The 61,722-nt window shown below is 29.5% G+C and overlaps 1 long non-coding RNA gene across 17 annotated transcripts; it reads right to left on the bottom strand.

Moving 5' to 3' along the window:
• Positions 1-18,762: 18,762 nt before the first annotated feature.
• On the bottom strand, positions 18,763-46,106 carry LOC127733272 (uncharacterized). 17 transcript variants are annotated; one of them, XR_007997045.1, is made up of 13 exons: positions 45,913-46,106; positions 30,194-30,340; positions 29,539-29,606; positions 29,112-29,180; positions 27,554-27,701; positions 26,899-26,966; positions 26,472-26,540; positions 23,682-23,829; positions 23,027-23,094; positions 22,603-22,671; positions 21,600-21,667; positions 20,965-21,029; positions 18,763-20,719 (listed from the first exon to the last, which is right to left on the bottom strand). It is a non-coding gene; the product is annotated as an uncharacterized LOC127733272 (long non-coding RNA). The 17 variants fall into 17 exon arrangements; XR_007997046.1 differs by lacking the exon at positions 45,913-46,106 and adding an exon at positions 45,161-45,354; XR_007997048.1 differs by lacking the exon at positions 45,913-46,106 and adding an exon at positions 43,660-43,842.
• Between the last annotated feature and the right edge of the window lie 15,616 nt (positions 46,107-61,722).

Here is a 61,722-nt window from a genome sequence, read left to right as displayed (position 1 = left end):
GATCGAAGAAGTAATGAAATTTATCATCTAATCATTACTAGAACAAAACTGACTTATTCTAAGATTACCGGATATTTTTTTTTTATATCTCAGTAACCTATTTCAAGTTCCAGATTATGATTACATATTCTAAACGTAATTAAGTTTACGAAGTTTAAAGTTTGAATAACTAACATTCTCTGATCTTTGTAGAGAAAAACAATTTATTTTGTTCCGACAAAGTTTTCGATATTATCTTTATAGAGATATTTAAAATGATTAAAAACTCCAATCTTTATTTCAAGTTTCAGAGATTTTACTTCCTTTATTTATAGTTTTGTACGACAACCAGGTATAAATGAGTACAAATAATTGAAGGACTGGGCATGTCCAAAGAGAGATATGTTGTTGTTTCGTTGACACATTCCCCGTTTCCATTCTCAATTTTATTTTAAATATATCAGACTGATCGGGCATGCATAATTCTGCAAGTTTTATACGTACTGAACACAACTAACAATTAAAATGCTGCATATTTCCTATTTCATGCCGATTAATAAAAGTTTAATCATTTTAATTCAAGTGCACAATTTTGCATTTTTTTGCATGATTATGCAATGATTTCATTCAAGTGCACCATTTACACTTATTTGCACAATTCTGCAATGATTTAATTCAAGTGCACCGTTTTAGAATTATTTTCACAATTCTGCAATGATTTCATCGTTGTTGTTGTTGGTTTTGAAAGGCGACTTACTTGTATAGTAATTGTGCCTTAAATTCATATACCATAACTATCATGTATATACACTCATTCCTTAATATATTTTTAGTATTACATTTTGGCGAGTAATTATATGAAACTGTGACTTTAGACTTTAGACGCAGTAACTGCGCTACAGGAGCATCAATTATGCATAATGCATAATGCATTATAATTACATATGACAGAATGAGTAGAAATTATCTAATATATAGAACCAGAATCTAATATAGAACTATACAATTTCAAATATTAAAACGTAATAGATACTATAAATAATCGTAATACGGTGAAAATATTATAACGTATATTTTCAAAAGGTAATACACAAGTTCATACTTCAACGATTTGTGTTTTGTGTGCACTCGATTCGGGTCTTGTATATATAACCACCACGTGTTTACTAGAGTGTTGTGTCATAGGAATATATAAAATAAATTACTATCCGTCTTCTAGATTATGAAGTAACGTGAATTTAGCAGTTTGACTCTATAAGAGTTTTACAATTTTCTGGAGAAACCATGAGAGGTGAGTAAGAACTTGTGTATTTCCTATATTCAACATTTTATTCATTTTTACCTCACTGGGTACATTAACAAAGTAACCCATTATATATTTAGTTCGAATATCTTTCAATTCATCACAGCAGAAAATATAATGAAATTCATTTCCAACAGCTTGTTTACAGAGATTGCACAATCTTTCATCCCTTCACGGGTATACCATTGCAACGTCCCGTCCCAATCGGAAATCTAAGATTGCTGGTTCTCGGTTTACAGATATAGCTTGTATTTACAGGACTTAAACGTAGACGATAATCTTCTAATTTAAACTCCATCTTAAATTTAGAATAATATTCCCCTCGTGAAGAATTTGTAACATCTGAAAACCACTTTTGTATAAATTGATTGTGCAATCACTGTTTTACAACGATTTTCAAAAATTCAGGATTTACATATTCTTGATTATTCCATATTTCACTAAAACCCATTTCATCAAATACGGATTTAATTTAATTAACCCAGAGCATGTTTCTGTTACCATTTTCATATAATTTGAACAGTATTTTATACATTTTACCAGACAATTTCTCTGCATCTATATTTTAATTAGATTGTCTGCATTTCCAACTAATTTGTTCCAAAAAGACAGCAATTTTTAATTTTATCTGTATTTCTACAGGGTATCGCCCAAGTTCGCCATACACCATAAAAGTAGACGTGCTTTTTCTAGTTCAAAACACTTTCTTACAAAACTGTAAATGGATCTTTTTCTATAATGTTTTTATTTTCAAACCCCAAAATCTCAGATGAATATGGCAATATAGGAGACACTAATACATCAAATAGTTTTAGTCGTAAATCTATAGGTGTACTAATATTACGAATTTTCTTATATAATGAATACAGTAATTTCTGTGCTTGTTCCACACGTTTTTTTCTTGCTTTATATATAAAAATTACCATCATAATTATTAAGCAAAATACCTAAATAGTTATAATCATCCTGTTGATATATTTTTTCACCAAATATTTCACAATTATAGTCTTCAGTACACTTTCTCTTCGAGAACATCACTACTTTTGTTTTCGACACATTAACTTTGAGTTTCCATGCATTATAGTAATTTTCAAACACTTTCAGTGCATTCTTGTTTTAATTCTTGTGATGATTCTGCAAATTTAACAGTATCGTCTGCATAAAGTAACAAAAATAGTTTCATATATATATATCTAGATTCTCAAAACTTAAAGAACCCAGAGTTTCCAGTCCGATTTCACAGTTTTCCGACAAATATTCTTCTAAATCGTTTAAATAAATAAATAGCGAAAAGAAATGGAGACGAATTCTCCGTCCCTGCCTTACACCTGTATATCACATATAAAAAAATCAAAGTATCTATCATCATTTTTAATACAAGATTTGATATTGCTATATAATGAAAAAAATAACTTTAAACATTTTCCCTTGAATGTTACTTTTAATCAATTTCTGCCATAGCCCAGCCCAGCCCTCCAAATTGTATCAAATGCTTTTTTGAATTCTATAAATGTGCAGAATATTTTTTTTCTTTGATAAAATAGAGAAACAATACAAAATGAAAATATTATCCTGCGTAGAATATCCAGAGCAAAAGCCTGCTTGTGTCCCGGATATAAGATCCGTTTCATCTGAAAGAAATGTTTGATCTTGTGTTTAAGATTGAAGTGAACACTTAACCTAGACATGACACTAAAGAAATCGCCCGATAATTGTCGGGATCCTTTGGGTCACCTTTATTTTTGTAAATAGCTTCAATAATTCCTAATGTCCATGACTCAGGACTATCACACTATCAAATACTAGATTAAACAATTTATGATAGTATGGTTAAAATTTGTATAAAGTTGTTTTCGTGTATTCATTTACAATATTACCTATGACATGCAGGTGCTTTTGAATTTTTCAAATTTTTAATCGCTTTTATGATTTCATCATCTGTTATTTGAGAATTAAGAATATCAATTATATTATTTTGAGAATAAACACTTGAATAATCATCCACACTGGCTTCTTTATGACTGTATGTAATTGTTTAAAATATTCATATATATACCCAAAACTTTTTTGCATCGGTTTTAGAAGCACTTCGAAGTTGTATCTCAAATTTCTTCAAATGTTCATTATAACATTTAGTTTCATTTCTTTCTTATATTCTCGACCCGATCTCGTGAGAATCTGTTTATTTACAGACGACTTTCGCAGATTATATTTTTAACGATTAATATCAAACTGTTTTCGTTTTTCCTGACAACTTTTTGACTTTTTGTAAACACGGTTTACTGTCAGGTCTTATTTTTTTCCCGATGTCGAGTTTTTACAACCAAAAATTGATTTTGCCGTGTTTCTAAAGATCTCGCCAATTTTGTTTAACGCGTTATCAATAACATGTTTCACTTGATTCCCTTCACATTCTTCATTAAAAATAATATCAAGTTCACCGAATGACAATTGGCTGCTAAAATTAGCTTCGACAAACTCGTCTTGTTTGGCAGCATTCCATTTAATATAAAAATGAATAAATAAAATAAATTAATAAATAAATAATCTTTAATTCAAGAGGATAATCCTATTAGTTACAACTAATCTACCTGTGAGTCCTCAAAATAATTATAACATATAAAGTACATACAACATTATAGTGATATATACACAATATACAATTGTATATAGATATTAATGAAAAAGCATATTGATTTGCATAGTTCATGAAAAATTTGTAACATTTTGTTTTTAAAAGATACAAGTGTATTACTCATCTTTATTTTATTTGGTAAACTGTTCCATATTTGAGAACCAGAATATATAAATGTTTTCTTTAAAAAAAATATTTTGGCTTCGGAAGATTTAATACTTTTTCATCAGCTGAACGTAAATTATAATTTTGATTATTAGTAAAATGAAAGTTTTCTTGTAAATAGTTAGGAACCATATCCTTTAATGATTTAAATACAAGTATTGCCTTTTGATATTATATTCGTTTTTCCACATTTAACTAGTTTAAACTATTAAAGTAAACAATAAACTTGAGGATGTCATTATGTCAGATTCCAGTGGCGGATCCAGAATTTTTCATAAGTGGGGGCCCACTGACTGCCTAAGAGGGGGCCCGCTCCAGTCATGCTTACTAAACACATTTATTTAAAAACCAGTTGTTGGCATGACACGGGTTATGTTCTTCTCATATATGTTATGATGGTATGATACTAAACCCCTAACGGGAAGGATTGTGCCTGATATTCATATGATGAAGACATAATCTTTCAATCAGTTTAATTGAAGTTTGGAGCTGGCATGTCAGTTAACTGCTAGTAGTCTGTTGTTATTTATGTATTATTGTCATTTTGTTTATTTTCTTTGGTTACATCTTCTGACATCAGACTCGGACTTCTCTTGAACTGAATTTTAATGTGCGTATTGTTATGCGTTTACTTTTCTACATTGGCTAGAGGTATAGGGGGAGGGTTGAGATCTCATAAACATGTTTAACCCCGCCGCATTTTTGCGCCTGTCCCAAGTCAGGAGCCTCTAGCCTTTGTTAGTCTTGTATTATTTTTAATTTTAGTTTCTTGTGTACAATTTGGAGTTTAGTATGGCGTTCATTATCACTGAACTAGTATATATATTTGTTTAGGGGCCAGCTGAAGGACGCCTCCGGGTGCGGGAATTTCTCGCTGCATTGAAGACCTGTTGGTGGCCTTCTGCTGTTGTCTGTTCTGTGGTCGGGTTGTTGTCTCTTTGACACATTCCCCATTTCCATTCTCAATTTTATTCAGTGATTCCCTATATAATCAACCAATTTTTTTCCAAAAAAGGAGGGGCCCGGGCCCCCTGAAAAACCCTCTAAATCCGCCTCTGGATTCTACTGTAACCCTAGCAGATTTCTTCAATAACTTATTAAGTTTATCTATTCCACTTTCATAACAACTACCCCATATATTGCAACAATAATCAAACACTGGCAGAATAAAAGCATTAAAATAAATAATACGTATATGCATAATTGTTTCGTATCGGTAATGAATTAGCTTTTTTTTATTGGATGACAAGGGGCCACATGACATTCTTTATTCTTCAGTAATAAATTCCATCGGTCTTTAACAGAAAAAAAACGGACCAGAAAACCAGTCGTTAACGGACTTTTTCATGTTAATGAGCAGTGGGGCGTGGTTTCTCTGTTTAGAGTGATTTCGTTAATTATAAAATTATAGAAAACTTTATTTTTTACATTAGTCCGCAATATCCAAAAGGATATCTGGACCCTAAAACCAATCATCATCATTTTGTATTCATGTACTGGAAAATTGCACTTAACTTGAATGAATGGCAGTGACTTATTGTTATCACTATGACTGCATGGTATTCACTCTTTCCTATAGAAATCGTACAATGACTCGAGTTTGCTTTGAACAATTTGAATTTATGAGAATTTTAAAAAACATGGTTCCTCATTGAAATAAACATAATAGTTATTGAAGAACTGGTCATTATAGTGATACATGGACTGCCCGTAGGACAATGTAGCCCACAATGTACATCTGAATATAGGGGATTGCAATCTAAAACATCAAAAGATTTTGCATTTGGAAAAACAAAAATCTAGCAATTTGTATCCATAATTATTAACTGGAGACGTATCTTCCGAAAATCTTGATAGAGAAATATAATTTAACAATAGTTTCTGATAATCATACAAATATACTAGCAATTCATTATCATCAAAATTATCCAAAACTTCAAATAGAGAGTCAACGTGTACAACATGGTCATCTAATGTTCTTGTTTTGCATTAAACTCTCCTAATAGTGCGATATTACAACTGGTTTCATGTAAATGAAGAAGTTCATCTTCAATTTCAGTAAAAACCTCTTTTGATGCATATTTGGAGCTTTCAGGTGGAATGTACGTGTACACATCCCAACAATAAGTCTTTATTATCTTATAATAGTTCATTTGAAATTATTACCCATTGTACAAAATCAGATTTTGTTTTATGAAATTTAAAGTAAGATTTCAAATTTTCTTTATACACAATTGTTAGCCCACCTGATTTTCTATCAAAAGCACTTCTGTGTTTACAAAAATAGTTATAAACATTGGGAACATTCAATATATCATATTTATCTGTTTTCGTCTCTACAAAAAGACAAATATCATTTTTGATGGTAAGATCATTGAAATCATGATACAAAAGTTTTGATTTTAGACCACATACATTAAGAGATAAGATTTTTATTTCATTTTCCACATTGTCCGAATTACTATAACTGTTCAAAGGAACATTACAGCTCCTGTTTTCAGCACCTATCGTGGTCTTAGTGGGGTTTCTTAAGCCGACTGAAATGCGGTTGCGGGTGATCGAATCTGTGGACATTGGCGTAGATTACGTTAAAGCAACTGAGGCAGCTGCGTCGGTAAAAAAAAACAAAAAAAAAATCTTTTTAATCTTTTAAACAATTTCCATCTTATACAGCAAAATCGCTACTTTAGCGCTAATATACCGACTAACACGAGTATCGTCTCGTTGTCGTTATTGATTCTTTCCTTTGCGAATTCAAGACTAATGGAAACATTTCCCTCCACTAATCAGAAATCCCCTTTGCGGTAGTTTTCATTAATATAGATATGTCGGAGTCAAAGAAATCGACCAAACTAAAGCAAACAGATTTATTAATTTAATCCTACCCCAAGCAAGATCAGAAAAATAGATGATGATCAGGCTCACGAGCAATTTCTTGACCAGTCAGGTAAATCATGGAAGTATTTTATTGACTTCCATGGGTAAATTATTATTTTTGTGTGAGAATAATTTCTTGTGCATGAGGGTCTGGGTGCGGTTTACAGAATACAAAAAAAATGATCTGAAATTCATTTAAACTTAAAAGGAATAGAGATATTTAAAAGGGTGCTAAGATTTAAAAGAAAGGAAATTGTGGGAGAAAAGAATTAAAAAATAAATGTTTGAAAACCCCTATTCAAACCCTCATACATATAACCGGTAACGTCTAAAATTAAAACATATTTGCGTGTTGACATTTCCCCCTACATGTAGTACTCCAATTACTCAGAGTTTCATTGGCTTTATTACCAATCAAAATAAAATATACATCATTCAACATGCACAGAATATAATGTGTATGTTGTTCTCAAGTTTTATTCTCGCTACTTTAAATTTATAGTTTTTCACTAGCAGGGAATTTTTAATATTTAAAGGAGTCATTAATTTCAGAGACATATATGGGAGATGTCTATATTAGTTCATATATTAGATGTCAGTTTATATATTAAAATTTCAACCAAATACTGTTCTCATTTATTCTGCAGACTCCAGAATAGCATATTTCCGTTAGTACTTCGCCGGTTGTAATTTTCACCATGGGAAAAATTCCAAAACCATGAAGAACGTCCAAGAAATATCAGAGCGAAACACAACCAATAAAAGTTCCGTGGTGCACTTTACATGTAGCATGTGGCCCACGAATAAACGAATAAATGATCATCACAAAAAATATTTTAAATAAACCTTGATCGTTTCGTTCGTTTTTCTGCATTGAAAATTCTGTACAGGTTTCTTCTGACCATCGAACAAGGTCTTGCCTCCCTTCTGGTATGACGTTAAAGCTTATGTCACAGTGAGGTACAGCCCTCAATATTAGAGTGTGCGATGGCATGGAAAAATATCGGCAGATTACTGATTTATTTAAATTGGCTTTCAGGAAAGAGGAAAGAATAAAAAGTAACTTCGGAGCTTGACATATTGTACGGACATAAATATATTGTTTGAGACTGTATGTCGACCTCTATATAGATGACTGAATTTTGTTGTATTGTTGGATTGCTGTGTCATTATTGTATACGTGTCCTCATATCCATCTCCTTTTATTCGCAATCAATTTAAAATCTTGGAAGTTCACTGAAGGATTCGATTTGAAAAAGGGATAAATGTTTTTGAGAACATTTATGTATTCATCTGAACATTGAAAATTACGTATGTACCAGTTAACAACTAATAATCTGTAGTATAACTTAGTTTAAGGCATATTAACATTATTATGATAATATAGATTTAAACAGCCACTATCATTTTTAATAGATTCTTCTTGTTCAAATTTCAAAACCTCTTTAGCTTCTGGGGCCATAGACCCCCTGCCTCGGTTATAACAGAGGGCAAGCTACGCCACTGGTGGATCTCTACTGGAGGTCCGGGAGGTGGTGGTCGGTTATTTACTAAGCGTCCTTCGATGAAAAGTTTGTCATTCAGAAGTCTCGCGCGTCTGCCTGCCGTGTCTTTTAGCATCATTCAATCTGGGTAGTAATGGTTTGCGCCTCTCCGAAATCTGCATAGGGTATTGTTGATATACAGAGTAGTTGGCATTGTCTTAAGTTTTTCAATAGCTGCAAGTCGGACCTTCTCATGATCAGTATAGCTTGTGAATCTTGCAATTATATTCCGAGGTTTACCATTCGTTCTCTGTTTTAAGCGGTGTACATTTTTGGAAAGACATTCACGGTAGTAGTATTAATGAAATGAATTGTTTAACAACATCCTTTGTATTCTCATCCCTATAGCTACTATTCTTTTGGATTCGGTTGACTGTGTTACAATTAAGTATACATAAGAATATATATATATATATATATATATATGAATGGTTTCTCGCTAAAATCCTGCTTTTAATTTTGAATGTCTATAATATTTCCTGGTAGATGTTTTGCGGTAGTTTCCATGTAGTGCAGCCGGAAGGAACAATAAACTGAATTCCCATTGTTTCTCCCGACTGCACTCCCCGACCGTTTGGAAAATTATGGGCGTACGGATAAAGTTTTTAAGATAATTGGCTAATAAGAATTAAATATAGTCCCTAAATTGTCCTCCCGGTAGGCTATTCTAGCGAGAAACATAGAACAAGGCATGTGCTAGTTAAATACTGTACCAATGCGAGGACGTCTCCAACGATTGATGTAGCAGATAAAGATTTTCCATAACGGTCGCGTATATCATTCCGAATAACATTCCAAAGACATACTGGTATTTAATGATTCCTCCGTCCCTGACGAGAAAAACCCACTTCTGTACATGTCATTGAATGGGAAATCACCCCTACCTACACCCTTAGGCGCCTGTTTAGCTATATATACATGTAATATATATCAGAGGAAAAAATAGAAAATATGAAAAAATATTAATAATTATTGTTTGATTTTGTTTTAAATACAGAAATTGTCAGCGAAACAATAGTGCAGGGTTGTGCATGGTTTTACACTAGTAATTTTTGGGGTCCTTTATAGCTTGCTGTTCGGTGTGAGCCAAGGCTCCGTGCAATCTAATTAAAATATAGATCTCGGATTTCGTTATACTACGTTATACTACAAACGATCTAATTAAAATAGTATAACGAAATATAAGTTCTATATTTTAATTAGATTGGGCTCCGTGTTGAAGACCGTACTTTGACCTATAATGGTTTACTTTTATAAATTTTGACTTGGATGGAGAGTTGTCTCATTGGCACTCATACCACATCTTCTTATATCTATATAATACAATATTCTGTGCGTGTTTGTCTTGTGACACCGTTATAGCCTGAAAGGATTTAGCACCTGCTTCTGTTCTAAAATATATGAGCTTAATGTGTTTTTAATTTGTTTTTATTATTATTTTCTAATAGTATGACTGTAATTGTCAAGTTTGTGAAAAACTGAGAGTGATATTGTATTTTATTTTGTTCTTACTTTTTCTTTTGTTTTTAACATGTACTGTTAAATTATTAAGACAAATCTTATTGACATGTCATAGAAAAGACTGTTGCAGGTGCTTCTATTCTTAAATATATGAGCTTTACCTTAGTGTGTTGTTTTGCTTGCTTGTTTTACTTAATATCTAATAATATGACCGTAATAGTCGGTTTGTGAGACTCTTAGAGTGATATTGTATTTTTTTCCCGTTCTTTTTCCTTTTCTTTTTTTTTAACTAAAAATGTTAGATTATTTAGTGTCGGAGTTTACAACTAATCTCCAATAGACCAGAGTGTTCAATTTGAATTTTTGAGGCTTGTTAAAATTAATTGCGTGCATTGCGTGGTCAGTTACGTACAGGTGTTTGAAAGATGGTTGCTTTACTGATGTACGACACAGGTAGAAAAGGTCTACTTGATTAAGCTCAGTGGACTGACACAAAGGTTTAGTGTGCAATGCATAATTCTATGGATAATATTAAAAAAAGCATATGAAGGACATCATTCGTAAATATAAAACAACATGCAGACATCTTATACGTTCAGGTATTTCACATCCAATATTTTATGGTAATATTCTTTACAAAGCACAACAACGTCGACATTCACCTCAAAAGCTAACCAAACCTTTAAACAGACTTATTCGGAAAGGATATAGTTACGATACTGTTGTCAAGTCATTAAGGATTGCATATTTTGGTATTAATATTGATTCACTCAAAGCGCCTTTGCATCGGAAATACACATTTATTCTAAAACCAGTTGTTGGCATGATACGGGTTATGTGTTTCTCATATATTTTATGATGGTATGATACTAAACCCCTAACGGGAGGGATTGTACTTAATTTTCATATGATGAAGACATAATCTTTCAATCAGTTTAATTGAGGTTTGGAGCTGGCATGCCAGTAACTGCTAGTAGTCCTTTGTTCATTTATGTATCATTGTCATTTTGCTTAGTTTCTTTTGTTACCTATTCTGACATCGGACTCGGACTTCTTTTAAACTGAGTTTTACTGTGCGTATTGCTATGTGTTTCTTTTTTTCTACATTGACTAGAGGTATAGGGGGAGGGTTGAGATCTCACAAAACATGTTTAACCCCGCCGCATTTTTGCGCCTGTCCCAAGTCAGGAGCCTCTGGCCTTTGTTAGTCTTGTATGTTTTTTAATTTTAGTTCATTTATATGTTTTGGAGTTTAGTGTGACATCCATTTTCACTGAACTAGCACACAATTTTATTTAGGGGCCAGCTGAGGACCACCTCCGGGTGCGGGATTTTCTCGCTGCATTGAAGACCCATTGGTGACCTTCGGCTGTTGTCTGCTCTTTGGTCGGGTTGTTGTCTCTTTGACATATTCCACATTTCCATTCTCAATTTTATTCAGATTCGGGTGAGTTTTTTTTTCTTTTATTGTGCTTGTTTTGTAATGGTGAAATAATTGAACGTGAGAGACTATCTTAGCAAAACATCATGACAAGTTATGAATACGTATTTATTTTATCTAAAGGATATATTCACATGAATATATATTGATGATACTTATTGAAAGTCTTCCTTATTTTCTTATATATATATTAGTTTCCCGTAAATAGTAATGCTCGTAACTAAAAGTATGCGTGTATCCGGAAAGAAGATGTTTCAATGAGAGATCTATGACTCCTTGATTTTTAAGCGTTTCAAACATCTGTTTCTCTGCGCATCATATTTCAGGGGCGGAACCAGCCATTTTTAAAAGGGGTTCCAACCATATGCCCCCATTCAAAAGCATTGATCGTCAAAAGGAAGGGGGGTTCCAACCCCCGGAACCCCCCTCCCCTGGATCCGCCACTGTATTTTGAGCAGACTAGAAATAAGTGTACAACATCGTATGCGACTTTACAGTGTTTACAAATTTCCGACACTGGGACTTCTCCCTTTTTTGTATTAGCTATTTAATAACATTAATTTAATAGAGTCAGATCATAATCTGAATATGATTCGTTCATTTTCTCTATTCGTTTGTGGAATGTAGTAATCCTCCCTTTTGATTGTCTGGCCACTGTATTTTCCATATTTTTTTAAAGATGTTTTTTGTTAAACATTTGATGTCTTCCTTAAATAGAGGAATATGACAATCTATTGTACATTTATTAATAGCCACTTTGGATGTCTGGTCTGCAATTTCATTTCCTAAAATTCCGACGGGGCTTGGGATCCACTCAAATATTGTGTTACTACCTAGTTTGACTAACTGGTTGAATACAACTGTAATATCGTACAATAAATAATTTTTTACCTTAAAGAAATTACTCTTTAAGGCATGGAGAGCTGATAAAGAGTCGACAAATACAATCACATCATTTGGTTTAAATTCTTCTACCCATATAAAAGACAGAAATATTTCCATAAGCTCACAAGTAAAAATTGACATTTTCTTAGGCAGTTTCAAACATTTTTTTTTCCCATTTCGGGAATAGCAAATGCACATGAGCTATTATTAGAACTTTGATCTTAAGATCCGTCCGTATATATTTTTAAAAACTGGCGATATTGCGTATCAATCATGAAGTTACTTTCACTTCGCATTAAGTGTGGATTGTGTACATACACGGGGTTTAAACAAATACCAAAAGGGGGGAGGGGGTGGGGTGGAAAATGTTTGTATCTATATATTTGGTTAACATCTATATCATTTTTGATTAATCATATCTTTTGCAACAGAAAAGTAAAGTTTTCTAGTCTGTTTTATTTCCCCGGAGTAGCAAAGAAAGGTTGCTTTTTTTGCTAAACTTCCTTAGTTGTATGAGTATCAAGAAAGATGCTGTAATAAGACACTTCCAACGTTCTTCGTAGGGTGGGTCACCCATTTCTACTTGCACTCCACTAGTGGCTACATTTGTATATACACCTATACAAATTCGAAGTGCTTGACTTTGCACACGGTCCCGAATTTTCTTTACATAATGTGAGACAGAGTTGTATACTTCACATACGTAGTCTATTTTAGATCTTATCAGTGCAATATATCATAGGTACTTGGGGACAGGGCAATTTGTTTTGCCCTCCCCCTTTTTTCCAAAATCCGTTTTTTTTTCTATTAATTTCATATTATACGAACATATATTTACTACAAATAACTTGTATTGGCTATTTACTATCAATTCCAAGTTTACTATCCACAGCGGTCACTGATATATTATATATTAGAGAATTCTCTCTATATGATGTATCAGTGACCGCTGTAAATAGTAAATTTGGAATTGATAGTAAATAGCCAATACAAGTTATTTGTAGTATATTTATGTTCGTATAAAACAGAAAAACGCGTAAACAATTGAAATTAAAAGAAAACAAAAAAATAACGGATTTTGGAAAAAAAGGGATAGGGCAAAACAAATTGTCCTGTCCCCAAGTACCTATGCAATATAAATGTTTCTAAGAGAATGACTATTAGTACCAGTTAGAAGTTTCATACAATTTAAGACTTTACTGCATTTATTCTCCATTGAATATAACCAATATTTTTACCACACAACCGTATTGCACTGTCGGGAAACAGAACAATTATTAATACATGTGGGGAGATCTTTTACCATAATATTGAATAATGTCGGGCCTTGAGGGGTACCATTTTGAATCGTTTGAGTATCAGAGAGAGTGTTATTTATTTTGACCTGTATGGTTCTGTTAGTAAGAAAACAATTAACCCAACCAGAGACATATATATACATGTGTATTTATGTGTCTGACCCAACCAAACATATGTTTCATAGGTATCGTTACCATGGTTACGAAGTGGACATTTGTGAATAATTAAAAAACGGCTTGTAATATTTTCTAGCAGTTAAAATTGCAAATAAAATAGTTAAACCGTATACAATCATTTACTTTGTCAGATTCTTGAAGAAAAAAAACCGTTAAATTCTAATTTCACCACGGTTAGCATGGTAGAGCAGTTTAAGGTTGCATATTTTGTATTTAGTTTATACTGATGTTAAAGTATTGACATGTACAATTAACTGAATCACTTATTTCTCACTTCTCACCATTATTTGAAAAAGGCCCAGATACTATTTAGAATGAAAAAAGTTTAATTGAACAAATAAAAAAGTATTTCACAAAATTTCATGTAACGAATGAATATTAAGAAAATACGTTAACAAATTAAGAAACGGCATTTACACATTTTAAAGAAGTTACATTTCACAAATCAAGAAATGTAGAAATCAGAGTCATGTAACGGATGGAAAAATATGAATGATTCGTTCATTGTTGAAGACCCTACATCAACTGTCAAGATGAAGAACAGGAATAAAATTCCTGTTCATTGATAATTTTCTGTGTTTTCTATGTATTGTGTGCGATTTTGTCCCATGTACATTTACTCCATATCTTTTCATTTTCTATGTAATGATGTTACCAAGGATTTGTATAGTTACTATACCTCCCCCCTTGTTACAAGTAATTTTTTACATCTTTTTTGAATGAGCTTGTACTTGAGGTCAATTTTTTCAGGGATATTGATTCACTTGATGCTTTTGTCCATGTTAACTTTTTTGTAGAACTAATTGTTATTTTTACTGTTTCTCTCTATGCATTATAGTATTTAAAAAATGAAAACAACGTCTTATAAATTTCATGAGTACAAAGCGCTTTTCATGATTTACTTCCACCAGGCCCCCCTTTTTGTGGAAAAAATTTGGTTGATTATATAGGGAATCACTGAAGCATGACTGGAGCAGGCCCCCCTTAGGTCAGACAGCTCCCCCCTTATGAAAAGTTCTGGATCCGCCACTGGGCTGATCATAAAATTGAGAATGGAAATGGGGAATGTGTCAAAGAGACAACAACCCGACCATAGAGCAGACAACAGCCGAAGGCTACCAATGGGTCTTCAATGCAGCGAGAAACTCCCGCACCCGGAGGCGTCCTTCAGCTGGCCCCTAAACAAATATGTATACTAGTTCAGTGATAATGGATGTCATACTAAACTCCAAATTATACACAAGAAACTAAAATTAAAAATTCGTAAGGGTTCCACGGAACCCAGTGTCTCGCCAATTTTTGCTGTTAATCGCAGGCTCAACAAAAATGAGGGAAAAAAAATAAAAATATTCTTTTCGATACTATCTTTTGATTGTAAGAAGCTTCTGTCCAAGTTTAGTAAAATCCAGGATAGTTTAAGAATCTAATAAATGTTTTAAAAACTTTAACTGCAGACTGTATTTAATGTTAACTGGAAGAAAAACTAAGTCCATTTATAAGTAAAATACGGAAAAACAGGAACAAAATTTCCTTCTAGATACTAGCTTTTGATCATTAACAAGCTTCTGTCCAAGTTTGGTACAAATCCAGGATAGTTTAAGAAAGTTATTAAAATTTTAAAAACTTTAACCACAGAGTGAATGTAATGTTTCCTGGCAGAAAAACTAAGTCCATTTATAAGTAAAATACGGAAAAAATGGAATTTTTTTTTTACAAAATTTACTTCTGGATACTATCTTATGATCATAAACAAGCTTCTGTCCTAGTTTGGTAGAAATCCAGGATAGTTTAAGAAAGTTATCAGAATTTTAAAAACTTTAACCACAGAGTGAATGTAATGTTTCCTGGCAGAAAAACTAAGTCCATTTATAAGTAAAATACGGAAAAAATGGAATTTTTTTTTTACAAAATTTACTTCTGGATACTATCTTATGATCATAAACAAGCTTCTGTCCTAGTTTGGTAGAAATCCAGGATAGTTTAAGAAAGTTATCAAAATTTTAAAACTTAAACCACAGAGTGAATGTAATGTTTCCTGGCAGAAAAACTAAGTCCATTTAGAGGTAAATTACGGAAAAAATGGAATTTATTTTTTACACAATTTACTTCTGGATACTATCTTATGATCATAAACAAGCTTCTGTCCTAGTTTGGTAGAAATCAAGGATAGTTTAAGAAAGTTATCAGAATTACCAGAGTGAATATTTGTGAACGCCGCCGCCGCCGACGGAATGTAGGATCGCTATGTCTCGCTTTTTCGACAAAAGTCAAAGGCTCGACAAAAATGATACAAGACTAACAAAGACCAGAGGCTCCTGACTTGGGACAGGCGCAAAAATGCGGCGGGGTCAAACATGTTTTTTGAGATCATGGCTCAACCCTCCCCCTATACCTCTAGCCAATGTAGATCAATGTAGAAAAAACAAACGTACAACAGTACGCGCAGTAAAACTCAGTTTAAGAGAAGTCCGAGTCCAATGTCAGAAAAGGAAAAAACAGAAAATAAACCGAAAATGACAATAATACATAAATAACAACAGACTACTAGCAGTTACTGACATGCCAGCTCCAGACCTCAATTAAACTGATTGAAAGATTATGTCTTCATCATATGAATATCAGGCATGTATTATAAAAAAACAGATGATTTTGTGCATTTTTCAAACGAAAAAGCTTGAGGAAACCCTTGGCCGCAAATTAGGATCCAAAATGTTCTGTGGCTAAAAGTTGCCAATGATGAAATTGAATCCCTAGACACAAAAAATTTCTGGATCATGGATGGAGGCCAAAGTAAATTATGTTGGTAAACTGTTGACACAGAGATATGTCTTGTTTTTTAATTTTTTTTTATAATATTATGCAAATGTTGAAATCAAAATGGCAATATTTAAACATGTTAACTTTGCAAAATATTCAAGTCAATGAACCTTGACTGCTAAGGAGCAGGGCAAATTAAGCTCCATGGAAATAATATGTGACAATGCTCAAACAACTGCATACCAAATATCATCGACCTACCACTAGCTGTTCCCCATAAACTGACCTAATCGCAAACTAATACATGTTTACTAAGCAAAAATTTCAAAGTCAATAGACCATGACTGAGGGGGCGGGTCAAATAATCTCCATGGAAATAATATGTGACAATGCTTATACAACTGCATACCAAATATCATTGACCTAAACTGGACCTAATCACAAACTAGTATATTGTTGACACTGCAACTGACACCGCAACTTATACCACAGTCAGGAACAGTACACGCAAGTCTGTTTTTTTTATACTTTGTCAAGGTGAGGAAAAAGCTTTCAAGAATTATTGAAAATTTGACCAAGACTGACATTACAACACAAATAATGCATATTTGAGGGGCCATTCCTTTCTTTTTTAATGTGATGTGCCAAAAAGAAGTTATTTTGTATTAATAGTTATATCCTAACTATTTCTATGTGAAATTTGTAGTATTTTGGCCTGATTAAAAAAAAACAAAAATTCTGGCCTTATAGTAAGTTTCACCAGAGATTTTTTTTAAAAGTTTACAACAAGGGTAGCCACGTGACAATAAAAGCTAATTTTCAGCAGAAAATGCACTACACAATCTATACCTCCAAATTAGCACATGTGAAACCACATAATTATACAAACTGACCACTAAAAACACAGCAAAAAATCTCATTTGTGTACAGAGCACAGTGTAGCATGAAGGAACATAAACAGACCAAAAAGGAGTTACAAAAAATAATTTTAAACCAAATGTACTCATTGTGTGCTTTGAAAAAATTGTACAATGGTTCACAATTTTGTAAAACTTGTCTGATCCTATTTATATCCTGGACCTGAAATAAAATAATCATATACTTAACGTAACCAAGTGATTGAAATAAAATCCTGTGAAACACCCTTCAGAAACCTCTTTCCAGTGACCTGCATTTGCCATCCAGATTTGGCAAACTAGATCTAAGATATCTAGAGATCAGATACACCTAGCTGCTTGCAGAAAACCATCAAAATGAACCTTGAACTGTATTTGATGATCCATGATATTGTGTACAATTTCAAAGCATCAATTTGGTCAAATTATCCAGAAATTAAAGAAATACCATTTTTTAAGGTAATCTAAGGGCATTACTATTGAATGGGAAATGTGAAAAACATCAAAATCTAACTTGACCTGACTTCATGGTCTATATGACTGTTTTTTTTTCAAGTGTTTGTTCTCAAGCAGTATAGTCAGTACCAGAAAACCAAATTTTTAGGGTATCTTGGGGCACATTTCTCTTGAATGGTAAATGTCAAAACCATATTAAAAGCAAACTAGACCTGTGTTCATTTCAACAGATTTGGTAAAGCAGTATTGTCATGGAAACCCAGATTTTAGCGGTAAATAAGGCATTTCTTGTTCAATGTAAATGTCAAAACCATCAAAATCAAACTTTTCCTGCATTTTATGGTCCATGACATTGCCTTGATATATTTTAATATATATATACATGTATATATATATAAAGTGCCTAGAAAATCAACCTAACAATGTTAGAGTAGATCTGATTCTTTACATCCTCCCTGACTGGGTCTGGAACCTGTACTTTTCAGTTCATACTTCTACGACAACACCGACAACACCGCCTAGGATTGCGCAGATGCCTCATCTAACTATAGCTGATTATATACTATATATAGTATCATAACTTCTTTCCCTCAAATAAATAGGCTCAACAAAACAAATGTTTGAATTGTTTTACAATTGTCATTTCGGGGGCTTTTATAGCTGACTATGCGGTATGGGTTTTGCTCATTGTTGAAGGCCGTACAGTGACCTATAGTTGTTAATTTCTATGTCATTTGGTCTCTTGTGGAGTGTTGTCTAATTGGCAATCACACCAGATCTTATTTTTATATATTCATACTGCCAATAACCCAGACAGCTTGAAGGACATAGGATTCTTTCCACTAAATACATTTAACCTAACTACTTAAAGAAAAACACAACACAAACTTATGTTTTTTGACTAGCTCGAGTACTGCATATTGTGAGCTGTCGATTTAATAAGACAAATTACACACTATACATTATACAATATGAATTCAATAACTTATACTAGAAAAATAATCTCATGTCAACCTTTTGCATTTGAAAAACTGAATAATCTCATGTCAACCTTTTGCAGTAAAAAAACTGAATAACTACATTTCAATGTTCCGTGGCCAACCAGGAAAAACCCATTTTAGGAAACCTGTGTCCTTTTGTCAATGCCAGCGAAACTCTAAGTGTAGGACCTCACTCCAGGAAATGAGTAAAAGAAAACATAATTTTGTTTGAATATATGTAAGTAAAAAGAAATCTTGTCATTAGGACTACGGCTATAAAAAATTTGGTACAAAAGTCGAAATACGATTACGTTTGTATAGCCATTCCACCTTCATGAAAATTAATTTAAAAAATACAAAATTATGCAAATCTTTGTTCTCTTAAAGATCCTTAAAAAAAATACAATGTTCACAGTACAAATTTCAGTTCACTTTATAACCTAATTTTTGGTGCTAAAATTCCTACGCCTACATGTATTACATGCGTGCAAGAAGACAATCAATTCCTGTTATACTTATATGCCTTGGGAATTTTTTATTATTAAAAACAACATACATGAATATAACTCATAAGCATAAAAATATATGATAGATAACCTAAATAAAATCATTATAACTGCAGGCGACTTAGCCTTAAAAAAGAAGAAAACTATGAAAAAATATTAAAAGAAAGTTAATAACAGAAAGCAAAAGTTATGGTATGATTACAGTCTTAAGAAAATAAAACAAGAACTAGATCATAAATGCAATCGATTGCAAAAGTATAGCAATGACCAATACATTAGAGGGTCATATTTTAAATGCCTAAAACATTACAGAAAAACGAGAAAAGATAAATGTAAGTTTAAAGAGTTATTTCTTTAATAAGCTAGATAATCTTAAAAATGAAAATCCTATTGGAAATTAGTTGAAAAATTAAAAGGAGATAACAATGATAAAAAGGAAACAAATATCAGTTTGGAAGATTGGGAGAATCATTTTAAATCCCTAAATAAAACTACAATTGCTGAAAATGATACAATTCTGCAGGAGCTTAATAATTTAGAAAAAACTAATATTTTTAATGAATTAAGACTTTCAAGATTACAGAGTCTGAACTACTAAAAGCTATTAAATCTTTAAAGAATGGCAAATCCTGTGGATTAAATATGATACTAAATGAAATAATTAAGTACTGCCAATCAATTTTTAACCCACTATTTTTAAAAGCTTTTAATAGATTTTTTTCTGCAGGAATCTATCCTAAAATATGGCCAAAGAGAATATTTCAACTAGACATAAAAAGGGGTCAATATATGATCCTTCAAACTATAGAGGTATAACAATAAGTGACACTATTGGTCAACTTTTTAACAGAATATTAAATAATAGACTGACAGCCTTTTTTGAGAAGAAAAAACTCATTTGTAAAGAGCAAATTGGATAAAGAGGATGTAGTACATCTGATCATATGTTTGTAATAAATACTCTTATACAAAAATACATCAGAAATAAATCCCAACCATTATATGCATGTTTTGTAGACATTAAACGTGCATTTGACTCTGTATGGCACCTAGGACTTTTCTATAAGCTTAAAAAAACTGGTGTCAGTTCAAAATTTTATAATATACTTAACAAAACAAAATACATTATCATATTCAAATATATAAATTTGAAACTCTTCTTCAGACTGGCAGTGGGGCTTCTGTTTGGAAGTGCAGGATGTATGAATTCGCAGCCATGTCCGGTCAGAATGGGGACGTTAAATCCAATGCCTTGTGTAGAGTGCCAAGCTGTATACATGTTAATAACCTTTGCAATAACTCCGAGGGATACGGAGAATTAATCAAACAATTATATCCTTCAGCCACAGTAATAGTTATCTGAAAAAGAAATAGACACTTTTCAATTTTCTGTCATATTTTAAGAAACTGAAATAGGCAACAAATAGCAAACTGGGAATTACAATTAAAGGAGAGAAACTTTCCAAAATAATCATTTTTCCCTTCCTTAAACTTGACATGTCCTTCCAGAAAACATTAAATTGTAATAAGATTATAAAAACCATGGGAATTTACAAGATCTTAAATAAAAAAGTTTATAAATCTATATAATAGTTCTTTCTTACCTTTAAAATTCAACTCCAATGGCCATTTCCAACATCAATCTGTAAGGACAAGCTGTAATGCTAACCTGAAATATATAATGCTTAGTCATTCAAAATAGTTAGAAAAGAATCTTTGTTGCTATACTTATGTTCATTTTATAGAAATAGGTGATATATAACATATCAAGGTAAAAGACGATGCAGAGAACACATCAATGTGACGAAACCCAACAACACAAACAAATATGACTTCTATGTAATCAATTCAAATCTTTTAAACATTTACATGAGGACTTTGTCCCCAATAACAGTGGGAAAATCAATAAAACAAAAAATAAATATAAAAATACAAATGTAATCAAAATAATTAACTTTTTTACTTTCCCGCATTTGTGCAGAAATCTTTTCTCTTCTTGTTAACAACTCACAATGGCAAACAATCCTACCAAGTTTGAGAGCTTTCTGTCAAATGGTCTTAGGAGTTGCATTCATGTCACGGTTATAAAAAATCGGCCAATCCCACTTCACACTTGGACCCCCATGAGACCACATGCCAGGCTTCTGTCATAAAAACTCACAGGCGTAACAAAATTCAAGGGCATTTACATAATCTGTAATCAACAAGTTCATAAATCTATGCAATGGTTCTTTCTTACCTTAAAAGTCAGCTCCAATGATCATTCTAAACCTCAACCCATACTGAAAAGCAGTAATTATTGCTAGCCTGAAAAAGTAAAATGCTTAGTCAATAAAAATTCTTAAAAAATAAATAGAATCGGTGTTGGAATATTGCTTGCATATTATTGTGGATTTCTTTATTTTCTTGGGCACCAATTTATTTTATATTAAGGAACAATTGTATTTTTGTGGGTACTTCTTTTCGTGGTTTTGCCAAAGTCTGCATACAAAAATTAAGTCTTTACAATGACATCTATGTAACCAATTCAAATCTTTAGAACATTTAGTCAAGAAAAAAACAACATTTTACCTCTTACAACTTTAAGCCTTGAGCACATTTTATTTCCTTTAAACTTATTTTACAATAATAAAAGGAATAGGCCTGGTAAGACCCCTTTTTGGCCCCAAAATATAGCATTTTTACAAATTTGTTAAAATGTAAACTTTTAGCTATTTATTGCAAAGAAGAATACTTCTGTTCCATTAATATGGGCTGATTTTGTCAATACAATGCACATGCATCGGGTAATAACATCAGAAATTCATGCAATATTACTGAAATCTTCACAATTTTGGCATTCGTGCTTATTTTACGATGGTTTTTGTTTAAAATGGAAGTGGCCGCATTTGTGTTCCGTCTTAATATTTAAATATATGTTGTATTTGATGATAATACATAACATATATAAAGGTTGAGACTGAACACAAATGCGGCCACTTTCATTTTAGACAAAAACCATCTGAAAAGTGACATTTTATGGATTATTTGATAGATTTTTCGTATTTAAGCCTCTATTTGAGTGTCTTTAATGACCAAATCAGTCCAAATCTTTTACATACACTAATTGAATCGACTGAAGTAGACACTTGCGTGTTTAAAAAATGTCAAAAATCTTTCATTAGATGTACTTCGAATATTAGGCCAAAACGAGCCCTTACCAGACCTTCTCCTTTGTTTAAATAGAGGAATTATATACCTACTTGTATATTAGAAATATTATACCACCAAGTCTTACTCCCCATTCATGAAAACATTGGCACTAATATAACCTAAAAAGGAATTAGAATTGACACAAATTATATATTTTACAAATCTGTTAAATTGCCAACATTTTTTTTTTAAATTCTGTATTCTAATTGCATAATAGTGAGTTATCTCCCACTGAAAGAAACATTCTTGCTGTTTATTGTACTAGTCTCCCCTTGAAGGATAAAATTCTATCTCAGGATTTACTTTTCACGTTATAAAATTTTATTTGTGTACCTGGAAAACATTTGTCAAACTGATAAATTATCTATTTCTGTGTTGTAAATGTGCAAAATAAGAAAAATGTGTGTTGCCTTATGTACTTTATCACATTTTTCTAGATAATGTGCAGAAATTGGTTGGCTTAAATATACTTACGTTATTTCTTTCATGTCATGGCCTCAGACTTGGGTGAAGATTAATGTAATAATTAATCTTCCTTGGAGCTTCAATATAGAAAGAAAAAACTGGCATTAATGGCAGCGAACATCATTGGTCAATTGCCCTTTTAGACTATATATCATTCATTATTTTCATTTTAAATAGTAATGAAGACAGTTAAATGATATAATAATTATTTCCAAAATTAATGTGTGCTTCGAATTATCAGAAAATGGTAGATAAGTTAACCAAAACAATCTGATGTGTACATTTTGAACAGAAATGATTAAAAATTAACTGAATTTCAAACAATCTAAATCAGGTCATATTTTTCCCAAATACTTAAAAAAAAATGCAGATAAATATGTATATATCCAAATTGTCAATGTTAAGCGACTATTTTTTGTAATAATTATTTCAGAAATTAGTGTGATGCATGTTTTATGTCAAATCCTAAATTGGGGTATAAGTATATTTAATATTACAATACATTCTTATTAAAATATATTTCATAAGAGTATAAATTTGACAAAGAAATTTTGGACCATTTTGTAATGAAATTTCAAGCAGTTTTTCCATGAGAAAACTGATTTTAAATACCTAACAAATATTGTCATAGTTTAAAGTACAATTGTAATAACCAAATACTTACATGTTTTTTATCTCCAATTTTCAATGAAATAATCTTCATCTTCTGCTACTGAAACTTGGTAAGGCCTGCTACTTTAAGCATCTTGTCCTGGTCTTCGCCAATGGCTCTATTTTCAGGGTCTTTGCTGTAAACATCTTCTTCATAGTATCTGAAACAAAAACAAAATTATTTTAGACAGCTGCTGGTTAACTCAAATAAAATATACATATATTCAACAGTGAGCCAAAAAAAAAAACCAAAACAGTTCAAAAATATCAAACCAAATATAAAACTTTTAATAAAGTTTGCTTATTTAAAAAATAAAACTTTTTTCAAAATATTTAGAAAGAAAAAACTGGCATTAATGGCAGCCAACATCATTGGTCAATTGCTCTTTTTGACTATATATCATTAACTATTTTCGTTTTAAATCTTTATTTTAATCAGTAATGAAGACGGTTTAATGATATAATCATTATTTTCGAAATTAATGTGTGCGTCAAATGATCACAAGTTGGTGGCTATTCAAAACAATCTGATGTTTACACTTGAACAGAAATGATTAAAATTCAACTGAATTTCAAACAATCTAAATCAGGTCATATTTTCCCCAATTACTAAATGAAAAATGCAGATGAATATGTAAATTTCCAGGGAAAAACTGATTTTAATGACCTAACAAATATGAACATAGTTTTAAGTACAATTATATTGCTTGCATATTATTGTGGATTTATTTATTTTCTTGGGCACCAATTTATTTTATATTAAGGAACAATTGTATTTTTGTGGGTACTTCATTTCGTGGTTTTGCCAAAGTCTGCATACAAAAATTAAGTCTTTACAATGACATCCATGTAACCAATTCAAATCTTTAGAACATTTAGTCAAGAAAAAAACAACATTTTACCTCTTACAACTTTAAGCCTTGAGCACATTTTATTTCCTTTAAACTTATTTTATAATAATAAAAGGAGTAATCCTGGTAAGACCCCTTTTTGGCCCCAAAATATAGCATTTTTACAAATTTGTTAAAGCGTAAACTTTTAGCTATTTATTGCAAAGAAGAAAACTTCTGTTCCATTAATATGGGCCGATTTTGACAATACAATGCACATGCATCGGGTAATAACATCAGAAATTCATGCAATATTACAGAAATCTTCACAATTTTAGCATTTGTGCTAATTTTATGGTGGTTTTTGTCTAAAATGGAAGGGGCCGCATTTGTGTTCCGTCTTAATATTTAAATATATGTTGTATTTGATGATACAGTAGACTCCACCTAATCGGATATCGGCTAAAGGAATATATCGGCTATTGTAATATTATTTCAAAACACCAAACCCTACCCTATATGTTTAATGTTAATTTTATCGTGTAATCGAATATCGGATATAAGAATATATCGGCAAATCGGATAAGAATATTCAGGTCATTTTGTTCAAAACCATGCACAATCGGATATTTTCAATGTTTTTCTGACAGGAAATGGACCCGGAAGTTACGAATTTACAATCTTGCAGACAAGAAGATTTTGTTTTTACTAAATAAAAGGAACTACTTCTTAATAAATTGTTGTCTTTAATCATTGTCTTCCTTTGTCATGTGAATTAGATGCCCTTTTACTTCAAATGGTTTGAATTTATTTATAAAATATGCAAGACTCAGTTGACAAGTTGACGTTGGCCGTTGCTGTTTGGAGAATTTTGATTAAACTCTAAATGTTCACAGAATCAGAAATATAATCTAAACTGAATGTACCTCCTTCTGAATAATTTATTGCAATATAAATATAAATCCCTTTTGACAAGAGAAATCTGACTTTTGTCAGATATATTTTTTTCACATGTGCAAAAGTAACCACATGTCATGGACGCCATTTTGGATGTTTACAAATTTGAGAGGAAGCCTCTAGAACTATGACCTAAATATAAATAGTCTTCAGAAAACGTAAACTTTATGCAATAATATTCTATCAATCATGATTATTTTCATAAATTTAAATTTGATTATTTAAAGAAATAAAATTATAACAAATACGATTTCTGTTTGGAGATTCTACACAGACATGCTTAGATCTATTTATAGCCAAATTAGTTTACCTGTGTGATAATGTAAATAATGGATATTAATTTGCTTACAAAACAAATAAAGACAAACTATGGATGGTAGATAATAATTCACATAAATATTTCAGGACATTTGATTTATTTTAATAAATAAAGGATTTAAAACTGCAAACAAATTTAATCATTTCATAATCAGCTGATAATTTTTTACACAAACATCGTGGTGATGTAACTGATAAAAATCACTCCATCAATCCTCCAGCCCTTTCACATATTAAGCAATTGTCAGGGTTAGTAACATTTCAGGATTATATCTACTCATTATTGCAGAATATTCAATGAATATACATTCATCGTCTAATTGAATATATCGGGTAATCGGATATTTTTAGCTGACATTTTGGGTATCCGATTTGCCGGAGTCTACTGTAATACATAACATATATAAAGGTTGAGACTGAACACAAATGCGGCCACTTTCATTTTAGACAAAAACCTTCTGAAAAGTGACATTTTATGGATTATTTGATAGATTTTTGGTATTTAAGCCTCTATTTGAGCATCTTTAATGACCAAATCAGTCCAAATCTTTTACATACACTAATTGATTGACTGAAGTAGACACTTGCGTGTTTAAAAAATGTCAAAAATCTTTCATTAGATGTACTTCGAATATTAGGCCAAAACGAGCCCTTACCAGACCTTCTCCTTTGTTTAAATAGAGGAATTATATACCTACTTGTATATTAGAAATATTATACCACCAAGTCTTACTCCCCATTCATGAAAACATTGGCACTAATATAACCTAAAAAGGAATTAGAATTGACACAAATTATATATTTTACAAATCTGTTAAATTGCCAACCTAAATTTTTTTTTAAATTCTGTATTCTAATTGCATAATAGTGAGTTATCTCCCACTGAAAGAAACATTCTTGCTGTTTATTGTACTAGTCTCCCCTTGAAGGATAAAATTCTATCTCAGGATTTACTTTTCACGTTATAAAATTTTATTTGTGTACCTGGAAAACATTTGTCAAACTGATAAATTATCTATTTCTGTGTTGTAAATGTGCAAAATAAGAAAAATGTGTGTTGCCTTATGTACTTTATCACATTTTTCTAGATAATGTGCAGAAATTGGTTGGCTTAAATATACTTACGTTATTTCTTTCATGTCATGGCCTCAGACTTGGGTGAAGATTAATGTAATAATTAATCTTCCTTGGAGCTTCAATATAGAAAGAAAAAACTGGCATTAATGGCAGCGAACATCATTGGTCAATTGCCCTTTTAGACTATATATCATTCATTATTTTCATTTTAAATAGTAATGAAGACAGTTAAATGATATAATAATTATTTCCAAAATTAATGTGTGCTTCGAATTATCAGAAAATGGTAGATAAGTTAACCAAAACAATCTGATGTGTACATTTTGAACAGAAATGATTAAAAATTAACTGAATTTCAAACAATCTAAATCAGGTCATATTTTTCCCAAATACTTAAAAAAAAATGCAGATAAATATGTATATATCCAAATTGTCAATGTTAAGCGACTATTTTTTGTAATAATTATTTCAGAAATTAGTGTGATGCATGTTTTATGTCAAATCCTAAATTGGGGTATAAGTATATTTAATATTACAATACATTCTTATTAAAATATATTTCATAAGAGTATAAATTTGACAAAGAAATTTTGGACCATTTTGTAATGAAATTTCAAGCAGTTTTTCCATGAGAAAACTGATTTTAAATACCTAACAAATATTGTCATAGTTTAAAGTACAATTGTAATAACCAAATACTTACATGTTTTTTATCTCCAATTTTCAATGAAATAATCTTCATCTTCTGCTACTGAAACTTGGTAAGGCCTGCTACTTTAAGCATCTTGTCCTGGTCTTCGCCAATGGCTCTATTTTCAGGGTCTTTGCTGTAAACATCTTCTTCATAGTATCTGAAACAAAAACAAAATTATTTTAGACAGCTGCTGGTTAACTCAAATAAAATATACATATATTCAACAGTGAGCCAAAAAAAAAACCAAAACAGTTCAAAAATATCAAACCAAATATAAAACTTTTAATAAAGTTTGCTTATTTAAAAAATAAAACTTTTTTCAAAATATTTAGAAAGAAAAAACTGGCATTAATGGCAGCCAACATCATTGGTCAATTGCTCTTTTTGACTATATATCATTAACTATTTTCGTTTTAAATCTTTATTTTAATCAGTAATGAAGACGGTTTAATGATATAATCATTATTTTCGAAATTAATGTGTGCGTCAAATGATCACAAGTTGGTGGCTATTCAAAACAATCTGATGTTTACACTTGAACAGAAATGATTAAAATTCAACTGAATTTCAAACAATCTAAATCAGGTCATATTTTCCCCAATTACTAAATGAAAAATGCAGATGAATATGTAAATTTCCAGGGAAAAACTGATTTTAATGACCTAACAAATATGAACATAGTTTTAAGTACAATTATATTGCTTGCATATTATTGTGGATTTATTTATTTTCTTGGGCACCAATTTATTTTATATTAAGGAACAATTGTATTTTTGTGGGTACTTCATTTCGTGGTTTTGCCAAAGTCTGCATACAAAAATTAAGTCTTTACAATGACATCCATGTAACCAATTCAAATCTTTAGAACATTTAGTCAAGAAAAAAACAACATTTTACCTCTTACAACTTTAAGCCTTGAGCACATTTTATTTCCTTTAAACTTATTTTATAATAATAAAAGGAGTAATCCTGGTAAGACCCCTTTTTGGCCCCAAAATATAGCATTTTTACAAATTTGTTAAAGCGTAAACTTTTAGCTATTTATTGCAAAGAAGAAAACTTCTGTTCCATTAATATGGGCCGATTTTGACAATACAATGCACATGCATCGGGTAATAACATCAGAAATTCATGCAATATTACAGAAATCTTCACAATTTTAGCATTTGTGCTAATTTTATGGTGGTTTTTGTCTAAAATGGAAGGGGCCGCATTTGTGTTCCGTCTTAATATTTAAATATATGTTGTATTTGATGATAATACATAACATATATAAAGGTTGAGACTGAACACAAATGCGGCCACTTTCATTTTAGACAAAAACCTTCTGAAAAGTGACATTTTATGGATTATTTGATAGATTTTTGGTATTTAAGCCTCTATTTGAGCATCTTTAATGACCAAATCAGTCCAAATCTTTTACATACACTAATTGATTGACTGAAGTAGACACTTGCGTGTTTAAAAAATGTCAAAAATCTTTCATTAGATGTACTTCGAATATTAGGCCAAAATGAGCCCTTACCAGACCTTCTCCTTTGTTTAAATAGAGGAATTATATACCTACTTGTATATTAGAAATATTATACCACCAAGTCTTACTCCCCATTCATGAAAACATTGGCACTAATATAACCTAAAAAGGAATTAGAATTGACACAAATTATATATTTTACAAATCTGTTAAATTGCCAACCTAAATTTTTTTTTAAATTCTGTATTCTAATTGCATAATAGTGAGTTATCTCCCACTGAAAGAAACATTCTTGCTGTTTATTGTACTAGTCTCCCCTTGAAGGATAAAATTCTATCTCAGGATTTACTTTTCACGTTATAAAATTTTATTTGTGTACCTGGAAAACATTTGTCAAACTGATAAATTATCTATTTCTGTGTTGTAAATGTGCAAAATAAGAAAAATGTGTGTTGCCTTATGTACTTTATCACATTTTTCTAGATAATGTGCAGAAATTGGTTGGCTTAAATATACTTACGTTATTTCTTTCATGTCATGGCCTCAGACTTGGGTGAAGATTAATGTAATAATTAATCTTCCTTGGAGCTTCAATATAGAAAGAAAAAACTGGCATTAATGGCAGCGAACATCATTGGTCAATTGCCCTTTTAGACTATATATCATTCATTATTTTCATTTTAAATAGTAATGAAGACAGTTAAATGATATAATAATTATTTCCAAAATTAATGTGTGCTTCGAATTATCAGAAAATGGTAGACAAGTTAACCAAAACAATCTGATGTGTACATTTTGAACAGAAATGATTAAAAATTAACTGAATTTCAAACAATCTAAATCAGGTCATATTTTTCCCAAATACTTAAAAAAAAATGCAGATAAATATGTATATATCCAAATTGTCAATGTTAAGCGACTATTTTTTGTAATAATTATTTCAGAAATTAGTGTGATGCATGTTTTATGTCAAATCCTAAATTGGGGTATAAGTATATTTAATATTACAATACATTCTTATTAAAATATATTTCATAAGAGTATAAATTTGACAAAGAAATTTTGGACCATTTTGTAATGAAATTTCAAGCAGTTTTTCCAAGAGAAAACTGATTTTAAATACCTAACAAATATTATCATAGTTTAAAGTACAATTGTAATAACCAAATACTAACATGTTATTTATCTCCAATTTTCAATGAAATAATCTTCATCTTCTGCGACTGAAACTTGGTAAGGCCTGCTACTTTAAGCATCTTGTCCTGGTCTTCGTCAATGGCTCCATTTTCGGGTCTTTGCTGTAAACATCTTCTTCATAGTATCTGAAACAAAAACAAAATTATTTATAGACAGATGCTAATAAACTCAAATAAAATTTACATATATTCAATAGTGAGCAAAAAAAAAAGACAGTTCAAAAATATCAAACCAAATATAAAACTTTTAATAAAGTTTGCTTATTTAAAAAATAAAACTTTTTTCAAAATATTTAGAAAGAAAAAACTGGCATTAATGGCAGCCAACATCATTGGTCAATTGCTCTTTTTGACTATATATCATTAACTATTTTCATTTTAAATCTTTATTTTAATCAGTAATGAAGACGGTTTAATGATATAATCATTATTTTCGAAATTAATGTGTGCGTCAAATTATCACAAGTTGGTGGCTATTCAAAACAATCTGATGTATACACTTGAACAGAAATGATTAAATTTCAACCGAATTTCAAACAATCTAAATCAGGTCATATTTTCCCAATTACTTGTAGAAAAATGCAGATGAATATGTAAATTTCCAGGGAAAAACTGATTTTAATGACCTAACAAATATGAACATAGTTTTAAGTACAATTGTACAGCCAAATACTTACATGCTACTCATTTCCTATCTTCAATGAAACAATCTTCATGTTCTGTGACTGACTGGAACTTGGTAAGGCCTGCTACTGTAATAGAACTAAAATTATAATTAGACTAAAATTAAATATACTTTCCTTTAATTTTCTTTTCCTGGTCTTCGTCAATGGCTCCATTTTCGGGGTCTTTGCTGTAAACATCTTCTTCATAGCATCTGAAGCAAAAACAAAATCATTTATAGACAGATGCTGATAAACTCAAATAAAATTTACATATATTCAACAGTGAGCAAAAAAAAAAGACAGTTCTAAAATATCAAACCAAATATAAAACTTTTAATAAAGTTTGCTTATTTAAAAAATAAAACTTTTTTCAAAATATTTAGAAAGAAAAAACTGGCATTAATGGCAGCCAACATCATTGGTCAATTGCTCTTTTTGACTATATATCATTAACTATTTTCATTTTAAATCTTTATTTTAATCAGTAATGAAGACGGTTTAATGATATAATCATTATTTTCGAAATTAATGTGTGCGTCAAATTATCACAAGTTGGTGGCTATTCAAAACAATCTGATGTATACACTTGAACAGAAATGATTAAATTTCAACCGAATTTCAAACAATCTAAATCAGGTCATATTTTCCCAATTACTTGTAGAAAAATGCAGATGAATATATAAATTTCCAGGGAAAAACTGATTTTAATGACCTAACAAATATGAACATAGTTTTAAGTACAATTGTATAGCCAAATACTTACATGCTACTCATTTCCTATCTTCAATGAAACAATCTTCATGTTCTGTGACTGACTGGAACTTGGTAAGGCCTGCTACTGTAATAGAACTAAAATTATAATTAGACTAAAATTAAATATACTTTCCTTTAATTTTCTTTTCCTGGTCTTCGTCAATGGCTCCATTTTCGGGGTCTTTGCTGTAAACATCTTCTTCATAGCATCTGAAGCAAAAACAAAATTATTTATAGACAGATGCTGATAAACTCAAATAAAATTTACAAATATTCACCAGTGAGCAAAAAAAAAAGACAGTTCAAAAATATCAAACCAAATATAAAACTTTTAATAAAGTTTGCTTATTTAAAAAATAAAACTTTTTTCAAAATATTTAGAAAGAAAAAACTGGCATTAATGGCAGCCAACATCATTGGTCAATTGCTCTTTTTGACTATATATCATTAACTATTTTCATTTTAAATCTTTATTTTAATCAGTAATGAAGACGGTTTAATGATATAATCATTATTTTCGAAATTAATGTGTGCGTCAAATTATCACAAGTTGGTGGCTATTCAAAACAATCTGATGTATACACTTGAACAGAAATGATTAAATTTCAACCGAATTTCAAACAATCTAAATCAGGTCATATTTTCCCAATTACTTGTAGAAAAATGCAGATGAATATGTAAATTTCCAGGGAAAAACTGATTTTAATGACCTAACAAATATGAACATAGTTTTAAGTACAATTGTAAAGCCAAATACTTACATGCTACTCATTTCCTATCTTCAATGAAACAATCTTCATGTTCTGTGACTGACTGGAACTTGGTAAGGCCTGCTACTGTAATAGAACTAAAATTATAATTAGACTAAAATTAAATATACTTTCCTTTAATTTTCTTTTCCTGGTCTTCGTCAATGGCTCCATTTTTGGGGTCTTTGCTGTAAACATCTTCTTCATAGCATCTGAAGCAAAAACAAAATTATTTATAGACAGATGCTGATAAACTCAAATAAAATTTACATATATTCAACAGTGAGCAAAAAAAAAAGACAGTTCAAAAATATCAAACCAAATATAAAACTTTTAATAAAGTTTGCTTATTTAAAAAATAAAACTTTTTTCAAAATATTTAGAAAGAAAAAACTGGCATTAATGGCAGCCAACATCATTGTTCAATTGCTCTTTTTGACTATATATCATTAACTATTTTCATTTTAAATCTTTATTTTAATCAGTAATGAAGACGGTTTAATGATATAATCATTATTTTCGAAATTAATGTGTGCGTCAAATTATCACAAGTTGGTGGCTATTCAAAACAATCTGATGTATACACTTGAACAGAAATGATTAAATTTCAACCGAATTTCAAACAATCTAAATCAGGTCATATTTTCCCAATTACTTGTAGAAAAATGCAGATGAATATGTAAATTTCCAGGGAAAAACTGATTTTAATGACCTAACAAATATGAACATAGTTTTAAGTACAATTGTATAGCCAAATACTTACATGCTACTCATTTCCTATCTTCAATGAAACAATCTTCATGTTCTGTGACCGACTGGAACTTGGTAAGGCCTGCTACTGTAATAGAACTAAAATTATAATTAGACTAAAATTAAATATACTTTCCTTTAATTTTCTTTTCCTGGTCTTCGTCAATGGCTCCATTTTTGGGGTCTTTGCTGTAAACATCTTCTTCATAGCATCTGAAGCAAAAACAAAATTATTTATAGACAGATGCTGATAAACTCAAATAAAATTTACATATATTCAACAGTGAGCAAAAAAAAAAGACAGTTCAAAAATATCAAACCAAATATAAAACTTTTAATAAAGTTTGCTTATTTAAAAAATAAAACTTTTTTCAAAATATTTAGAAAGAAAAAACTGGCATTAATGGCAGCCAACATCATTGTTCAATTGCTCTTTTTGACTATATATCATTAACTATTTTCATTTTAAATCTTTATTTTAATCAGTAATGAAGACGGTTTAATGATATAATCATTATTTTCGAAATTAATGTGTGCGTCAAATTATCACAAGTTGGTGGCTATTCAAAACAATCTGATGTATACACTTGAACAGAAATGATTAAATTTCAACCAAATTTCAAACAATCTAAATCAGGTCATATTTTCCCAATTACTTGTAGAAAAATGCAGATGAATATGTAAATTTCCAGGGAAAAACTGATTTTAATGACCTAACAAATATGAACATAGTTTTAAGTACAATTGTATAGCCAAATACTTACATGCTACTCATTTCCTATCTTCAATGAAACAATCTTCATGTTCTGTGACCGAATGGAACTTGGTAAGGCCTGCTACTGTAATAGAACTAAAATTATAATTAGACTAAAATTAAATATACTTTCCTTTAATTTTCTTTTCCTGGTCTTCGTCAATGGCTCCATTTTTGGGGTCTTTGCTGTAAACATCTTCTTCATAGCATCTGAAGCAAAAACAAAATTATTTATAGACAGATGCTGATAAACTCAAATAAAATTTACATATATTCAACAGTGAGCAAAAAAAAAAGACAGTTCAAAAATATCAAACCAAATATAAAACTTTTAATAAAGTTTGCTTATTTAAAAAATAAAACTTTTTTCAAAATATTTAGAAAGAAAAAACTGGCATTAATGGCAGCCAACATCATTGGTCAATTGCTCTTTTTGACTATATATCATTAACTATTTTCATTTTAAATCTTTATTTTAATCAGTAATGAAGACGGTTTAATGATATAATCATTATTTTCGAAATTAATGTGTGCGTCAAATTATCACAAGTTGGTGGCTATTCAAAACAATCTGATGTATACACTTGAACAGAAATGATTAAATTTCAACCGAATTTCAAACAATCTAAATCAGGTCATATTTTCCCAATTACTTGTAGAAAAATGCAGATGAATATGTAAATTTCCAGGGAAAAACTGATTTTAATGACCTAACAAATATGAACATAGTTTTAAGTACAATTGTATAGCCAAATACTTACATGCTACTCATTTCCTATCTTCAATGAAACAATCTTCATGTTCTGTGACTGACTGGAACTTGGTAAGGCCTGCTACTGTAATAGAACTAAAATTATAATTAGACTAAAATTAAATATACTTTCCTTTAATTTTCTTTTCCTGGTCTTCGTCAATGGCTCCATTTTCGGGGTCTTTGCTGTAAACATCTTCTTCATAGCATCTGAAGCAAAAACAAAATTATTTATAGACAGATGCTGATAAACTCAAATAAAATTTACATATATTCAACAGTGAGCAAAAAAAAAAGACAGTTCAAAAATATCAAACCAAATATAAAACTTTTAATAAAGTTTGCTTATTTAAAAAATAAAACTTTTTTCAAAATATTTAGAAAGAAAAACTGGCATTAATGGCAGCCAACATCATTGGTCAATTGCTCTTTTTGACTATATATCATTAACTATTTTCATTTTAAATCTTTATTTTAATCAGTAATGAAGACGGTTTAATGATATAATCATTATTTTCGAAATTAATGTGTGCGTCAAATTATCACAAGTTGGTGGCTATTCAAAACAATCTGATGTATACACTTGAACAGAAATGATTAAATTTCAACCGAATTTCAAACAATCTAAATCAGGTCATATTTTCCCAATTACTTGTAGAAAAATGCAGATGAATATGTAAATTTCCAGGGAAAAACTGATTTTAATGACCTAACAAATATGAACATAGTTTTAAGTACAATTGTATAGCCAAATACTTACATGCTACTCATTTCCTATCTTCAATGAAACAATCTTCATGTTCTGTGACTGACTGGAACTTGGTAAGGCCTGCTACTGTAATAGAACTAAAATTATAATTAGACTAAAATTAAATATACTTTCCTTTAATTTTCTTTTCCTGGTCTTCGTCAATGGCTCCATTTTCGGGGTCTTTGTTGTAGACATCTTCTTCATAGCATCTGAAGCAAAAACAAAATTATTTATAGACAGATGCTGATAAACTCAAATAAAATTTACATATATTCAACAGTGAGCAAAAAAAAAAGACAGTTCAAAAATATCAAACCAAATATAAAACTTTTAATAAAGTTTGCTTATTTAAAAAATAAAACTTTTTTCAAAATATTTAGAAAGAAAAAACTGGCATTAATGGCAGCCAACATCATTGGTCAATTGCTCTTTTTGACTATATATCATTAACTATTTTCATTTTAAATCTTTATTTTAATCAGTAATGAAGACGGTTTAATGATATAATCATTATTTTCGAAATTAATGTGTGCGTCAAATTATCACAAGTTGGTGGCTATTCAAAACAATCTGATGTATACACTTGAACAGAAATGATTAAATTTCAACCGAATTTCAAACAATCTAAATCAGGTCATATTTTCCCAATTACTTGTAGAAAAATGCAGATGAATATGTAAATTTCCAGGGAAAAACTGATTTTAATGACCTAACAAATATGAACATAGTTTTAAGTACAATTGTATAGCCAAATACTTACATGCTACTCATTTCCTATCTTCAATGAAACAATCTTCATGTTCTGTGACTGACTGGAACTTGGTAAGGCCTGCTACTGTAATAGAACTAAAATTATAATTAGACTAAAATTAAATATACTTTCCTTTAATTTTCTTTTCCTGGTCTTCGTCAATGGCTCCATTTTCGGGGTCTTTGCTGTAAACATCTTCTTCATAGCATCTGAAGCAAAAACAAAATTATTTATAGACAGATGCTGATAAACTCAAATAAAATTTACATATATTCAACAGTGAGCAAAAAAAAAAGACAGTTCAAAAATATCAAACCAAATATAAAACTTTTAATAAAGTTTGCTTATTTAAAAAATAAAACTTTTTTCAAAATATTTAGAAAGAAAAAACTGGCATTAATGGCAGCCAACATCATTGGTCAATTGCTCTTTTTGACTATATATCATTAACTATTTTCATTTTAAATCTTTATTTTAATCAGTAATGAAGACGGTTTAATGATATAATCATTATTTTCGAAATTAATGTGTGCGTCAAATTATCACAAGTTGGTGGCTATTCAAAACAATCTGATGTATACACTTGAACAGAAATGATTAAATTTCAACCGAATTTCAAACAATCTAAATCAGGTCATATTTTCCCAATTACTTGTAGAAAAATGCAGATGAATATGTAAATTTCCAGGGAAAAACTGATTTTAATGACCTAACAAATATGAACATAGTTTTAAGTACAATTGTATAGCCAAATACTTACATGCTACTCATTTCCTATCTTCAATGAAACAATCTTCATGTTCTGTGACCGACTGGAACTTGGTAAGGCCTGCTACTGTAATAGAACTAAAATTATAATTAGACTAAAATTAAATATACTTTCCTTTAATTTTCTTTTCCTGGTCTTCGTCAATGGCTCCATTTTCGGGGTCTTTGCTGTAAACATCTTCTTCATAGCATCTGAAGCAAAAACTAAATTATTTATAGACAGATGCTGATAAACTCAAATAAAATTTACATATATTCAACAGTGAGCAAAAAAAAAAGACAGTTCAAAAATATCAAACCAAATATAAAACTTTTAATAAAGTTTGCTTATTTAAAAAATAAAACTTTTTTCAAAATATTTAGAAAGAAAAAACTGGCATTAATGGCAGCCAACATCATTGTTCAATTGCTCTTTTTGACTATATATCATTAACTATTTTCATTTTAAATCTTTATTTTAATCAGTAATGAAGACGGTTTAATGATATAATCATTATTTTCGAAATTAATGTGTGCGTCAAATTATCACAAGTTGGTGGCTATTCAAAACAATCTGATGTATACACTTGAACAGAAATGATTAAATTTCAACCGAATTTCAAACAATCTAAATCAGGTCATATTTTCCCAATTACTTGTAGAAAAATGCAGATGAATATGTAAATTTCCAGGGCAAAACTGATTTTAATGACCTAACAAATATGAACATAGTTTTAAGTACAATTGTATAGCCAAATACTTACATGCTACTCATTTCCTATCTTCAATGAAACAATCTTCATGTTCTGTGACTGACTGGAACTTGGTAAGGCCTGCTACTGTAATAGAACTAAAATTATAATTAGACTAAAATTAAATATACTTTCCTTTAATTTTCTTTTCCTGGTCTTCGTCAATGGCTCCATTTTTGGGGTCTTTGCTGTAAACATCTTCTTCATAGCATCTGAAGCAAAAACAAAATTATTTATAGACAGATGCTGATAAACTCAAATAAAATTTACATATATTCAACAGTGAGCAAAAAAAAAAGACAGTTCAAAAATATCAAATCAAATATAAAACTTTTAATAAAGTTTGCTTATTTAAAAAATAAAACTTTTTTCAAAATATTTAGAAAGAAAAAACTGGCATTAATGGCAGCCAACATCATTGGTCAATTGCTCTTTTTGACTATATATCATTAACTATTTTCATTTTAAATCTTTATTTTAATCAGTAATGAAGACGGTTTAATGATATAATCATTATTTTCGAAATTAATGTGTGCGTCAAATTATCACAAGTTGGTGGCTATTCAAAACAATCTGATGTATACACTTGAACAGAAATGATTAAATTTCAACCGAATTTCAAACAATCTAAATCAGGTCATATTTTCCCAATTACTTGTAGAAAAATGCAGATGAATATGTAAATTTCCAGGGAAAAACTGATTTTAATGACCTAACAAATATGAACATAGTTTTAAGTACAATTGTATAGCCAAATACTTACATGCTACTCATTTCCTATCTTCAATGAAACAATCTTCATGTTCTGTGACTGACTGGAACTTGGTAAGGCCTGCTACTGTAATAGAACTAAAATTATAATTAGACTAAAATTAAATATACTTTCCTTTAATTTTCTTTTCCTGGTCTTCGTCAATGGCTCCATTTTCGGGGTCTTTGCTGTAAACATCTTCTTCATAGCATCTGAAGCAAAAACAAAATTATTTATAGACAGATGCTGATAAACTCAAATAAAATTTACATATATTCAACAGTGAGCAAAAAAAAAAAGACAGTTCAAAAATATCAAACCAAATATAAAACTTTTAATAAAGTTTGCTTATTTAAAAAATAAAACTTTTTTCAAAATATTTAGAAAGAAAAAACTGGCATTAATGGCAGCCAACATCATTGTTCAATTGCTCTTTTTGACTATATATCATTAACTATTTTCATTTTAAATCTTTATTTTAATCAGTAATGAAGACGGTTTAATGATATAATCATTATTTTCGAAATTAATGTGTGCGTCAAATTATCACAAGTTGGTGGCTATTCAAAACAATCTGATGTATACACTTGAACAGAAATGATTAAATTTCAACCGAATTTCAAACAATCTAAATCAGGTCATATTTTCCCAATTACTTGTAGAAAAATGCAGATGAATATGTAAATTTCCAGGGCAAAACTGATTTTAATGACCTAACAAATATGAACATAGTTTTAAGTACAATTGTATAGCCAAATACTTACATGCTACTCATTTCCTATCTTCAATGAAACAATCTTCATGTTCTGTGACTGACTGGAACTTGGTAAGGCCTGCTACTGTAATAGAACTAAAATTATAATTAGACTAAAATTAAATATACTTTCCTTTAATTTTCTTTTCCTGGTCTTCGTCAATGGCTCCATTTTTGGGGTCTTTGCTGTAAACATCTTCTTCATAGCATCTGAAGCAAAAACAAAATTATTTATAGACAGATGCTGATAAACTCAAATAAAATTTACATATATTCAACAGTGAGCAAAAAAAAAAGACAGTTCAAAAATATCAAACCAAATATAAAACTTTTAATAAAGTTTGCTTATTTAAAAAATAAAACTTTTTTCAAAATATTTAGAAAGAAAAAACTGGCATTAATGGCAGCCAACATCATTGGTCAATTGCTCTTTTTGACTATATATCATTAACTATTTTCATTTTAAATCTTTATTTTAATCAGTAATGAAGACGGTTTAATGATATAATCATTATTTTCGAAATTAATGTGTGCGTCAAATTATCACAAGTTGGTGGCTATTCAAAACAATCTGATGTATACACTTGAACAGAAATGATTAAATTTCAACCGAATTTCAAACAATCTAAATCAGGTCATATTTTCCCAATTACTTGTAGAAAAATGCAGATGAATATGTAAATTTCCAGGGAAAAACTGATTTTAATGACCTAACAAATATGAACATAGTTTTAAGTACAATTGTATAGCCAAATACTTACATGCTACTCATTTCCTATCTTCAATGAAACAATCTTCATGTTCTGTGACTGACTGGAACTTGGTAAGGCCTGCTACTGTAATAGAACTAAAATTATAATTAGACTAAAATTAAATATACTTTCCTTTAATTTTCTTTTCCTGGTCTTCGTCAATGGCTCCATTTTCGGGGTCTTTGCTGTAAACATCTTCTTCATAGCATCTGAAGCAAAAACAAAATTATTTATAGACAGATGCTGATAAACTCAAATAAAATTTACATATATTCAACAGTGAGCAAAAAAAAAAAGACAGTTCAAAAATATCAAACCAAATATAAAACTTTTAATAAAGTTTGCTTATTTAAAAAATAAAACTTTTTTCAAAATATTTAGAAAGAAAAAACTGGCATTAATGGCAGCCAACATCATTGGTCAATTGCTCTTTTTGACTATATATCATTAACTATTTTCATTTTAAATCTTTATTTTAATCAGTAATGAAGACGGTTTAATGATATAATCATTATTTTCGAAATTAATGTGTGCGTCAAATTATCACAAGTTGGTGGCTATTCAAAACAATCTGATGTATACACTTGAACAGAAATGATTAAATTTCAACCGAATTTCAAACAATCTAAATCAGGTCATATTTTCCCAATTACTTGTAGAAAAATGCAGATGAATATGTAAATTTCCAGGGAAAAACTGATTTTAATGACCTAACAAATATGAACATAGTTTTAAGTACAATTGTATAGCCAAATACTTACATGCTACTCATTTCCTATCTTCAATGAAACAATCTTCATGTTCTGTGACCGACTGGAACTTGGTAAGGCCTGCTACTGTAATAGAACTAAAATTATAATTAGACTAAAATTAAATATACTTTCCTTTAATTTTCTTTTCCTGGTCTTCGTCAATGGCTCCATTTTCGGGGTCTTTGCTGTAAACATCTTCTTCATAGCATCTGAAGCAAAAACAAAATTATTTATAGACAGATGCTGATAAACTCAAATAAAATTTACATATATTCAACAGTGAGCAAAAAAAAAAGACAGTTCAAAAATATCAAACCAAATATAAAACTTTTAATAAAGTTTGCTTATTTAAAAAATAAAACTTTTTTCAAAATATTTAGAAAGAAAAAACTGGCATTTATGGCAGCCAACATCATTGGTCAATTGCTCTTTTTGACTATATATCATTAACTATTTTCATTTTAAATCTTTATTTTAATCAGCAATGAAGACGGTTTAATGATATAATCATTATTTTCGAAATTAATGTGTGCGTCAAATTATCACAAGTTGGTGGCTATTCAAAACAATCTGATGTATACACTTGAACAGAAATGATTAAATTTCAATCGAATTTCAAACAATCTAAATCAGGTCATATTTTCCCAATTACTTGTAGAAAAATGCAGATGAATATGTAAATTTCCAGGGCAAAACTGATTTTAATGACCTAACAAATATGAACATAGTTTTAAGTACAATTGTATAGCCAAATACTTACATGCTACTCATTTCCTATCTTCAATGAAACAATCTTCATGTTCTGTGACTGACTGGAACTTGGTAAGGCCTGCTACTGTAATAGAACTAAAATTATAATTAGACTAAAATTAAATATACTTTCCTTTAATTTTCTTTTCCTGGTCTTCGTCAATGGCTCCATTTTTGGGGTCTTTGCTGTAAACATCTTCTTCATAGCATCTGAAGCAAAAACAAAATTATTTATAGACAGATGCTGATAAACTCAAATAAAATTTACATATATTCAACAGTGAGCAAAAAAAAAAGACAGTTCAAAAATATCAAACCAAATATAAAACTTTTAATAAAGTTTGCTTATTTAAAAAATAAAACTTTTTTCAAAATATTTAGAAAGAAAAAACTGGCATTAATGGCAGCCAACATCATTGGTCAATTGCTCTTTTTGACTATATATCATTAACTATTTTCATTTTAAATCTTTATTTTAATCAGTAATGAAGACGGTTTAATGATATAATCATTATTTTCGAAATTAATGTGTGCGTCAAATTATCACAAGTTGGTGGCTATTCAAAACAATCTGATGTATACACTTGAACAGAAATGATTAAATTTCAACCGAATTTCAAACAATCTAAATCAGGTCATATTTTCCCAATTACTTGTAGAAAAATGCAGATGAATATGTAAATTTCCAGGGAAAAACTGATTTTAATGACCTAACAAATATGAACATAGTTTTAAGTACAATTGTATAGCCAAATACTTACATGCTACTCATTTCCTATCTTCAATGAAACAATCTTCATGTTCTGTGACCGACTGGAACTTGGTAAGGCCTGCTACTGTAATAGAACTAAAATTATAATTAGACTAAAATTAAATATACTTTCCTTTAATTTTCTTTTCCTGGTCTTCGTCAATGGCTCCATTTTCGGGGTCTTTGCTGTAAACATCTTCTTCATAGCATCTGAAGCAAAAACAAAATTATTTATAGACAGATGCTGATAAACTCAAATAAAATTTACATATATTCAACAGTGAGCAAAAAAAAAAGACAGTTCAAAAATATCAAACCAAATATAAAACTTTTAATAAAGTTTGCTTATTTAAAAAATAAAACTTTTTTCAAAATATTTAGAAAGAAAAAACTGGCATTAATGGCAGCCAACATCATTGGTCAATTGCTCTTTTTGACTATATATCATTAACTATTTTCATTTTAAATCTTTATTTTAATCAGTAATGAAGACGGTTTAATGATATAATCATTATTTTCGAAATTAATGTGTGCGTCAAATTATCACAAGTTGGTGGCTATTCAAAACAATCTGATGTATACACTTGAACAGAAATGATTAAATTTCAACCAAATTTCAAACAATCTAAATCAGGTCATATTTTCCCAATTACTTGTAGAAAAATGCAGATGAATATGTAAATTTCCAGGGAAAAACTGATTTTAATGACCTAACAAATATGAACATAGTTTTAAGTACAATTGTATAGCCAAATACTTACATGCTACTCATTTCCTATCTTCAATGAAACAATCTTCATGTTCTGTGACCGACTGGAACTTGGTAAGGCCTGCTACTGTAATAGAACTAAAATTATAATTAGACTAAAATTAAATATACTTTCCTTTAATTTTCTTTTCCTGGTCTTCGTCAATGGCTCCATTTTCGGGGTCTTTGCTGTAAACATCTTCTTCATAGCATCTGAAGCAAAAACAAAATTATTTATAGACAGATGCTGATAAACTCAAATAAAATTTACATATATTCAACAGTGAGCAAAAAAAAAAGACAGTTCAAAAATATCAAACCAAATATAAAACTTTTAATAAAGTTTGCTTATTTAAAAAATAAAACTTTTTTCAAAATATTTAGAAAGAAAAAACTGGCATTAATGGCAGCCAACATCATTGGTCAATTGCTCTTTTTGACTATATATCATTAACTATTTTCATTTTAAATCTTTATTTTAATCAGTAATGAAGACGGTTTAATGATATAATCATTATTTTCGAAATTAATGTGTGCGTCAAATTATCACAAGTTGGTGGCTATTCAAAACAATCTGATGTATACACTTGAACAGAAATGATTAAATTTCAACCGAATTTCAAACAATCTAAATCAGGTCATATTTTCCCAATTACTTGTAGAAAAATGCAGATGAATATGTAAATTTCCAGGGAAAAACTGATTTTAATGACCTAACAAATATGAACATAGTTTTAAGTACAATTGTATAGCCAAATACTTACATGCTACTCATTTCCTATCTTCAATGAAACAATCTTCATGTTCTGTGACTGACTGGAACTTGGTAAGGCCTGCTACTGTAATAGAACTAAAATTATAATTAGACTAAAATTAAATATACTTTCCTTTAATTTTCTTTTCCTGGTCTTCGTCAATGGCTCCATTTTTGGGGTCTTTGCTGTAAACATCTTCTTCATAGCATCTGAAGCAAAAACAAAATTATTTATAGACAGATGCTGATAAACTCAAATAAAATTTACATATATTCAACAGTGAGCAAAAAAAAAAGACAGTTCAAAAATATCAAACCAAATATAAAACTTTTAATAAAGTTTGCTTATTTAAAAAATAAAACTTTTTTCAAAATATTTAGAAAGAAAAAACTGGCATTAATGGCAGCCAACATCATTGGTCAATTGCTCTTTTTGACTATATATCATTAACTATTTTCATTTTAAATCTTTATTTTAATCAGTTATGAAGACGGTTTAATGATATAATCATTATTTTCGAAATTAATGTGTGCGTCAAATTATCACAAGTTGGTGGCTATTCAAAACAATCTGATGTATACACTTGAACAGAAATGATTAAATTTCAACCGAATTTCAAACAATCTAAATCAGGTCATATTTTCCCAATTACTTGTAGAAAAATGCAGATGAATATGTAAATTTCCAGGGAAAAACTGATTTTAATGACCTAACAAATATGAACATAGTTTTAAGTACAATTGTATAGCCAAATACTTACATGCTACTCATTTCCTATCTTCAATGAAACAATCTTCATGTTCTGTGACCGACTGGAACTTGGTAAGGCCTGCTACTGTAATAGAACTAAAATTATAATTAGACTAAAATTAAATATACTTTCCTTTAATTTTCTTTTCCTGGTCTTCGTCAATGGCTCCATTTTCGGGGTCTTTGCTGTAAACATCTTCTTCATAGCATCTGAAGCAAAAACAAAATTATTTATAGACAGATGCTGATAAACTCAAATAAAATTTACATATATTCAACAGTGAGCAAAAAAAAAAGACAGTTCAAAAATATCAAACCAAATATAAAACTTTTAATAAAGTTTGCTTATTTAAAAAATAAAACTTTTTTCAAAATATTTAGAAAGAAAAAACTGGCATTAATGGCAGCCAACATCATTGGTCAATTGCTCTTTTTGACTATATATCATTAACTATTTTCATTTTAAATCTTTATTTTAATCAGTAATGAAGACGGTTTAATGATATAATCATTATTTTCGAAATTAATGTGTGCGTCAAATTATCACAAGTTGGTGGCTATTCAAAACAATCTGATGTATACACTTGAACAGAAATGATTAAATTTCAACCGAATTTCAAACAATCTAAATCAGGTCATATTTTCCCAATTACTTGTAGAAAAATGCAGATGAATATGTAAATTTCCAGGGAAAACTGATTTTAATGACCTAACAAATATGAACATAGTTTAAAGTACAATTGTATAGCCAAATACTTACATGCTACTCATTTCCTATCTTCAATGAAACAATCTTCATGTTCTGTGACTGACTGGAACTTGGTAAGGCCTGCTACTGTAATAGAACTAAAATTATAATTAGACTAAAATTAAATATACTTTCCTTTAATTTTCTTTTCCTGGTCTTCGTCAATGGCTCCATTTTCGGGGTCTTTGCTGTAAACATCTTCTTCATAGCATCTGAAGCAAAAACAAAATTATTTATAGACAGATGCTGATAAACTCAAATAAAATTTACATATATTCAACAGTGAGCAAAAAAAAAAGACAGTTCAAAAATATCAAACCAAATATAAAACTTTTAATAAAGTTTGCTTATTTAAAAAATAAAACTTTTTTCAAAATATTTAGAAAGAAAAAACTGGCATTAATGGCAGCCAACATCATTGGTCAATTGCTCTTTTTGACTATATATCATCAACTATTTTCATTTTAAATCTTTATTTTAATCAGTAATGAAGACGGTTTAATGATATAATCATTATTTTCGAAATTAATGTGTGCGTCAAATTATCACAAGTTGGTGGCTATTCAAAACAATCTGATGTATACACTTGAACAGAAATGATTAAATTTCAACCGAATTTCAAACAATCTAAATCAGGTCATATTTTCCCAATTACTTGTAGAAAAATGCAGATGAATATGTAAATTTCCAGGGAAAAAACTGATTTTAATGACCTAACAAATATGAACATAGTTTTAAGTACAATTGTATAGCCAAATACTTACATGCTACTCATTTCCTATCTTCAATGAAACAATCTTCATGTTCTGTGACTGACTGGAACTTGGTAAGGCCTGCTACTGTAATAGAACTAAAATTATAATTAGACTAAAATTAAATATACTTTCCTTTAATTTTCTTTTCCTGGTCTTCGTCAATGGCTCCATTTTCGGGGTCTTTGCTGTAAACATCTTCTTCATAGCATCTGAAGCAAAAACAAAATTATTTATAGACAGATGCTGATAAACTCAAATAAAATTTACATATATTCAACAGTGAGCAAAAAAAAAAGACAGTTCAAAAATATCAAACCAAATATAAAACTTTTAATAAAGTTTGCTTATTTAAAAAATAAAACTTTTTTCAAAATATTTAGAAAGAAAAAACTGGCATTAATGGCAGCCAACATCATTGGTCAATTGCTCTTTTTGACTATATATCATTAACTATTTTCATTTTAAATCTTTATTTTAATCAGTAATGAAGACGGTTTAATGATATAATCATTATTTTCGAAATTAATGTGTGCGTCAAATTATCACAAGTTGGTGGCTATTCAAAACAATCTGATGTATACACTTGAACAGAAATGATTAAATTTCAACCGAATTTCAAACAATCTAAATCAGGTCATATTTTCCCAATTACTTGTAGAAAAATGCAGATGAATATGTAAATTTCCAGGGAAAAAACTGATTTTAATGACCTAACAAATATGAACATAGTTTTAAGTACAATGGTATAGCCAAATACTTACATGCTACTCATTTCCTATCTTCAATGAAACAATCTTCATGTTCTGTGACCAACTGGAACTTGGTAAGGCCTGCTACTGTAATAGAACTAAAATTATAATTAGACTAAAATTAAATATACTTTCCTTTAATTTTCTTTTCCTGGTCTTCGTCAATGGCTCCATTTTTGGGGTCTTTGCTGTAAACATCTTCTTCATAGCATCTGAAGCAAAAACAAAATTATTTATAGACAGATGCTGATAAACTCAAATAAAATTTACATATATTCAACAGTGAGCAAAAAAAAAGACAGTTCAAAAATATCAAACCAAATATAAAACTTTTAATAAAGTTTGCTTATTTAAAAAATAAAACTTTTTTCAAAATATTTAGAAAGAAAAAACTGGCATTAATGGCAGCCAACATCATTGGTCAATTGCTCTTTTTGACTATATATCATTAACTATTTTCATTTTAAATCTTTATTTTAATCAGTAATGAAGACGGTTTAATGATATAATCATTATTTTCGAAATTAATGTGTGCGTCAAATTATCACAAGTTGGTGGCTATTCAAAACAATCTGATGTATACACTTGAACAGAAATGATTAAATTTCAACCGAATTTCAAACAATCTAAATCAGGTCATACTTTCCCAATTACTTGTAGAAAAATGCAGATGAATATGTAAATTTTCAGGGAAAAACTGATTTTAATGACCTAACAAATATGAACATAGTTTTAAGTACAATTGTATAGCCAAATACTTACATGCTACTCATTTCCTATCTTCAATGAAACAATCTTCATGTTCTGTGACTGACTGGAACTTGGTAAGGCCTGCTACTGTAATAGAACTAAAATTATAATTAGACTAAAATTAAATATACTTTCCTTTAATTTTCTTTTCCTGGTCTTCGTCAATGGCTCCATTTTCGGGGTCTTTGCTGTAAACATCTTCTTCATAGCATCTGAAGCAAAAACAAAATTATTTATAGACAGATGCTGATAAACTCAAATAAAATTTACATATATTCAACAGTGAGCAAAAAAAAAAGACAGTTCAAAAATATCAAACCAAATATAAAACTTTTAATAAAGTTTGCTTATTTAAAAAATAAAACTTTTTTCAAAATATTTAGAAAGAAAAAACTGGCATTAATGGCAGCCAACATCATTGGTCAATTGCTCTTTTTGACTATATATCATTAACTATTTTCATTTTAAATCTTTATTTTAATCAGTAATGAAGACGGTTTAATGATATAATCATTATTTTCGAAATTAATGTGTGCGTCAAATTATCACAAGTTGGTGGCTATTCAAAACAATCTGATGTATACACTTGAACAGAAATGATTAAATTTCAACCGAATTTCAAACAATCTAAATCAGGTCATATTTTCCCAATTACTTGTAGAAAAATGCAGATGAATATGTAAATTTCCAGGGAAAAAACTGATTTTAATGACCTAACAAATATGAACATAGTTTTAAGTACAATGGTATAGCCAAATACTTACATGCTACTCATTTCCTATCTTCAATGAAACAATCTTCATGTTCTGTGACCGACTGGAACTTGGTAAGGCCTGCTACTGTAATAGAACTAAAATTATAATTAGACTAAAATTAAATATACTTTCCTTTAATTTTCTTTTCCTGGTCTTCGTCAATGGCTCCATTTTTGGGGTCTTTGCTGTAAACATCTTCTTCATAGCATCTGAAGCAAAAACAAAATTATTTATAGACAGATGCTGATAAACTCAAATAAAATTTACATATATTCAACAGTGAGCAAAAAAAAAGACAGTTCAAAAATATCAAACCAAATATAAAACTTTTAATAAAGTTTGCTTATTTAAAAAATAAAACTTTTTTCAAAATATTTAGAAAGAAAAAACTGGCATTAATGGCAGCCAACATCATTGGTCAATTGCTCTTTTTGACTATATATCATTAACTATTTTCATTTTAAATCTTTATTTTAATCAGTAATGAAGACGGTTTAATGATATAATCATTATTTTCGAAATTAATGTGTGCGTCAAATTATCACAAGTTGGTGGCTATTCAAAACAATCTGATGTATACACTTGAACAGAAATGATTAAATTTCAACCGAATTTCAAACAATCTAAATCAGGTCATACTTTCCCAATTACTTGTAGAAAAATGCAGATGAATATGTAAATTTTCAGGGAAAAACTGATTTTAATGACCTAACAAATATGAACATAGTTTTAAGTACAATTGTATAGCCAAATACTTACATGCTACTCATTTCCTATCTTCAATGAAACAATCTTCATGTTCTGTGACTGACTGGAACTTGGTAAGGCCTGCTACTGTAATAGAACTAAAATTATAATTAGACTAAAATTAAATATACTTTCCTTTAATTTTCTTTTCCTGGTCTTCGTCAATGGCTCCATTTTCGGGGTCTTTGCTGTAAACATCTTCTTCATAGCATCTGAAGCAAAAACAAAATTATTTATAGACAGATGCTGATAAACTCAAATAAAATTTACATATATTCAACAGTGAGCAAAAAAAAAAGACAGTTCAAAAATATCAAACCAAATATAAAACTTTTAATAAAGTTTGCTTATTTAAAAAATAAAACTTTTTTCAAAATATTTAGAAAGAAAAAACTGGCATTAATGGCAGCCAACATCATTGGTCAATTGCTCTTTTTGACTATATATCATTAACTATTTTCATTTTAAATCTTTATTTTAATCAGTAATGAAGACGGTTTAATGATATAATCATTATTTTCGAAATTAATGTGTGCGTCAAATTATCACAAGTTGGTGGCTATTCAAAACAATCTGATGTATACACTTGAACAGAAATGATTAAATTTCAACCGAATTTCAAACAATCTAAATCAGGTCATATTTTCCCAATTACTTGTAGAAAAATGCAGATGAATATGTAAATTTCCAGGGAAAAACTGATTTTAATTACCTAACAAATATGAACATAGTTTTAAGTACAATTGTATAGCCAAATACTTACATGCTACTCATTTCCTATCTTCAATGAAACAATCTTCATGTTCTGTGACTGACTGGAACTTGGTAAGGCCTGCTACTGTAATAGAACTAAAATTATAATTAGACTAAAATTAAATATACTTTCCTTTAATTTTCTTTTCCTGGTCTTCGTCAATGGCTCCATTTTCGGGGTCTTTGCTGTAAACATCTTCTTCATAGCATCTGAAGCAAAAACAAAATTATTTATAGACAGATGCTGATAAACTCAAATAAAATTTACATATATTCAACAGTGAGCAAAAAAAAAAGACAGTTCAAAAATATCAAACCAAATATAAAACTTTTAATAAAGTTTGCTTATTTAAAAAATAAAACTTTTTTCAAAATATTTAGAAAGAAAAAACTGGCATTAATGGCAGCCAACATCATTGGTCAATTGCTCTTTTTGACTATATATCATTAACTATTTTCATTTTAAATCTTTATTTTAATCAGTAATGAAGACGGTTTAATGATATAATCATTATTTTCGAAATTAATGTGTGCGTCAAATTATCACAAGTTGGTGGCTATTCAAAACAATCTGATGTATACACTTGAACAGAAATGATTAAATTTCAACCGAATTTCAAACAATCTAAATCAGGTCATATTTTCCCAATTACTTGTAGAAAAATGCAGATGAATATGTAAATTTCCAGGGAAAAACTGATTTTAATGACCTAACAAATATGAACATAGTTTTAAGTACAATTGTATAGCCAAATACTTACATGCTACTCATTTCCTATCTTCAATGAAACAATCTTCATGTTCTGTGACCGACTGGAACTTGGTAAGGCCTGCTACTGTAATAGAACTAAAATTATAATTAGACTAAAATTAAATATACTTTCCTTTAATTTTCTTTTCCTGGTCTTCGTCAATGGCTCCATTTTTGGGGTCTTTGCTGTAAACATCTTCTTCATAGCATCTGAAGCAAAAACAAAATTATTTATAGACAGATGCTGATAAACTCAAATAAAATTTACATATATTCAACAGTGAGCAAAAAAAAAAGACAGTTCAAAAATATCAAACCAAATATAAAACTTTTAATAAAGTTTGCTTATTTAAAAAATAAAACTTTTTTCAAAATATTTAGAAAGAAAAAACTGGCATTAATGGCAGCCAACATCATTGGTCAATTGCTCTTTTTGACTATATATCATTAACTATTTTCATTTTAAATCTTTATTTTAATCAGTAATGAAGACGGTTTAATGATATAATCATTATTTTCGAAATTAATGTGTGCGTCAAATTATCACAAGTTGGTGGCTATTCAAAACAATCTGATGTATACACTTGAACAGAAATGATTAAATTTCAACCGAATTTCAAACAATCTAAATCAGGTCATATTTTCCCAATTACTTGTAGAAAAATGCAGATGAATATGTAAATTTCCAGGGAAAAACTGATTTTAATGACCTAACAAATATGAACATAGTTTTAAGTACAATTGTATAGCCAAATACTTACATGCTACTCATTTCCTATCTTCAATGAAACAATCTTCATGTTCTGTGACCGACTGGAACTTGGTAAGGCCTGCTACTGTAATAGAACTAAAATTATAATTAGACTAAAATTAAATATACTTTCCTTTAATTTTCTTTTCCTGGTCTTCGTCAATGGCTCCATTTTCGGGGTCTTTGCTGTAAACATCTTCTTCATAGCATCTGAAGCAAAAACAAAATTATTTATAGACAGATGCTGATAAACTCAAATAAAATTTACATATATTCAACAGTGAGCAAAAAAAAAAGACAGTTCAAAAATATCAAACCAAATATAAAACTTTTAATAAAGTTTGCTTATTTAAAAAATAAAACTTTTTTCAAAATATTTAGAAAGAAAAAACTGGCATTAATGGCAGCCAACATCATTGGTCAATTGCTCTTTTTGACTATATATCATTAACTATTTTCATTTTAAATCTTTATTTTAATCAGTAATGAAGACGGTTTAATGATATAATCATTATTTTCGAAATTAATGTGTGCGTCAAATTATCACAAGTTGGTGGCTATTCAAAACAATCTGATGTATACACTTGAACAGAAATGATTAAATTTCAACCGAATTTCAAACAATCTAAATCAGGTCATATTTTCCCAATTACTTGTAGAAAAATGCAGATGAATATGTAAATTTCCAGGGAAAACTGATTTTAATGACCTAACAAATATGAACATAGTTTAAAGTACAATTGTATAGCCAAATACTTACATGCTACTCATTTCCTATCTTCAATGAAACAATCTTCATGTTCTGTGACTGACTGGAACTTGGTAAGGCCTGCTACTGTAATAGAACTAAAATTATAATTAGACTAAAATTAAATATACTTTCCTTTAATTTTCTTTTCCTGGTCTGCGTCAATGGCTCCATTTTCGGGGTCTTTGCTGTAAACATCTTCTTCATAGCATCTGAAGCAAAAACAAAATTATTTATAGACAGATGCTGATAAACTCAAATAAAATTTACATATATTCAACAGTGAGCAAAAAAAAAAGACAGTTCAAAAATATCAAACCAAATATAAAACTTTTAATAAAGTTTGCTTATTTAAAAAATAAAACTTTTTTCAAAATATTTAGAAAGAAAAAACTGGCATTAATGGCAGCCAACATCATTGGTCAATTGCTCTTTTTGACTATATATCATCAACTATTTTCATTTTAAATCTTTATTTTAATCAGTAATGAAGACGGTTTAATGATATAATCATTATTTTCGAAATTAATGTGTGCGTCAAATTATCACAAGTTGGTGGCTATTCAAAACAATCTGATGTATACACTTGAACAGAAATGATTAAATTTCAACCGAATTTCAAACAATCTAAATCAGGTCATATTTTCCCAATTACTTGTAGAAAAATGCAGATGAATATGTAAATTTCCAGGGAAAAAACTGATTTTAATGACCTAACAAATATGAACATAGTTTTAAGTACAATTGTATAGCCAAATACTTACATGCTACTCATTTCCTATCTTCAATGAAACAATCTTCATGTTCTGTGACTGACTGGAACTTGGTAAGGCCTGCTACTGTAATAGAACTAAAATTATAATTAGACTAAAATTAAATATACTTTCCTTTAATTTTCTTTTCCTGGTCTTCGTCAATGGCTCCATTTTCGGGGTCTTTGCTGTAAACATCTTCTTCATAGCATCTGAAGCAAAAACAAAATTATTTATAGACAGATGCTGATAAACTCAAATAAAATTTACATATATTCAACAGTGAGCAAAAAAAAAAGACAGTTCAAAAATATCAAACCAAATATAAAACTTTTAATAAAGTTTGCTTATTTAAAAAATAAAACTTTTTTCAAAATATTTAGAAAGAAAAAACTGGCATTAATGGCAGCCAACATCATTGGTCAATTGCTCTTTTTGACTATATATCATTAACTATTTTCATTTTAAATCTTTATTTTAATCAGTAATGAAGACGGTTTAATGATATAATCATTATTTTCGAAATTAATGTGTGCGTCAAATTATCACAAGTTGGTGGCTATTCAAAACAATCTGATGTATACACTTGAACAGAAATGATTAAATTTCAACCGAATTTCAAACAATCTAAATCAGGTCATATTTTCCCAATTACTTGTAGAAAAATGCAGATGAATATGTAAATTTCCAGGGAAAAAACTGATTTTAATGACCTAATAAATATGAACATAGTTTTAAGTACAATGGTATAGCCAAATACTTACATGCTACTCATTTCCTATCTTCAATGAAACAATCTTCATGTTCTGTGACCGACTGGAACTTGGTAAGGCCTGCTACTGTAATAGAACTAAAATTATAATTAGACTAAAATTAAATATACTTTCCTTTAATTTTCTTTTCCTGGTCTTCGTCAATGGCTCCATTTTCGGGGTCTTTGCTGTAAACATCTTCTTCATAGCATCTGAAGCAAAAACAAAATTATTTATAGACAGATGCTGATAAACTCAAATAAAATTTACATATATTCAACAGTGAGCAAAAAAAAAAAAGACAGTTCAAAAATATCAAACCAAATATAAAACTTTTAATAAAGTTTGCTTATTTAAAAAATAAAACTTTTTTCAAAATATTTAGAAAGAAAAAACTGGCATTAATGGCAGCCAACATCATTAGTCAATTGCTCTTTTTGACTATATATCATTAACTATTTTCATTTTAAATCTTTATTTTAATCAGTAATGAAGACGGTTTAATGATATAATCATTATTTTCGAAATTAATGTGTGCGTCAAATTATCACAAGTTGGTGGCTATTCAAAACAATCTGATGTATACACTTGAACAGAAATGATTAAATTTCAACCGAATTTCAAACAATCTAAATCAGGTCATACTTTCCCAATTACTTGTAGAAAAATGCAGATGAATATGTAAATTTCCAGGGAAAAACTGATTTTAATGACCTAACAAATATGAACATAGTTTTAAGTACAATTGTATAGCCAAATACTTACATGCTACTCATTTCCTATCTTCAATGAAACAATCTTCATGTTCTGTGACTGACTGGAACTTGGTAAGGCCTGCTACTGTAATAGAACTAAAATTATAATTAGACTAAAATTAAATATACTTTCCTTTAATTTTCTTTTCCTGGTCTTCGTCAATGGCTCCATTTTCGGGGTCTTTGCTGTAAACATCTTCTTCATAGCATCTGAAGCAAAAACAAAATTATTTATAGACAGATGCTGATAAACTCAAATAAAATTTACATATATTCAACAGTGAGCAAAAAAAAAAGACAGTTCAAAAATATCAAACCAAATATAAAACTTTTAATAAAGTTTGCTTATTTAAAAAATAAAACTTTTTTCAAAATATTTAGAAAGAAAAAACTGGCATTAATGGCAGCCAACATCATTGGTCAATTGCTCTTTTTGACTATATATCATTAACTATTTTCATTTTAAATCTTTATTTTAATCAGTAATGAAGACGGTTTAATGATATAATCATTATTTTCGAAATTAATGTGTGCGTCAAATTATCACAAGTTGGTGGCTATTCAAAACAATCTGATGTATACACTTGAACAGAAATGATTAAATTTCAACCGAATTTCAAACAATCTAAATCAGGTCATATTTTCCCAATTACTTGTAGAAAAATGCAGATGAATATGTAAATTTCCAGGGAAAAACTGATTTTAATGACCTAACAAATATGAACATAGTTTTAAGTACAATTGTATAGCCAAATACTTACATGCTACTCATTTCCTATCTTCAATGAAACAATCTTCATGTTCTGTGACCGACTGGAACTTGGTAAGGCCTGCTACTGTAATAGAACTAAAATTATAATTAGACTAAAATTAAATATACTTTCCTTTAATTTTCTTTTCCTGGTCTTCGTCAATGGCTCCATTTTCGGGGTCTTTGCTGTAAACATCTTCTTCATAGCATCTGAAGCAAAAACAAAATTATTTATAGACAGATGCTGATAAACTCAAATAAAATTTACATATATTCAACAGTGAGCAAAAAAAAAAGACAGTTCAAAAATATCAAACCAAATATAAAACTTTTAATAAAGTTTGCTTATTTAAAAAATAAAACTTTTTTCAAAATATTTAGAAAGAAAAAACTGGCATTAATGGCAGCCAACATCATTGGTCAATTGCTCTTTTTGACTATATATCATTAACTATTTTCATTTTAAATCTTTATTTTAATCAGTAATGAAGACGGTTTAATGATATAATCATTATTTTCGAAATTAATGTGTGCGTCAAATTATCACAAGTTGGTGGCTATTCAAAACAATCTGATGTATACACTTGAACAGAAATGATTAAATTTCAACCGAATTTCAAACAATCTAAATCAGGTCATATTTTCCCAATTACTTGTAGAAAAATGCAGATGAATATGTAAATTTCCAGGGAAAAACTGATTTTAATGACCTAACAAATATGAACATAGTTTTAAGTACAATTGTATAGCCAAATACTTACATGCTACTCATTTCCTATCTTCAATGAAACAATCTTCATGTTCTGTGACCGACTGGAACTTGGTAAGGCCTGCTACTGTAATAGAACTAAAATTATAATTAGACTAAAATTAAATATACTTTCCTTTAATTTTCTTTTCCTGGTCTTCGTCAATGGCTCCATTTTCGGGGTCTTTGCTGTAAACATCTTCTTCATAGCATCTGAAGCAAAAACAAAATTATTTATAGACAGATGCTGATAAACTCAAATAAAATTTACATATATATTCAACAGTGAGCAAAAAAAAAAGACAGTTCAAAAATATCAAACCAAATATAAAACTTTTAATAAAGTTTGCTTATTTAAAAAATAAAACTTTTTTCAAAATATTTAGAAAGAAAAAACTGGCATTAATGGCAGCCAACATCATTGGTCAATTGCTCTTTTTGACTATATATCATTAACTATTTTCATTTTAAATCTTTATTTTAATCAGTAATGAAGACGGTTTAATGATATAATCATTATTTTCGAAATTAATGTGTGCGTCAAATTATCACAAGTTGGTGGCTATTCAAAACAATCTGATGTATACACTTGAACAGAAATGATTAAATTTCAACCGAATTTCAAACAATCTAAATCAGGTCATATTTTCCCAATTACTTGTAGAAAAATGCAGATGAATATGTAAATTTCCAGGGAAAAACTGATTTTAATGACCTAACAAATATGAACATAGTTTTAAGTACAATTGTATAGCCAAATACTTACATGCTACTCATTTCCTATCTTCAATGAAACAATCTTCATGTTCTGTGACCGACTGGAACTTGGTAAGGCCTGCTACTGTAATAGAACTAAAATTATAATTAGACTAAAATTAAATATACTTTCCTTTAATTTTCTTTTCCTGGTCTTCGTCAATGGCTCCATTTTCGGGGTCTTTGCTGTAAACATCTTCTTCATAGCATCTGAAGCAAAAACAAAATTATTTATAGACAGATGCTGATAAACTCAAATAAAATTTACATATATTCAACAGTGAGCAAAAAAAAAAGACAGTTCAAAAATATCAAACCAAATATAAAACTTTTAATAAAGTTTGCTTATTTAAAAAATAAAACTTTTTTCAAAATATTTAGAAAGAAAAAACTGGCATTAATGGCAGCCAACATCATTGGTCAATTGCTCTTTTTGACTATATATCATTAACTATTTTCATTTTAAATCTTTATTTTAATCAGTAATGAAGACGGTTTAATGATATAATCATTATTTTCGAAATTAATGTGTGCGTCAAATTATCACAAGTTGGTGGCTATTCAAAACAATCTGATGTATACACTTGAACAGAAATGATTAAATTTCAACCGAATTTCAAACAATCTAAATCAGGTCATATTTTCCCAATTACTTGTAGAAAAATGCAGATGAATATGTAAATTTCCAGGGAAAAACTGATTTTAATGACCTAACAAATATGAACATAGTTTTAAGTACAATTGTATAGCCAAATACTTACATGCTACTCATTTCCTATCTTCAATGAAACAATCTTCATGTTCTGTGACCGACTGGAACTTGGTAAGGCCTGCTACTGTAATAGAACTAAAATTATAATTAGACTAAAATTAAATATACTTTCCTTTAATTTTCTTTTCCTGGTCTTCGTCAATGGCTCCATTTTCGGGGTCTTTGCTGTAAACATCTTCTTCATAGCATCTGAAGCAAAAACAAAATTATTTATAGACAGATGCTGATAAACTCAAATAAAATTTACATATATATTCAACAGTGAGCAAAAAAAAAAGACAGTTCAAAAATATCAAACCAAATATAAAACTTTTAATAAAGTTTGCTTATTTAAAAAATAAAACTTTTTTCAAAATATTTAGAAAGAAAAAACTGGCATTAATGGCAGCCAACATCATTGGTCAATTGCTCTTTTTGACTATATATCATTAACTATTTTCATTTTAAATCTTTATTTTAATCAGTAATGAAGACGGTTTAATGATATAATCATTATTTTCGAAATTAATGTGTGCGTCAAATTATCACAAGTTGGTGGCTATTCAAAACAATCTGATGTATACACTTGAACAGAAATGATTGAATTTCAACCGAATTTCAAACAATCTAAATCAGGTCATATTTTCCCAATTACTTGTAGAAAAATGCAGATGAATATGTAAATTTCCAGGGAAAAACTGATTTTAATGACCTAACAAATATGAACATAGTTTTAAGTATAATTGTATAGCCAAATACTTACATGCTACTCATTTCCTATCTTCAATGAAACAATCTTCATGTTCTGTGACCGACTGGAACTTGGTAAGGCCTGCTACTGTAATAGAACTAAAATTATAATTAGACTAAAATTAAATATACTTTCCTTTAATTTTCTTTTCCTGGTCTTCGTCAATGGCTCCATTTTCGGGGTCTTTGCTGTAAACATCTTCTTCATAGCATCTGAAGCAAAAACAAAATATTTATAGACAGATGCTGATAAACTCAAATAAAATTTACATATATTCAACAGTGAGCAAAAAAAAAAGACAGTTCAAAAATATCAAACCAAATATAAAACTTTTAATAAAGTTTGCTTATTTAAAAAATAAAACTTTTTTCAAAATATTTAGAAAGAAAAAACTGGCATTAATGGCAGCCAACATCATTGGTCAATTGCTCTTTTTGACTATATATCATTAATTATTTTCATTTTAAATCTTTATTTTAATCAGTAATGAAGACGGTTTAATGATATAATCATTTTTTTCGAAATTAATGTGTGCGTCAAATTATCACAAGTTGGTGGCTATTCAAAACAATCTGATGTATACACTTGAACAGAAATGATTAAATTTCAACCGAATTTCAAACAATCTAAATCAGGTCATATTTTCCCAATTACTTGTAGAAAAATGCAGATGAATATGTAAATTTCCAGGGAAAAACTGATTTTAATGACCTAACAAATATGAACATAGTTTTAAGTACAATTGTATAGCCAAATACTTACATGCTACTCATTTCCCATCTTCAATGAAACAATCTTCATGTTCTGTGACTGACTGGAACTTGGTAAGGCCTGCTACTGTAATAGAACTAAAATTATAATTAGACTAAAATTAAATATACTTTCCTTTAATTTTCTTTTCCTGGTCTTCGTCAATGGCTCCATTTTCGGGGTCTTTGCTGTAAACATCTTCTTCATAGCATCTGAAGCAAAAACAAAATTATTTATAGACAGATGCTGATAAACTCAAATAAAATTTACATATATTCAACAGTGAGCAAAAAAAAAAGACAGTTCAAAAATATCAAACCAAATATAAAACTTTTAATAAAGTTTGCTTATTTAAAAAATAAAACTTTTTTCAAAATATTTAGAAAGAAAAAACTGGCATTAATGGCAGCCAACATCATTGGTCAATTGCTCTTTTTGACTATATATCATTAACTATTTTCATTTTAAATCTTTATTTTAATCAGTAATGAAGACGGTTTAATGATATAATCATTTTTTTCGAAATTAATGTGTGCGTCAAATTATCACAAGTTGGTGGCTATTCAAAACAATCTGATGTATACACTTGAACAGAAATGATTAAATTTCAACCGAATTTCAAACAATCTAAATCAGGTCATATTTTCCCAATTACTTGTAGAAAAATGCAGATGAATATGTAAATTTCCAGGGAAAAACTGATTTTAATGACCTAAAAAATATGAACATAGTTTTAAGTACAATTGTATAGCCAAATACTTACATGCTACTCATTTCCCATCTTCAATGAAACAATCTTCATGTTCTGTGACTGACTGGAACTTGGTAAGGCCTGCTACTGTAATAGAACTAAAATTATAATTAGACTAAAATTAAATATACTTTCCTTTAATTTTCTTTTCCTGGTCTTCGTCAATGGCTCCATTTTCGGGGTCTTTGCTGTAAACATCTTCTTCATAGCATCTGAAGCAAAAACAAAAATATTTATAGACAGATGCTGATAAACTCAAATAAAATTTACCTATATTCAACAGTGAGCAAAAAAAAAAGACAGTTCAAAAATATCAAACCAAATATAAAACTTTTAATAAAGTTTGCTTATTTAAAAAATAAAACTTTTTTCAAAATATTTAGAAAGAAAAAACTGGCATTAATGGCAGCCAACATCATTGGTCAATTGCTCTTTTTGACTATATATCATTAACTATTTTCATTTTAAATCTTTATTTTAATCAGTAATGAAGACGGTTTAATGATATAATCATTTTTTTCGAAATTAATGTGTGCGTCAAATTATCACAAGTTGGTGGCTATTCAAAACAATCTGATGTATACACTTGAACAGAAATGATTAAATTTCAACCGAATTTCAAACAATCTAAATCAGGTCATATTTTCCCAATTACTTGTAGAAAAATGCAGATGAATATGTAAATTTCCAGGGAAAAACTGATTTTAATGACCTAACAAATATGAACATAGTTTTAAGTACAATTGTATAGCCAAATACTTACATGCTACTCATTTCCCATCTTCAATGAAACAATCTTCATGTTCTGTGACTGACTGGAACTTGGTAAGGCCTGCTACTGTAATAGAACTAAAATTATAATTAGACTAAAATTAAATATACTTTCCTTTAATTTTCTTTTCCTGGTCTTCGTCAATGGCTCCATTTTCGGGGTCTTTGCTGTAACATCTTCTTCATAGCATCTGAAGCAAAAACAAAATTATTTATAGACAGATGCTGATAAACTCAAATAAAATTTACATATATTCAACAGTGAGCAAAAAAACAAGACAGTTCAAAAATATCAAACCAAATATAAAACTTTTAATAAAGTTTGCTTATTTAAAAAATAAAACTTTTTTCAAAATATTTAGAAAGAAAAAACTGGCATTAATGGCAGCCAACATCATTGGTCAATTGCTCTTTTTGACTATATATCATTAACTATTTTCATTTTAAATCTTTATTTTAATCAGTAATGAAGACGGTTTAATGATATAATCATTATTTTCGAAATTAATGTGTGCGTCAAATTATCACAAGTTGGTGGCTATTCAAAACCAACGGTCTAATCTATATAAAAAACGAGAAACGAGAAACACTTATGAACCACATCAACAAACGACAACTACTGAACATCAGATGTATACATTGGTTCAATAATTTCTATAACATAAAAATTTCAAGGAACTCATATCATAGGACTTGAACATTATCAATGTTCTATGATGAGGTCATGGTCAGATGAACAATGCCAGAAAGACATGTTCATCTTACAATCATTCCATACACCAAATATAGTTGACCTGTTGCTCATAGTATCTCATAAACTGACAAAATTACAAAAACTTATCATTGACCAATGAACCATGAAAATGAGGTCAGGGTCAGATAATACATGTCAGACAGAAATGTGCATCTAACAATTGTCCCATACACCAAACATAGCCGACATATTGCTATAGTATTTGGAAAACCAACCAAAACACAAAAATCTAACATTCACCAATAAACCATGAAAATGAAGTCAAGGTCAGATGATACCAGCTAGACTGACATGTACACCTTACATACATTCCATTCACCAAATATAGTTGACCTATTACTCATAGTATCTCATAAACTGACAAAATTACAAAAAAAACTTATCACTGACCAATGAACCATGAAAATGAGGTCAAGGTCAGATAATACATGTCAGACAGAAATGTGCACCTAACAATTGTCCCATACACCAAACATAGCTGACATATTGCTATAGTATTTGGAAAACCAAACAAAAACACAAAAATCTAACATTGACCAATAACCCATGAAAATGAAGTCAAGGTCAGATGATACCAGCTAGACTGACATGTACACCTTACATACATTCCATACACCAAATATAGTTGACCTATTGCTTATAGTATTTGAAAAACAGACCGAAATACAAAAACTTAACATTGACCAATGAACCATGAAAATGAGGTCAAGGTCAAATAATACCTGCCAGACTGACATGTACCCCTTACAATCATTCCATACACCACATATAGT

This window comes from Mytilus californianus, unplaced genomic scaffold (assembly GCF_021869535.1).
Source record: "Mytilus californianus isolate M0D057914Y unplaced genomic scaffold, xbMytCali1.0.p SCAF_3, whole genome shotgun sequence".
NCBI lineage: Eukaryota > Metazoa > Mollusca > Bivalvia > Mytilida > Mytilidae > Mytilus > Mytilus californianus.
This window is presented reverse-complemented; position numbering and strand designations above follow the sequence as displayed.